Consider the following 72,089-nt stretch of genomic DNA (forward strand, 5'->3'; position numbering starts at 1 on the left):
ACAGAATGAAACACTGCCCAGTCCTGCGCCATGCTCACAATCTTTGTTATGCTTGAGCCCATTGTTGCAGCCACTGTGTCAATCCATCTTGTTGAGGGTCTTCCCCTTTTGCTGACCCTGTACTCTGCCAAGCATGATGTCCTTCTCCAGAGACTGATCCCTCCTGACAACAAGTCCAAAGTATGTAAGACACAGTCTTGCATTCTTACTTCTAAGGAGTATTCTGGTTGCACTTCTTCTAAGACAGATTTGTTCATTCTTTTGGCAGTCCATGGTATATTCAATATTTTTGCCAATACCACAATTCAAACATTTCAATTCTTCTTCTGTCTTCCTTATTCATTGTCCAGCTTTCTCATGCAAATGATGTGACTGAAAATACCTTGGCTTGGGTCAGGCACACCTTAGTCTTCAAGGTGACATCTTTGCTTTTCAAACATTTTAAAGAGGTCCTTTTTTGCAGCAGATTTGCGCAGCGTAATGCGTCTTTTGATTTCTTGACTGCTGCTTCCGTGGCTGTTGATTGTGGATCCTAAGTAAAATGAAATCCTTGACAACATCAATCTTTTCTCCATTTATCATGATGTTGCTCATTGGTCCAGTTGTGATGATTTTTGTTTTCTTTATATTGAAGTGTAATCCATACTGAAGGCTGTGGTCTTTGATGTTCATCAGTAAGCACTTCAAGTCCTCTCCACTTCCAGCAAGCAAGGTTGTGTCATCTGCATAATGCAGGTTGTTAATGAGTCTTCCTCGAAACCTGATCCCCTGTTCTTCATATAGACCAGTTTCTAGGATTATTTGCTCAGTATACAGGTTGAATAGGTATGTTGAATGGATACAACCCTGGCACACAACTTTCTTTACTTTGAACCACACAGTATTCACTTGTCCTGTTCAAACAACCACCTCTTAATCTAGGTACAGGTTCCTCATGAGCACAATTAAATGTTCTGGAATTCTCATTCTTCACAATATTATCCAAAATTTGTTATGATCCACACAGTCAAATGACTTTGCATAGTCAATAAAACACAGGTAAGCATCCCTCTGGTATTCTCTGCTTTCAGCCAGGATCCATCTGACACCAGCAATGATAACCCTGGTTCCATGTCCTCTTCTGAATCTGGCCTGCATTTCTGGCAGTTCCCTGTCGATACACAGCTGCAGCCAGTTTTGAATGATCTTCAGCAAAATTTTGCTTGTGTGTGATATTAAACATATTGTTCAATAATTTCCACATTCGGTTGGACCACCTTTCTTGGGAATAGGCATAAATATGGATTACTTCCAGTTGGTTGGCCAAGTAGCTGTCTTCCAAATGTCTTGGCAAAGACAAGTGAGCACTTTCAGCTCTGCATCCGTTTGTTGAACCATCTCAGTTGGTATTCCATCAATTCCTGGAGCCGTGTTTTTTGCCATTGCCTTCATGCAGCTTGGACTTATTCCTTCAGTACCATGGGTCCCTGATCATATGCTACCTCTTGAAATGGTTGAACATCGACCAGTTCTTTTTGGTATAATGACTCTGTGTATTCCTTCCATCTTCTTTTGATGCTTCCTGTGTCATTTAATATTTTCCCTGTAGAATCCTTTACCATTGCAACTCAAGGCTTGAATCTTTTCTTCAGTTCTTTCAGCTTGAGAAATGCCAAGCATGTTCTTCCCTTTTGATTTTCTATCTCCAGCTCTTTGCACTTGTCATTATAATACGTTACTTTGTCTCCCTAAGCCGCCCTTTGAGATCTCCTGTTCAGTTCTTTTACTTCATCTTTTCTTCCTTTTGCTTTGGCTGTTCAACGTTTAAGAACAAGTTCCAGAGTCTCTTCTGACATACATTTAGTTTTTTTCCTTTTTTCCTGTCTTTTTAATGACCTCTTGCTTTCTTCATTTATGATATCCTTGATGTCTTTCCACAGCTCACTTGGTCTTCAGTCATTAGTGTTCAATGGATCAAATATATTATTGAGATGGTCTCTAAATTCAAGTGGGATGTACTCAAGGTCATTCTTTGGCTCTCATGGGCTTGTTCTATTTTCTTCAGTTTCAACTTGAACTTGCTTATGAGCAATTGATGGTCTGTTCCACACTCAGCTCCTGGCCTTGTTCTGATTGATGATATTGAACTTTTCCAACATCTCTTTCCACAGATGTAGTTGATCTGATTCCTGCATATTCCATTTGGTGAAGTCCATGTGTATAGTTGCTGCTTATGTTCATGAAAAAAAGTGTATGCAATGAAGAAGTCATTGGTCTTGCAAAATTCAATCATGTGATCTCTGGCATTGTTTCTATCACCAAGGCCATATTTTCCAACTACTGTTCCTTCTTCTTTGTTTCCAACTTTTGCATTCCAATCACCAGTAATTATCAGTGCATCCTGATTGCATGTTTGATCAATTTCAGACTGAAGAAGCTGATAAAAATCTTGAATTTCTTCATCTTTGGCCTCAGTGGTTGGTGCATAAATTTGAATAATGGTTTTAGTAACTTGTCTTCCTTGTAGATGTATGGATATTATCCTGTCACTGACAAGGCTGCACTTCAGGATATATCTTGAAGTGTTCTTTTTGACAATGAATGCAACCCCATTCCTCTTCAAGTTGTCATTCCCAGAGTAGTAGGTCATATGATTTTCCAATTCAAAATGGCCAATACCATTCCATTTCAGCTCACTAATGCTTAGGATATTGGTGTTTATGTGTTCCAGTTCACAGTTTCCAAGAAAATGAACTTAATTGACTTAACCCTAGTTAGGTTCCTGCCCCAAGGAACTGCATAGAAGAGGGACATATTAATGATCTCACAAATCTGTTAGTTTACCTCAGTTTCCCATGCTCAATAAATGGTATATCCTCTTCTGTAGTGATCGCAGGAAACAGCTGCTATGAGACAGTAAAACAGAAGAAACAACGCTCGAATTAAAGTCATAAGACTTTTTTTTTTCCTCTGTATTTTCTTGGCTGTATGATCATTGGCCTTCAATTTTCTCTTTGAACCTTGAAGTTCTCATATAAAAACAAGTATTTTTTTTTTTAGTTGCTTTGAGCATTACCGTTTAAAAGGTCACCTGAGTTAAGATGCAGGAAAATATACATTAGAAAATAGTAAATGCAAGATATCATTAAAACCTTAATTTAACCTTAGTTGAATAGCTGGGGTTTTAACCACATAGATTTCATCTTTAGAATATCATTAAAGTAGGTACTGGGACAAAACATATTCAGCTTAATCTCCTAAATAGAGGTTCTCTATGCTACGGGCTAAATATGATGGATGAATGGGCTTGGTTTGGTCTATATACTGTTTAAAAAATAATGTTAAAAATGTTTTATGACATATTTAAAATGGGAGATTTCATATAAAAACCCACACTTGAATCTTCTTTTAAAGGAATATCCTATCACACAGAATAGCATTTAAACATAGCAACAGTTTGCCATAGCTGGTTAGTGGTTAAATAATTGTTCTTACATGAGGAATACAGACTCTACCTTTGACAAGGGAAGAATCTGGACCTGGTATGTTCTAATGGACCTTAACTACCACAGCCTCCACCAGACGGAGTCCAGCACAACTAGATGGTGCCCCACTAACACCACCGACTGCTCTGACAGGGACCACAATAGAGGGTCCCAGGCAGAGCTGGAAATAAATGTAGAACAAAATTCTAACTGACAAAAAAAAAAAAAAAAGACCAGACTTACTGGCCTGACAGAGACTGGAGAAACCCCGAGAGTATGGCCTGCAGACACCCTTTGAACTCAGTACTGAAGTCACTCCTGAGGTTCACCTTTCAACCAAAGGTTAGACAGGCCAGTAAAACAAAAGGAGACTAAATGGGCATGCCAGCCCACGCACAAGGATGAGAAGGCAGGAGGGGACAGAAAAAGCTGGTAATGGGGAGCCCAAGGTTGAGAAGGGGAGAGTGTTAGCATGTGGGGTGGGCAACCAGTGTCACAAAACAATATCTGTACTCACTGTTTAGTGAGAAACTATTTTACTCTGTAAACCTTCATCTAAAGTACAACAAAAAATTTTTTAAAAATAAAAAAAATCTTTTTTAAAAGCATACACACACACACACACAAAAACATGGTATGCACAAAGGTGGAAAAGTAGACCATGACTGTTCAGAAACAATTCCAATTACTGCAGTGAAATAAACCTTGCTGTCTTTCTGTTAACCAGAAAATTAATTAACTTGAACATGCCGTTCTCTGCAAATGGAGATTAATCTAGATTTTTCTGTATTTGACATGCATTTTTCTTTTTACTAAACCAGTGGTTGTTTGACTGAAGGACCTATGAATGGAATTCTTAGAGTCTATAACCTCTCTCGTAGTCGATTTAACATTTCTTGTGTTTTTGCCTTTATCTGGAGAAAGTATCCACATCCTTACTAAGATACCTAAATAGATTGCTGACACCAAAAGGTAAGGATCACTGGACAAGGTCTCTTACTTAGAATGTCTAAGCCTGCACTGAACTTCAATAATTAGGGGAGGAAGAATCTCAGTCAATCCTGACTTTGAACTTCAGTGGCTTGAGTGCAAGGACATCACAGAAAAAGAAATCTGTGCATGTTGGTATATTTGTGTGTCCCTGTGAGTATGTGTTCATGTATGCGTGTGAGTGTGTATATTCTTGTGATTTCTGAGAGTATAATGGAAACATGGGAGAAATCTAGAAATAGGGTTTGTATCCAATGATATCCCTGTCAGATGCTGCACATGCCCACTGGGAAATAATTCTCCCTGGGTCTCTCATCTTTTATCACGTCTTTTGAGCAGAAGCACTAATTTTCTTTTATCCTGAATTGTCTTTGTAAGGATGTTTATAAAGCAGACAGCCGACAGAAATAGTGTCTCTCTTTTTAAAGCAGAGAGCAGATTCACATATCGTCCGGTATAATAAAGATAATGTCTCTCTTCAGAAGAAAGTTTACCCCACCTTAGTGTGCAAGTAGATCCTCCACACTTTTTAACAGCACTCAGCCCCATCCCAGTCTTCTAGAGCTTTTTATCTCATCACCTCACCTTCTTCTTACTCCTCTACTTCTCTGGGGTCAGTATTTCCACCAATATTGACATAATCCACTATCTGGGGCCAATCTTTCCGCTGAGAGCCAAATTACATTTCAAATCTTCCAGCTTATTCAAGTCTCTAGCCTATTAGGGCTTTATTGACATCTCAGAATTTTAATATTTCAGTTGAGAATAGGAAAAGAAAGGGGGAAAAAATTTATCTAAAGATTGAGGAGCCCCGGTGGCATGGTGGTTAAGCTCCTCTCTGCTAACTGAAAGGTCTGGGTTTTGAAACCACCAGCACTCCACAGGAGAAAGTTGTAGCACTCTGCTTCCAAAAAGGTTACAGCTTTGGAAATCTCACGGGGGCAGTTCTACTTTGTCATACAGGGTCACTATGAGCTGGAATCAACTTGATGGTGATAGGCTTTTATCCAAAGATTGACTCTTGGTTAAGAGTAGAACAGAGAACCCCTGAGGGAGCAGGAGATCAGTGGGATGCAGACCCCAAATTCTCATAAAAAGACCAGACTTAATGGTCTGACTGAGACTAGAGGAATCCCAGTGGTCATGGTTCCCAAACCTTCTGTTGGCCCAGGACAGGAACCATTCCCAAAGACAACTCATCAGACATGGAAGGGACTGGACAATGGGTTGGAGAGAGATGCTGATGAAGAGTGAGCTACTTGTATCAGGTGGACACGTGAGACTGTGTTGGCATCACCTGTCTGGAGGGGAGATGGGAGGGTAGAGAGGGTTAGAAACTGGCAAAATGGTCACGAAAGGAGAGACTGGAAGGGCTGACTCATTGGGGGGAGATTAAGTGGGAGTATGGAGTAAGGTGTATATAAGCTTACATGTGACAGACTGACTTGATGTGTAAACGTTCACTTAAATCTCAATAAAAATTATTAAAAAAAAAAAGAGTAGAACAGAAACTCATAGAACAGTGGATTGTGGGCACCTCCATTAAGATGTGTGTGGGGGCCAAGGGGCTGGCAGATCTGTTCAGCATGGCAGAAGTGGGTGACAAAGTACCTTCTCAAGCTCTCTGAAGTTCTTACTTGAAGCAAAATGGTATGAATCTGCCATACAAAGTGGGAGAGTCTTATTGATTTTTTGCCACTGCAATGCACCTTACTCTTCTGAAATGCTTGAGTGACTTAAACTTGGGACACTAAGTGGCTGGTTGCTGAATGCTCACTTTAATATAGCTACTCTTCACTTATATTAAGGCACAGGGGATGTGAAAGTGAGCAGAAGCAAAAATGGAAATAGGGAATGTATTTGCATTAGGAGGTTGTATTAGGTTGCTTCATGCTTACTTTGGTTATAAGAAGACTTGCTAAGATGGCGGAGAATATGACACTTGTAAAAAATGAATTTAAGATTAAACAGGTTTTAGGTGTAGGTTGAAGCTAAGGAATAAAACTCCTGTTGGTGTTTTAAATATACATTATAATATACTATTTTTATGTATATGTCTCTGTGTAAAGAAATTTGAAAGTATATCTATTCTAGACAAGGGGATACTCTCAACAAATATCTTGTTTCTCATTTTTCCCTTTAGATTTCTGACCTGTTTCTCTTCTTAGTTAATCTTCATGGGAAGATTTTCCCTTTGGGAGGTTTACAGATGGTGACCCAGGAATATCAAGAATATCAAGATGCTTAATCAGGAGCCTGATTTCCAAACCCATGGACAGAGAAATACCACCTAGACTCACAATTCTCTCCAGCCATCCTTTGAGAGGTATGATATCCCATTGCTCAATTTTGCAACATCAGTTATGTTTTATTTATTTCGTTGCCAAGTTAAAATGAATTAAAATTTAATTTTATGTTGAAAATTGTTTTGGAAATTCAACACATCTTGAAGTCACTGGAGATGCTCTAGGGGCCAGAAGGCTGGGGGTAGAAAAGAGGCTGGGAGAAGGTAAATTAAAAAAAACAGGGATGCAAGGCTTGGTGCTAAACTCAGGACTGCTTTCCTGCGCATAGTAATTCCTTCCTGGGGTGGACAAAAACAGTACTCTGGCACATCAAATAGATACTCTTCTCAGACCCCATGGGAATAATAAAAGTAGCGCCTGCAAAGTTAATACATGTGGAATCAGATATACGGGCTACTCTATTTGCCATCCTTTGTTCAAGAAAAAAAAAATCACATAAGAACAAAATACCAGATCACAGTCTCTTTTATTACAACCTGTGTTTCTTTCACCTACCCTGGAGCATCCAGATGAGTGCTTCACCAGAAGTAAGGTCGGTGCTATCTAATAATTTAACAAACAGATGAGTCTATATCTATTAGACAACGCCACAACACATTTCTTCATTAATTTAAACACATTTTATTAAGAAACTATCACATGCCAGACATGCCGTTAGGTGCTGGGAATACACCGATAAATAAAGCAGACAAGGTCCCCACCTTTATGAGTCTTGCAGGCTATTGTTCAAGGTACGCACAGGTTTTGGCAGCAAAGAAGAGTGGAAGCAGGGTGAAAGTTTAATTGCACAGCTAGACCTGAACCAGAACAGGAAAGAGTGAGTCTAGCAGCAGGAAGAGGAGAAGAAATTTGTAAGGTACAGTAGAAAATTTCAGTTCTCAACCCTATTCAGTTTTCTTCTCTTTCTGGACACAGGGGAAGATTTTGTTTTCAATAGTGTTGCAGTTAGGTGGATCAACATGCTTAGTTTGGGCCAATGGGCTGTAGGGAGAAATGATGTATGTTACGTCTAAACCGAAACATAGAATAGCCAGGGCATGGCCCTACAGCATCTCTCCCCTGACTCAGCGATCTAAGAGGACTCTAAGAGATAGGGTCAGGGGGTTGAAGTGGCCTGGATTGTTGATCAGCCACGTGGAACAGTTTCCAGGGCAGTTGCCTTGATTTGCTGTGGACTCTGTGTGAACAAGAAATAGATCTTGGGGAAGAAAGCACCAAAGAAAATGAAGAATGAGCAGAATAACTTAGCATCCTTTAACCTGATACGAAAAGGCTAGTGGACAAATAACGCAGATATCTGCAGTCATGGAAAAGCTAAGGATGGGAAGGAAGAGAGAGTCTAGGAATAATTTTGGATTCTTGAAGTCAGTAACTGAAAGTATAGAAATTCCTGTTGCTTTACAGAAAAGCCTATCCAATCCCATTTCAATTTGTTTGCCAAATGAGAAATAGATTGGAAAGTGACTTACCGTATGCCTGTTCTTAAGACTTTAAACAAAGAAATATTCTGTCAGGTCAAAAGAAGCATATAGACTAAGTCCAGTATGGATGGTTTTCATTAGATCTAAAAGCGTTACCATTTTATCATATTAGCGGTTTTGATATTCTTATGAAAGGTACAAGTACTATTCTTCGTGTTGTCTGGTTGAGTGTATGTGTGATACAAAACTCAGTTAATTTTACTCAGTTCCACCTGGGAAATTCCATGTTAATTTATCAACTCTATAATAAAATGAGTTTTATGTAGAAAGACTCCAATTTCTGAGTTATGGAGGAAAAGAAATAATCATCTTTTGTTTTGCTCCAAAGCCTGGAAACAAATTTTTTAAAAATTCAAAATGTGCAAGACATAAAAAGATCAGTAACATACTTTACAAAAATTAGTTTTTGCCTCAGTAGTAGAAAAAGTAGCTTACATGTATAACGGTCATTTCGCCACCATTACTGTTTAGTTCTCTTGGCACTGAAAATTCATTCTTTTATTCATTCATTCATTCGATAAATATATATTGACTGAGTATTATATGCCAGGCAATGTTGAAAGATGAGAATTTATCTGTGTCCAAGATAGGCACATTTATGTTCTCCTAGTGTGTGGTTTTTTTTTTTTTTTTTTAGTGTGTGTGGCGGGGGAGGACGGCAAAGAGAAAAAACAAAATAATGCATTAAAAAGAAAGTAGCAGGTAGTGATAAGCACTATAAAGAAAATAAAATAGAGAAGGATAGCTAGTATCTAGGGGTTTCTTAAGAAGGTCTTTCCAAGGAGATCCTTTTTAATTACAGAACTTAACGGCAAGGAAAGGTCCTCTTGCAAAGATTTGGGGCAGCTCATTTGCAGACAGAGAGAGTCATAAATACAAAAATCCTAAGGCAGGAAGAAGCTTTGCACAGTCAGGGAACAAAAAGAAGATTGGTATAGCTCCAGCATGGTGAGCAGAGGAGAGAAGGGCAGGGCACAGGGTAGGAGGGTCCTCCTTATACAACACCTCATAGTACAAGGTAAAGTTTGACTTTTACTCTTTGTGCAGTGAGAAGTCATTGGAAGATTTTAAGCAGGGGAGTGACTTAATTGGAATTTATTTTATTTTTCACTTACTCTTAACTGTGCATAGAGTGAATGAAAAATATTAAGAGTGGAAGTCTGGAGACCAATTAAGGACATTATTGGTAGTCCAGGAGACAGGTTATGCTGGCATGGCACGAAGTGCTAGGGATGGGAATGAAGAGAAATCACATATTTTAGAAATATTTTGGAAGTAGAATGACAAGACTTGAAAATAAATTGGAACTGTGAGTTTAGGGAGGACTCAAGGGTAATTCATAGGTTATTGGATTAAGCAACCGAGTAAATAGCATTTATCCATTTACTGATCTGGAGACGAGTGGGAGGAGAAAGTTTTGGTTGAGGAGGTACTGGAGATGGGGTGATGAGCAAGAACTTGGTTTCAGCCATCTTAAATTTGAAATTCTAATTAGAGGAAATATGACAAATTAGAAATGACCATTGTGAAATTGTCAGAAGAGGGAGACCAAAAAATATTTGAAAAACCATAAGCTAAATATTTGAAATGAGTGTGTCTTAAGTGAGAGTGTATGCAGAGATGAAGAAACAATCCTGCCCTGAGCTCTATGACCCATTTATATTTAAAGGCCAAGCAGAAGAGGATAAAGTACCAAAGAAGATAGAAAAAGTGTAGTAGTGAGGATAGAGAAAACCCAGGTGAATAAGTATTTTGAAAGCCAAATAAAAAAAAAAAAACAGTGTTTCAGGTAGAAGGCAGTGAGTGGGTAATTGTATCAAACGCTATTAAGGGGTCAGGTAGGAAGAAAACAGAAAAATGACTACTGAATTCGGCATCATGGAGTTCATTAGTGACCTTGACAAGAGCGATATCAAAGGATTATAGACACAGAAAACCAAACTGAATGCATTGTGAAAGAATGAGGGTGGGGTAAAAAAGTGGAGGCAGTGACTATAAATGATTTCTCTAGGAAAAGTTGAAGCAGAATGGTAAGTAGTATCATAGCTATAGAAGGTTAATATGAGGTCAAGGGAAGTTTTTATTTATTTATTTTTTCAGTAGAAATTTTTAAGACATGTTTTTATGATTATGGGAGTAATGGAGGAGAAAGAAAGACATTAATATTCAAGAGAAGGAATACATAATTATAGGTGAGAAATCCCTGAGAAGAGAGGAGAGATTAGAATTCAGAACCTAAATAGACTTATGATAGGAGCAGGGTGCTCAATCCATTAAAACAGGAAATAAGCCAGACAGTAAGAGCATAGATGGAGGTGTATGGCTGCATTTGAGGAGGGAAGGTATAAAAGTTCCTGTCCAACTATGTCTATTTTCTCAAAGAAGTATGAGGTAAGGCCAGCGGCCTAAAGTGAAGGAAAAAAAGGGTATTTGAGGTTTGTGATACGAGGCAATTGTTGGTAGCAGTCGCTTAGTGCATGGATGGCCAACATACTAGAGATGTGGTTTGAGTTTTGAGATCGCGGTCAAAATTTTAAAGCGAAACCACTAAACAGAGTTTGTTTTCCTCTAGCAGTGACCAACTATTTAGATGTACAGAACAGAGTAGAGGGGTAACTGGGTTTAACTCACTGTCAAGTGAAAACATTGGAGAAAGAAAGAAGAAAACTAAGGTATTAAAGGCCTCTGGGTGGATTTGAACAACCAACCTTTCAGTTAGCGTCTGAGTGCGTTAGCCATTTGTACCACTCAGGGAATTTATGATTATTGTTTATTGTTATTAGCTGCCATCCAGTCGGCCCAGACTCATGGTGAGCTTATTAACACTTTTCAAGTGGAAAAACACTATTTAAACAATGAGACATGTGACTTTGTTTTTCAGAGTATCCTTTGGGGGAAAGAGAAAGCTTTGGAAGATGGCCTCATGCATGCTTTATTTAGAAATCCTTCATTCTGGAAGTTTGGTTTTTACTCTGTGGCTACCTATAAAACATGGGGTCTCCCTACCCACTAGAGTTTGTACCAAAAAGCTTTTGCTATTTGGCAGTAAAGAGGAGCAACCAGCAGGGTCAGCTTTTAAACTAGAAATGGAAAGTCTGCTTTCCAGAGGCTAGGTTCACAGAAGAAAACTGTCACCATATAAACACAGGGTATCCTAAGTCTCCTTGATAATTTAGGGTTGTTTGCCACATTTCAGTAGTTGATTTCCTCTTTTTTTTTTGGAATACAAACAACTTAAGACCAACAACTTGCACTTACTAAGAACTTAGTATACACTAGACAGTGCATAATATACTTTATCTGCAGTATCTCATTGAATTCTGATAACCCTAATTAGCACTATCATCTCCGTGTTAGATACATGGAACCTTAAGCGTTGAGAGGAAAAGTATGATAGATTCTTAAAATTGCCTACCCAGTATCCATTCTCCCTTTCTTTCTTATAATCAGAACGTCAATTTATTAAAGAAGGCAATACACATACATAAATTCACTTTCCCTGATTTCCTTGCAGGCAGAAGTGACCATGTATCCCAGTTCTATCCACTGAGATGTACGCAGAAGTTACTTAGTGGGGTTTCTGGGAAAACTTTGGAAAACTTTTTCCAGGAACATGGACACAATGCCTGGAGGTTTACCAGCTATCTTGTAGTCATTAAAATAAATAAATAAAAACAGCTACATGATATGGATGGAGGAAAAATAAAACAGAAGAAGCTTGGGTTCTTGATAACTATGCTCACAGCCTTATACAATCGTACACAAATCAGCTATCTGGTAAGAGGGAAAACCAGGATTAGAACTCAGGACTGTCTCACTCAAAAGCCTACATTCATAATGGAAATACTGAACCACCTCCTCAGTTTAGGGTGTTATGATGTTACTTGCTTCCTTACTCCATTTCGACCAGTTCAACATAACTTAACCGCAGTCCTGTTATTTTAAGACAATTTTTAGAAACTCTCATTATTTCACAGCATGGATTTGACTTGAAATTTCACTTATCTTAAAAACATAGAATGATTTGTGTATACAATTCCTGATTAAGATGGTGAGATATTATTAAGTAGAGAGATGGAATTTTTTTTAAGCTTTCGAAGAAACTGATTGCTGGTGTCTTTTTCTTTTTAGAGAATGAGCAGTTCTGAGCTTCCAATCTCTTCTGTGTTATCAATATGATGTCAGGGGAAAAAGAAGTAATTGGAAATACTGGTAATGATACCATTTCTCCCAACCTATATAGATCTTTTTTTATATAGATCCTATAAGCTGAGAAAGGTATCCAGTTTCAAACTCATTACTATAATGCTAAAACTACTGAATAGAAACAGGCATGAGAGGGTCATTCATTGATAGTCATGAAAAACAGGTAGGCCCTCTCCACTAATAGGATAAAGACTCCACTGCAGGTCTGTCGACTGCTCATGTACAAAGGACAGATGACAGCAGTGTAACCAAGCAGTTATTGTACAGGCAGCTAAAATGGGAAGAATGGGAGTGAGAGGGGCAAAATGAATGCATGGGCCAAGTTCAAACTCATACATAGCAAATCCTCATCAGAATGATAGCAATAATTATATTTTCAGGAGAAATAAAATGACAGCCAGAAAAAAAAAAAAAATCCAACTATATCCTATTCTTTCATAGGAAAAAAACAAATAATAAAAAGAGGAGTTAATAACCTAAATTCGGTGTCGTACTCAACTTTTTTTAAAAGAGTTTTCTTTGTATTAAGTAGTACATGCAGAGGGTTTAAAATTCAAAAGGTACTAAAGTGTGTACAATAAAAAGCTTCTCTCCCACCTTGTCCACCAGCCACCTGGAGGCAATAGGTGCTACCATTGTCCTGTGTATCCTTTCAGAAATACATCCTGTACATTCAAGCATGGAAGCACCGTGTCCCTCCATCCCTACTTTTTCAAAGGAAGCGTACTATAGACCTCCCTTTGCACTCTGGTTTTATTATTTAAATACATGTCATGGAGATTGTTCCATATTAGTATACGAAGTGTTTGCTAATGTTGGTATTACTGTTTTTACAAATTGCAAAATGTAGTATACATAGAGAAGGCTCTTTAACACATAAATGTATAGCTTAAAGAAAAACAACACAGGCATCCACCATTCAGGTTAAGAAAAAGGGTATTTACCAGGGCTTTAGAAGTCCCTTGGGTGCTGTTCTCCAGTAGCATCTGCATCCCTTCCAGACATACACACATGTGAAAAAAAAGCTGCCTTTGAGTCGATTCTGACTCGTCGTGACCCTATAGGAGAGAGGGAATGAAATTACATGTTTTCAGCGTAAGGATTAAAAAAAACAGTTGACACCAAGTCGACTTTGACTCCTGGTGACCTCGAGTGTAACAGAGTATAACTGTGCTCTGTAGGGTTCTCAACGGCTGAGTTCTCAGAAGTAGATCATCAGGCCTTTCTTCCTAGGTGTTTCTGGTTAAACTCGAACATCCAACCTGTCAGTTAGCAGCTGAGCACTTAACTGTTTACACTACCCTGCTACTCACTGTAAGTATTAAAAAAAAAAAAAATTAGGACAAGCTAAACGGCATCATTCTGTTAGAATTTCTGGAAGAACCCATTTGGCTTCACCTGGGCCCTGTGTACACCTCTAGTCACACATGGCCTAGGTGAAGTACTACATAATACAGTAGTAGAGACCCCCCAAACACACACACTCTCTCTTTTTTTTCCTAGAAGATTGGAAATGATAAGGCGAGGACTCATTTTGATTGGAAAACTCCATTATCCAAAATGTCAATAAACAGTGAGAAACTCTTTTTATGATCAGAAATCTAGAATAATACTACTATTAATAATAATAATATTTTATTACTTTTATTAATAATTATCATTAATAATATTGATATTAGTAATATTAAAGTCAAAAAGAGTTTACAGATGGGACGATCAACAATGTCAAAGAACACAAAGGAAAAACATTTGACTGTTTATTTTCGAATGTACATTTTCAGTAGTGTGAAGGGGTCCTGGATTAAAATAGAGTATGTAAATAATAAACTAGAGGGAGAGAGCATTTATCAAACAGAGGTCACAAGCTGACACTCTGCATATTTTACTTGGCGGTGAAAGGAAGTGGAAAAAGAGCTGCGAACCATATGTAAAATATTTCTTGTTCTCAGTGTCCCAAACATAATACACTGATGGATTTTTAATGTGCTTAAAAATCAACATTAAACATCTTAAAGACTTCTCATATTACAGGAAAACTGCATGATAACACCGCCTCCTGTGTAGGAGGGTTTGGTGAAATGCAGACCCAGTTTATGCCCACCGTTTAAACAGACTACCAAAAGGGTGTTACACATCAAATTATACCAGGGAAAACCTGGTCAATTAAGCAACTAGGTTTCTTGAGTACCTTCAAATGAGTTAGTTTCTTTCTTATGCTTAAGGTTAACTCAGAGTTAAAATGAGATTTAAGATTGCTGTTAGGGTTAAATGTGGCACAGACCAAATGATTTACGTTATAATGTACAACTGAAAGCATTAAGGCTCTCTGATTGTAAACCTCTGAAATGGATCTCTGGCTTAGTCAAGCCAAAGCATACTTGTTATAAGGATAATGGGGTGATTCACAGAATTTAAGGGAAGCGACCCTAAAAAAAAAAAAAAAAAAAAATTTTTTTTTTTTTTTTTTACCCTAGCTTCTGGAAGTGCAGAATTAGGGCACCTTTGAGAAACGGAGCAACTGAAGCTCAGGTCCTTCTTTCCAGCATGCTGCCTGAAAGTAAGCAGGCTCCAACAGCCTTGCATCTCCCTATGACTCCACTCGAGACTTTTAATTCCTGTCAAAGAAAAACTAATCAGCTAAGTCTGGATCAGGTGGAACTTTCTATGTGAGGATTGATGTTTTACTGCTAGAAGACACAATCATGGCAACTCAGAATAATTATGACATTATTTGAGCTTACTATTTGAGATTGAATCTCTTTGATTTTTTTGTTTCTCTCAAGTGTCTTTGAGTACTATGTCTGACTAAGCTTTGTACGTCACCTGTGCCAAAGTTTGTGATGTTGCTAGGTGCCATCAAGACGGTTCCGACTCAAAGAAACCCTATGTATAACAGAACAAAACACTGCCTGGTCCTCTGCCATCTTCAAAATGCTTGCTATATTTGAGTCGGTTCCTCACCAACACCTTGATTCAAAGGCATCAGTTCTTCGCCCTTCCTTATTCACCGTCCAGCTTTCACACGCGTATGAGGTGGTTGAAAACACCATGGCTTGGGTCAAGTGCACCTTATTCCTCAAGGTGACATCTTTGCTTTAAAGAGGTCTTGCAGCAGATTTGTCCAATGCAACACGTCCTTTGACTTCTTGACTGCTGCTTCCATGGACATTGATTGTGGATCCAAGTAAAATTAAATCCTTAACAACTTCAACATTTTCTTCATTTATTGTGATGTTGCTTACTGGTCCAGTGTGAGAACTTCTGTTTTCTTTATGTTGAGGTGCAATCCATACTGAAGGCCGTGGTCTTCTCTTTAGCTTCAACTTGAACATGCATCTGAGCAATTGATGATCTATTCCTTAGTTTCCCCCTGGCCTTGCTCTGACTGATGATATTGAGCTTCTCCATGGTCTCTCTCCACAGATGTGGCTGATTTGGTTCCTGTGCATTCCATCCAGTAAGGCCCACATGTATAGTCAGCATTTATGCTGTTGAAAAAAGGCATTTCCAGTGAATAAGTTGTTGGTCTTGCCAAATTCTATCATGGGATCTCTGGCATCGTTTCTATAACCAAGGCCATATTTTCCAACTAGTAATCCTTCTTCTTTTTCCAACTTTTGCATCCCAATCACCAGTAATTATCAATGCATCTTGATTGCATGTTTGATCAATTTCAGACTCAGAAGTTGGTAAAACTCTTCAATGTATTCATTTTTGGCATTAGCGGTCAGTGTGTAAACTTGAATAAGAGTTGTATTAACTGGTCTTCCTTGCAGACATATGGATCCTATCCTATCACTGACAGCACTGTATTTCAGGGTAGATCTTGAAACGTTCTTTTTGACAATGAATGTGATGCCATTCCTCTTCAATTTGTCATTCCCTGCATAGTAGACCATGTGATTGTCTGATTCCAAATGGCCATTACCAGTCTCTTTCAACTCACTAATGTCTAGGATATCAATCTTCAAGCATTCAATTTCACTTTTGACAACTTCCAAAAATGTGATGGAGCCTCAAAAATAAACTATTGATAATTAACATTTAATGAGAACTTGATATGGCCCAATCTCTGTTCTAAATGACTTATTCATGTATGACCTTATATGAGATGAACCAAAAAAAAAAAAAAAACTCGTTGCCATCAAGTCAATTCTGACTCATATCAACCCTATAGGACAGAGTAGAACTGCCCCATAGAGTTTCCAAGGAGCACCTGGTGAATCTGATCTGCCGACCTTTTGGTTAGCAGCCATAGCTCTTAACCACTATGCTACCAGGGTTTCCTTATATGAGATAGTTTTCGTTATTAACTCCATTTTATAGACAAGTTAAATAACTAAGGCATGTTGTTTATAAACCAAAAACACCCACCACCGTCAAGTTGATTTTGACTCATCATGACTCTGTAGTACAGAGCAGAAGTGCACCATAGGGCTTCCAAGGCTGTAATCTGTATGAAAACAGACTGCCACATCTTTCTCCTGAGGAGCTGCTGGTGTGTTCAAACTGTCTACCTTTTGATTAGCAGTCAATCTTTTTAACCACTGTGCCATTAGGAATCCTATGAAGTACATAGATATCTCAATTTCACACAGTTGTCATGTAGTAGAAACGGGATTTTTCTTTTAAATAATTTTTATTGTGCTTTAAGTGAAAGTTTACAAATCAAGTCAGTCTCTCACACAAAAACCCACATACACCTTGCTACACACTCCCAATTATCTCCCCATAATGAGACAGCTGGCTCTCTCCCTCCACTCTCTCTTTTCATGTCATTTTGCCAGCTTCTAACTCCCTCCACCCTCTCATCTCCCCTCCTGGCAGGAGATGCCAACATAGTCTCAAGTGTCTACCTGATCCAAGAAGCTCACTCCTCACCAGCATCCCTCTCCAATCCACTGTCCAGCCCAATCCATGTCTGAAGAGTTGGCTTCGGGAATGGTTCCTGTCCTGGGCTAACAGAAGGTCTGGGGGCCATGATCACCGGGGTCCTTCTAGTCTCAATCAGACCATTAAGTCTGGTCTTATGAGAATTTGGGGTCTGCATCCCACTGCTCTCCCGATCCCTCAGGGGTTCTCTGTTGTGTTCCCTGTCAGGGCAGTCATTGGTTGTAGACGGGCACCATCTAATTCTTCTGGTCTCAGGATGATGTAGTCACTGGTTCCTGTGGACCTTTCTGTCTCTCGGGCTAGTAATCACCTTGTGTCCTTGGTGTTCTTCATTCTCCTTTGATCCAGGTGGGTTGAGACTCATTGATGCATCTTAGATGGCTGCTTGCTAGCATTTAAGAACCCAGATGCCACTCTTCAAAGTGGGATGTAGAACGTTTTCTTAATAGATTTTATTATGCCAATTGACTTAGATGTCCCCTGAAACCATGGTCCCCAGACCCCTGCCCCTGCTACGCTAGCCTTCAAAGCATTCAGTTTCTTCAGGAAACTTCTTTGCTTTTAGTTTAGTCCAATTGTGCTGACCACCCCTGTATTGTGTGCTGTCTTTCCCTTCACCTAAGGTAGTTCTTATATACTATCTAATTAGTGAGTAGAAACAGGATTTTGACTAAGCTCTTAATTGAAGGGCTGTGCTCTTAAATATTGTACCACACCTGCTTCAGTAAATGCTTGTTAAACAACCTCTTGTTTGAGAGAGAGAGAAAAAATAATTTGGCACTCTTTTTTTAAAGTCTAATATTGTTTATTTGAAATTGGCAAAAAATAAAAAATAATTCCACATCTAAATAAGAATGATCATTAGATCCTGTTTCTTGAGACGCCCTGGATGAAATGTCTGTCCTTCTCCATCTCTGTACCAAATCACACTCCTTTTGTCCACTCAAGGACATGTTTCCAGCAATGGTCCCTATCTCTGCCCCATCATCACTTTTTTCTTTCTATCCTTTATCGTTTTCATCAATATGCTAATACAGATAACTCATCTCTTGACTGTATTTCCTCCCATAGCTACCACTTACCCCACTGCTTCTATTTACAGAAAAAACTCCTAGAAAGAGGACCCTATACCCCGTACCTCAAAGTATTCCTCTTCCATTGTTTCTTAAACCCTCTCTAATCAGGTTTTCCCTTCCATCTCTCTTCTGAACCTGCCCTTGTCAAGTTCATTAATGGCATCTTCAATGGTAAGTCAATGGTCAAGTTCCAGTCATCATTCCTAGGCACTGCTGATCACTGCTTTGTCCTCAAAACACTTTCTTCTCTTGGCTCCAATGACCCCACATTCTTCTTGTTTTCCTCCTACCGTACAGGCTGTTCTTTCTCAGTCTCTTTGCTGATTTCTCTTCATCTTCCTGGGCTCCTAGTGATGGAATGTCTGGAAGTTCAGGCTTTGGGCTTTAGTCACCTTTATTTACAAACATTTTTGTGATGATTTTAATCCATCTTAAGACTTGAATGTCATCTCCATGTTGATGACTCCATGCTGATGATTTTTACCTACAACCCAAACCTCTCCCCAAAAGTTTCTACTTGCCCTCTCTTCTTGGATGTCTAACCAGATACTTTTTACATTCATAACATCCAAAAGTCAAGTCATGACCAAATACCAAATTTTTATTTCTAGTTGTGTACAACAAAACCTTTGATTCACTCTTGACTCTGGTGATAGACTAGTCTGAATGGCCCTGGAGGCTCATTTTCTTCCAGCTTTTGGTAGTTCAGGAGACAGGGCTTAGTTGGATTGAACCAGTCCATGAAGAGATAAGGCCTTTGGCTGATGTTCTCATTCCCACCAGGCAAGACTGTTCGCAGGGCCCTTCATGTATAGACCTTGGCCCTTGGTATGCATAATCCCTAGCATTGTTCCTGGTTAGGAAATTTCTTGTACGTCTTGTTACTTAGAGAAACTGAGTTCCCCAGCCTTTCTTAGGTTTCCTATAAATATGTAACATGGTGTGGGGTAAAGGTTCCTTCTCTTTTTCAGAACTCTCTGTTTCACATCCAACCTGTTGGCTAAGGCAGGCCCTTTCTACTGGAACCTTGGTACATACAGAACATCTATGCTTGGCCCATGCTGTGGAATAATGAGAGTTCAGGGTACTGCAGGTTCTTTGCTAATTTTCTGCTTGTAAGATCACCTTCCATAAATCCTATGTTACATCTGCACCATGTGGCATTAGTGGTGTCAGTGACACCCTTGGATGACAGAATCCTTCCTTTCTCTCACACTCCCTACCAATCTGTCAGCAAATCTTATGAGCTCTGCCTTCAACATATATTCAGACCATGACCACTTCTCATTGCCTACACTACTACCATCTGATCTAAGATGCTATCATTTCTCAACTGCATAACTGAGGTATGCTCCTAAATGGTTTCTCTGCATTCACTCTTTCCCCTATACAGTCTATTTACATTATAACAGCTACTGGAACACTTTTGAAAGGAATGTGAAATCATGATACCCCTCTGCTCAAAACTATCCAGTGGCTCCCTAACATCCTCAGAGCAAAAGCCAGACAGACAATGGTCCACAAGGCCTGAATTGATTCTCATTCCCCCCACCTCTCAGAACACATTCTTTCTTATGTGACCTTTTGATCACTCTTTGCCGTACCACCAGTCTTCGTGTAGGTTGCAAAGCAGGAGCCTGGCTGGTGTGTTCCTCTCTCAGGGCCATAACTGGATAGTTACATCTGCATAGACAACACTTGCTCCAGATATCCCTATGTCTATGTCCCTCAGCTTCTTTTAACCTTTATTCACACACTGTCTTCTCAGAAGGATGTTTCTGTCCAACCTATTTAAAATCGTAGCCCTTAAGCCCAGAACCTCTGTCATATACCCCTGTTTCATTTCTCTTTTTAAAAAACCCCACCCATTACTGTCGAGTCGATTCTGACTCATAGGGACCCTATAGGACAGAGTAGAACTGCCCCATAGGGTTTTCAAGCAGCACTTGGTGGATTTGAACTGCCAACATTTTGGTTAGTAGCCATAGCTCTTAACCTTGGCACCACCAGGCTTTCCATTTCTCTCCTTAGCATTTATATATTTTTTAAAATCTTCTGTCTCCCCCAATTAGAATATAAGTTTCATAAAACCAGAAACCAGAAACCAAACCCAGTGCCATCGAGTCGATTCCAACTCCTAGTGATCCCATAGGATCCCGTAGAACTGCCCCATACAGTTTCCAAGGACAGCCTTGCGGACTTGAACTGCCAACCCTTTGGTTAGAAGCAGTAGCACTTAACCACTATGCCACCAGGGTTTCCCAAATCTTCATGAGAATGAGTATTTATTACATATATATATGTATAGCACTGGGTTTGGGTTATATATATGTGTGTGTGTGTACATGTATATATGTATATATAATTGGCTGATTAATCTCAAGAGTCTCAGATAGTACATGACACATTGTCTGCATCCAGTAAATACTTGTTGAAAATTTAATTTATCAATGTGTGAATTAGCTGGTTTCTGAATATGTCCTAGCTGTGCAAAAATCTGCTCATTTTCAATTAAAAACATGTTATTGAGAAAAAGCCTAAGTTTGCTTAGAAATACCATGGCATTAATAAATAGAAAATGTACTCCACAGCAGCAGTAGGTCATACAGAATATAAGATTAAACCAGCTGTCTATGGAATTCTGGAAGAGTAAACAGAAATTCTACAAGAGTAAATACAAATTCAGTTCATTATTTTCTAACCTTGGCTAAAACTTTTCCCTCCAAATGGACAAGTTGTGCTGAAAAAATGACCTGTTTGCAGACAGCAAACGCTGTTGCTGAGGGGCTGAACCAGGCGTGGGAATCCTGAATCAGGCCTCTGAAATCACCTCTCAACTTGCAAAGGAGGGAAAGGGCTGCTGGAACAGACGCAGCGCAGGGTTGTGCCAAGGCGAGTGCAGAAGTGCTCTCTCTGCCGAATCTTGCTCCTGCCTTATGCTTCTTGGAAGCAGAATGTGGTTGTTAATATATTAGAAAGACTGGGGACTACAAAGAGGAGGAGGAAGAGCTGGGACACTGCTCAGCAAATACTTTAGAGTGCCCCAGGGAGTGAGGGAAGTGCCTGGAGTGAGACTGTTTACCAAACAAAGCTTATAGCATCACATTTCGTATTTTGCCTGCCTCTGTCTGTGTGAGGCATGTAGAAATGCCTTTGACTATGGCATTCCCTTGCTCTGCTGGGTTTAAATAAACTTGCTTTGTGCTTCGAAAATCTGCAAACTCTTTGCAGTTGAGGGGAGAAAACCAGGGGTTATTCACATGGGTAGATTTTTCCCTTTAACTCACCAGATGAAATGCTTTGTTGTCTGCACTGACGCTGGTGGTTGCAGCGTGGTGCCAGAATCCATTAACAGAGCCTGCTCAACGTGCCTGTGAAATGGAATTGCCGCCTAACTCTAGTGCACCTGATTGATGGCCTCAGAGGGGAAGGTCACTAGATTTTGGCCCTTATCAGAGATCTGTCATACTGTACAACGGCCCCACAGCAATGAATGGGAAACAATGCATGCCCTTATTGGAGCAAAGGAAGCAGTGGTGCTGGGGTTTCCTGAACTTCCCAGGGTACCATACTCCATTTCATGTGTGAATGGCTAGTGAGTATTGGAGGCTTGACCCAATAACAGATTACCTTTCACTTGTTACAAAGAAATAACATTATCTACCGAATTGTCAGCATGAAAAATTAATCTTTGCTGACACTAAACCAAAGCAAAAAACCCGTCGCCCATCAAGTCAATTCTGACTCATAGTGACCCACAGGACAGAGTAGAACTGCCCCATAGGGTTTCCAAGGAGTGCCTGGTGGATTCGAACTGCTGACCTTTTGGTTAGCAGCCAAACTCTTAACCACTACACCACCAGGGTTTCCTTGGTGGCACTAGGATGTCATATTTCAGTTGAGAGATAAGAGAAATCAAGGAATGAAAAGGAAATGCTTCCTTGCAGAGACCAGGGAATGATTTCACCTCATTTAAAGGAAAACACAAAGCTGAAAAAAAAAAAAGTGATTGAAGAACATAACAAAATTGATTCTTGAGCAGAAGCCTGAAACTCTGGAAGCCTCAAACTTCTTAAAGTCCAAAAATGACCTCATGCCATGTGCTCTTAGTTTAAAGTCACAGAAACTACAAATTGCTCTCCTGTGGCAGGTCAGCCTGGCCCATGGCCACAGAAGAGTACAGCTTACATAATGGATTTCCAAAGCTTCCAGAAAACATGAGTTGCTGTTGAGATGATTTCAACTCGTGGAGACCCCACTTGTGTTAGAGTAGAGCTGTGCTCCATAGGGTTTTCAATGGCTAATTTTTTGGGAAGTAGATTTCCAGGTCTTTCTTGTGAGGGGCCTTTGAGTGGATTTGAACCTCTTTCAGTTAGCAGCCGAGTATATTAGCCATTTGTGTCACCCCAGGACTCCCTCCAGAAAGCACACCTATCACTTAATTACTCCCCTTGCCCACTGACTGCTACTTGAATTCCATCAACGATGTGAATTTCTTCTCTTGCTCATTATAGCTCCTCCCTGATCCTGTCTCCTGTTTCTGTAATGTCCCAAGTGCCTTCATGACTTTGCACACGCTACTTCTGGTACAAAGTTTCCCAAGCTAGTCTTCTTTGGTGGATTTGGAGATTTCAAATGAGCCCCATTCTATATCACCTGACACTGCTATTGCAGATAATTAGTAATGAGTCAAACAGCCTTGGGATAGTTCCTACACTTGATTTCCTAATATCTCATATTATTTGTATTGGAGATTCATAAAGTGATACCTAGAAGCTGCCGGACTTTGGTTTCAAGTCCCAACATTTCAGCGTGAGGTACTAACATACCCTACCTGTTCATTGATCTTCCTGCTACTTAACATGCTTGCTTCCTTACATCTAGACTCCAATTCCTGGTACGTATTCCTGATTTTGGGCATAAAGGAAAAAAAATTATCACCCTTTACCTCTCCTTGAAGCTACAGAAAGAGACGGGGATGCAACTTCGAGGTGGATGAAAAGGGCTTCTATCCAAGGTGGACTCAGTCACGCACCCATGAGAAGTGAATGCAAACTATGACACAAGATATATTTCAAGGGGTTTTAATCCCAAGCACTCACCCATGTCTTAAACACCCTATTCTTAATGCCCTCCTTTGCCTAATGAACATTTGCATCAACTCAAGTCACAGCCTAAGCATTAGCTCTTCAAAATGGTATTCACTGACCACTGTGTCAAGAATAGAAACTTCATATTGCAAATTTCATAGCATCTTGATTTTTTTTTCCTTTCATGATCCTTGTCTCAATTTCCACTGTGGATTTTCTATACCTTACATGAGAAAGAAGCTGCCTGTTTTGTTTATTGCAGTATCTCTGTATCTATCATAGTAGCTTGCCCATGATGAACAAATATTGTTGGTTGAATGAGTAGATAGACTAAAATACAATTGTCTCTTAGAAGGGGAATACCCATATATTCAAAGCAATATTAGCACCTTTACTAAGAGTAGGTTATCACAGGAAGACAGCACTGTGGTAGATAAAGACCGTGAAGACAATGGCTAGTGTTACACCTTACTTATACCATATCTTCAAGAAAGTTACTTAACCTCAACGTCTACTTACTTATCAGACTTGTTATAAAAATGACATCAAGCAATGCATGAGGAAGTACTACATTGTACCACATCAGTTACTATGATGATGCTTCCTATGACTGTCGTTGTTAGAACCAGTAGGTTCTGACTCATAAGTATCCTATGTACAACAGAATGAAACAATGCCCGGTCTTGCACCATCCTCACAATTGATGCTATGTTTGAGCCCCTTGTTGCAGCGACTGTGTCAATCCATCTCATTGAGGGTCTTCCTCTTTTTCACTGACCCCTCTACTTTACCAAGAATGATGTCTTTCTCCCGGGACTGGTCCCTCCTAATAACCTGTCCAAAGTACCTAACACAAAGTCTCATCATACTTACTTCTAAGAAGCACTCTGGCTATATTTCTTCCAAGACAAACTTGTTCGTTCTTCTGGCAATCCATGGTATATTCAATATTCTTCACCAACAACATAATTCAAAGGCACCCATTCTTCTTCAGTCTTCCTTATTCATTGTCCAGCTTTTGCATACATATGAGGCCACTGAAAATATCATGGCTTGGGTCAGGTGCACCTTTGCATGCAAATTGACATCTTTGCTTTTCAATGCTTGAAAGAGGCCTTTTGCAGCAGATTTGCCCAGTCAATATGTTGTTTGATTTCCTGACATCTGCTTCCATAGGCGTTGATTTTGAATCCAAATAAAATGAAATCCTTGACAACGTCAATTTTTCTTCACTTATCATGTTTTTGTTGGTCTAGTTGTGAGGATTTTTGTTTTTGTTGAGGTATAATCCACACTGAAGGCTGTAGTCTTTGATCTTCACCAGTACTTCAAGTCCTCTTCACTTTCTGCAAGCAAGGTTGTGTCATCTGCATAACGCAGGTCGTTAATGAGTCTTCCACCAATCCTGATGCCACATTATTCTTCATATAGTCCCCTGATGCCACATTTTTCTTGATATAGCCCAGCTTCTTGGATTATTTGCTCAGCATACAGATTGAATAAGTATGGTAAAAGGATACAAGCCTGATGCACATCTTTCTTGATTTTAAACCATGCAGTGTCTCTTAGCTCTGTTTGAATGCCTGCCTCTTGATCTATGTACAGGTTCCTTATGAGCACAATTAAGTGTTCAGGAATTCCCATTCTTTGTAATATTATCCATATTTTATTACAATTCACATGGTCAAATGCCTTCCCATAGTCAATAAGACACAAGTAAACATTTTTCTGTTATTCTTTGCTTTCATCTGAGATCCATCTAACCTCAGCAATAATATCCCTTCTTCCATGTTCTCTTCTGAATCTGTGTTAAATTTCTGGCAGTGCCCTGTCAATGTACTGCCGCAACTGCTTTTGAATGATCTTCAGCAAAATTTTACTTGCCTGTGAAATTAATGATATTGTTTGATAATTTCCACATTCGGTTGGATCACCTTTCTTTGAAATGGGCAGAAATATAGATATCTTTTTTTTTTTTCCAGTCTGTTAGCCAGGTAGCTGTCTTCCAAATTTCATGACATAGACAAGTGAGCACACCCAGAGCTGCATCCGTTTGCTGAAACATCTTAATTGGTATTCCAGCAATTCCTGGATCCTTGTTTTTCTCCAATGACTTCAGTGCAGCTTAGACTTTGCCCTTCAATATCATCAGTTCTTGATCATATGCTACCTCCTGAAATGGTTGAATGTCAACCAGTTCTTTTTGGTACAGTGATGTTCTTTTTGGTACAGTGACTCTCTATATTCCTTCCATCTGTTTTTGAGGCTTTCTGCATCTTTCAGTAGTTTGCCCACAGAATTCTTCAATATTGCAGCTTGAGGCTTGACTTTTTTCAGCTTGAGAAATGCAGAGCGTGTTCTTCCTTTTTTGTTTTCTAACTCCAGGTCTTTGCACATTTCATTACAATATTTTACTTTGTCTTCTTTAGCTGCCCTTTGAATCTTCTGTTAAACTCATTTACTTCATCATTTCTTCCATCCACTTTAGCTACTCTACATTCCAGAGTAAGTTTCAGAGTCTCCTTGGACATCCATTTCAGTCTTTTCTTTCTTTCCTGTTTTTTAATGACCTTATTCTTTCTTCATGTATGATGCCCTTGATGTTATCCCACAACTCGTCTGGCCTTTGGTCATTAGTGTTCAATGCATCAAATCTATTCTTGAGATGGTCTCCAAATTCAGGTGGGAAATACTCAAGTTTGTATTTTGGCTCTCTTTGACTTATTTTATTTTTCATTAGCTTCAACTTGAACTCACATATAAGCAATTGATGGTCTGTTTTGCAGTTGGCCCCTGGCCTTGTTTGGACAGATGATATTGAGCTTTTCCATTATGTCTTTCTATAGATGTAGTCAATTTTATTCCTGTGTTTTCCAGGAAAATCCACGGGTAGAGTCACTGCTTGTGTTGCTGAGAAAAGGTATTGGCAATGAATAAGTCATTGGCCTCGCAAAGTTTTATCATTTGATCTCCAGAGTCATTTCTATCGCCAATGCCATATTTTCCAACTACAGATCCTTCTTTGTGTCCACCTTTCACATTCTAATCACCAGTAATTGCCAATGCATCCTGATTGCATCTTTAATCAATTTCAGACTGCAGAAGTTGGTAAAAATCTTCAATTTCCTTAATTTTTGGCATTAGTGGTTGGTGCATAAATCTGAATAATAGTCATATTAACTGGTCTTCATTGTAGGCATATGGATATTATCCTGTCACCCACAGCACTGCACTTCAGGACAGATCTTGAACTCTTCTTTTTGGCAATGAACATGACACCATTCCTCTTCAATTTGTCATTCCAGGCATGGTAGACCATATGATTGTCTGATTCAAAATGGCCAATACCCATGCATTTCAGCTCACCAATGCCTAGGATATCAATCTTTATGTATTACATTTCATTTTTGATGAGTTCAAATTTTCCTAGATTCACACTTTGTACATTCTATGTTTTGATTATTAATGGATGTTTGCCACTGTTTCTTCTCACTTTGAGTCATGCCACATCAGCAAATGAAGGTCCCCAAATCTTTAATCCATCCACATCATTAATGTCAACTCTACTTTGAGGAGGCAGCTCTTCCCTAGTCATCTTTTGAGTGCCTTCCAACCTAAGGGGCTCATCTTCCGACACTATATAAGACAATGCTCTGCTGCTATTCATAAGGTTTTCACTGGCTATTTTTTCAGAAGTGTACTGCTGTGTCCTTCTTCCTGGTCTGTCTTAGTCTGGAAGTTCTTCTGAAACCTGTCCACCGTAGGTGACCCTGCTGGTATGTGAAATACTGGTGACAAAGCTTCCAGTATCACAGCAACACATAAGCTACCACAGTGCAGCAAACTGACAGACTCCTGGTGGTTCCTCGGATTATAGGCCCTTAAATCCCAAAAGTATTGGAGTCTGAATGAATAGCTCTAAACCTCAGTCACAGGTATCAACAACCCATATGGGTCTACAAAGTCAGAGTGAGTTTGCAAAACCACAGTATTCTTTTTTTCTATTAGTCTGAATTCAATATATAAGAGGCTCTCCTTACGGTGAGGAGCTAAGTGTACTAAGGCTGATAGAGGAATACGTCACTGAAGACGTTTAAACCTGAAGCCATGATGGAAAGAGTTTTGAAGGTGAGAAGACGTTGAAAGATGGGCCATAAAACCTTGAAAACATGAAAAGAAAGGAAAGTTTGACTCCCAACTTAGATATGTGATAAAGAAGCAGAAAGCAACAATCCATCAGAAAGGCAGTCAGAAGGCAATCACGTTTTAAAGCATTTCTGCTGTGCTGCAGGGAAGTTTTCTGAAGTCCAGGTCTCAGGGTGTCAACCAGGTGATTGTTAAAATGATAGGTACCCTGACCTGGGAGACACCAAACTAACCTAGTCTTCATTCACAATGGTCCAAAATTGGCATATTAACTCCCCAAATATGGGCCATCGCCAAACCAAATATTAGGATGAAGGACTAAGAAGGATGAGAAATGCTTTCTAACATTTTTCCCTCACATCTTATCAAATTAAACACCCAATTCTCGTTTAGCTTAGGCTGGTTTTCTGATTATAGGTACCCTGTCAAATTCATTGTCCTTAAAACAGGATTTGAAATTGTATAGTTTAAGGCCAGATTTTACTGGGTAAAGTTGCATTAAATCTTTGGACAATAACTGCATTATTCAACTGACTTACTTTGGTTCATAGGTATTTGGTGAACTGACTAAACTGAGGAATCCCTGGGGGAGTGGGGACGGGGGTGGGGAGACACTAGGCAATCTTTTACCATTCAAGAAAGATTGCCGGAGGAATATATAATAAAAATAAACAACAAAAACCCAGAAAATAGTTTAGTTTCCAGGTATGTTGGTATTCTAGGGCTGCAATAACAAAATACCACAAAGTGGGTGGCATTAAAGAACAAATTTATCGTCTCACAGTTCTGGAGGCTAGGAATCTGAATTGAGGGTGTTGGCAAGGCTATAGTCTCTTGTAAATCTCTAGAAGATACTTTCTTGCCTCCCTCATCTTCTGTTAGCCCCAGAATTTGTAGATGCATCTTCAAATGGCTGTCTTGTCTCTCTATGTCTGTCTCTGTGTCTCTTCTCCTGTTTTATAAAGACACCACCCAGATGGGATTAGGACCCACCCTATTCCTGTATAACCTCGTGTTAACTGACCCTATTCTTCAAACAGGATGGCATTCACATGTATTGGTATTGGAGGTTAGGACTTCAACACATTTTGAGGGGTGTGTAATCGAATCCATAACATTGGGCTAAATTCAGTATGGATTTAAAAAAGTCCTGAACCAGCAGTATGTTGACACCAAAGAGACTCATAATATAAAGGCAAACCTCAAGGTTTCTTTTAAGGATTGCTAGCACAGATCTAAAACAAACCAATATGGATGGAGAGGACGTTACAGCAGTCTTCTCGACCAATGGCTACCAAGATCTTGATTTTTCCCAGGTTGCTGTCATGAAATTTGTCTTGTTCTAGCAATTAAAAGAGATTCATATCTGCATAGTAGAAACTTGTGCGATGACTCCAAGGCAGCTCCTCAAAATAGCTAACTCTATTTTGTTTTGTTTTCCTCAGTAGAAGAATTCGATGCCAACACTCAAATTCCTTATTCAAACAGTGAGTGTATCTGAAAGACACAGTTCTTTCTGTATTGCCTGACTTTGTTTTGTTTTGTTTTCAAAACAAGCAAAAACATCTGTTTAGTACAGAAAAGAATAACTCTGAAGAAACTTAAGCTTTTAGGGGGTTGGTGACATTTATTAAGTACTTACTAGTTTTTTTTTTTTTTACTAGGCTAAATCAAATGATATATTGCATTGGGCAAATCTGCTGCAAAAGACCTCTTTCAAGAGTTTAAAACCAAAGATGTCACTTTAGGACTAAGGTCCCCTTGACCCAAGCCATGGTATTTTCAATTGCCTCATATGCATGGGAAAGCTGGACAATGAACAAAGAAGACCAAAGAAGTGATGCATTTGAACGATGGTGTTGACAAAGAATATTGAGTAGATTATGGACTGCCAAGAGAATGAACAAATCTGTCTTGAAAGAAGTATAGTCAGAATGCGCCTTAGAAGAGAAAATGGTGAGAACATGGCTTATAAACTTTGGACATGTTATCAGGAGGGACTAGTCCCTGGAGAAGGACAACAGGCCTGATAAAGTAGAGGGTCGGTGAAAAAGAGAAGACCCTCAACAGTGGCTGCAACAATGGGCTCAAACATAGCAATAATTGTAAGGATGGTGCAGGACCAGTCAAGGCTTCCTTCTCTTGTGCATGAAGTTGCTATAAGTGGAAAACAATTAGATGGCACCTAACGACAACGTGCTAAATCCATCCCTGGGTGGAACAAATGGTTAAGTATTTGGCTAGTAACCAAAAGGTTGGTAGTTCGAACCCATCTAGAGGCACCTCAAAAGAAAGCCCTGACAATTTGCTTCTGAGAAGTCACAGCCTTGAAAACTATGGAGTACAGTTCTACTCTTCACATGTAAGGTCACCATGAGTTGGAATCTACTCGAGGGCAATTTTTTTTTTCTTTTTTTAGTATGCTAGATCCAGGATGCTAAAGGGAATCTGAAACTCTCAGGTGTTTTATTGGAGAAACAAAAATTATAATCTTGGTTTTAAAAGATCTTAAAGATGCTGTTAAAATAATCACTTTGTTTTTTTATGATGATCTTAAGGAGCCCTGGTGGTGCAGTGGTTAAAGTGCTTGGCAGCTAACCGAAAGCTCAGCAGTTCGAACCCACCAGTGGCTCTGTGAAGGAAAGATGGGAAGTCTGCTTCTGTAAAGATGTACAGCCTTGGAAACCCTATGGGACAGTTCCACTGTGTCCTATAGGGTCACTTCGAGTTGGAATCCACTAGACAGCAATGCGTTTGGTTTTTTTATTTGGTATCTGCGATACAGAATGTGAGTGTTTGTGTGTTGTGTGTATGTGTGTGTGTTGGGGGTGGAGAGTTTATGTTTGTTTTAGGTCTGCTAAATTTGGGAGTTCCTCTTCACTCTGTAATAAATTAAATTTTATAAATTATCACAGTGAGATGGAAATTTCAGGATACCAAGAGATAAAAATACTCAGAGTTTCACAAACCCTTTATTTTGTCTCAAATGCATAGAACGAAAAAGAGCTAAGTATTATCAACTCTACTTTCAGGTCTCTTTCTATAGGTAGGAATCATTTCATTGTCCCTGGACCCTAAATTTTGTACTCACTCCTTGATGATTTGACACAAATGACAGAGCTGGTGCCCATAGTTTATAATCAAATCACTGTTAGCCTAGACTGGACTTGGTCCCACCAAGATGGTGGCAAGGAATAGAAGGAGACTATCTAGTGATTGGAGTAAATGGCCTTAGGTAAATTTAATCACACCCCTGCCTACGGTGAGTTCCATTACAACTTATGATTGCTTTATTTTGCATTCAAATGACAAGTTTATGTTTAACCTATTTAGTGAGACATAAATACAAAAAAAAAAAAGAGCAAGGAAGCAGAATTCCTAAACAAAGCCTTGGGGATTTGCAGATGTGCGTCTATCTCCTTTAGTGCAGTTATGCAAATGATTTACAGGAAAGTGCACAGAAAACGTGTCTGGCATATCTTGCTTTAGAGCAGTGATAATAGTCTATAACCCTCTCATATTTGTCCACAAGAAAGAAACATCATTATGTGCCTGTTTGGGGCGGGGAGGATGGTTTCATTTGGGAAGTCTGAGGATTCTCATCACGCACGTGTGTGTGTGTGTGTGTGTGTGTGTGTGTTTATAGAAATGTTTCCAGTGTTATCTCTGAGATGGGGGTCAAGGGACTCACAGTGGTTTTGGTTGGGGGGGGAGAATTTGCATTTGCTTTTTTTTTTGATAAAATTTTTATTTTGAAATAAAGCCACATATACAGAATGGTTGCAAAGATAGATAGTACCAAAAACCAAAACCAAACCCGCTGCCATGGAGTTGATTCTGACTCACAGTGACCCTACAGGACAGAGTAGAATTGCCCCATAGTGTTTCCAAGGAGTGCCTGGGGGATTCCAACTGCTGACCTTTTGGTTAGCAGCGGTAGGTCTTAACCATTATGCCACCAGGGTTTCCATAGATAGTAGAGAGTTCCCATATACTCCTCGTGCAATTTCCCACGTTGTAAACATCCTACATCACCACGGTATGCTTATTACAACTAAGAAACCATCATCGGTACCTTACTGGAAACTAAACTCCAGGCTTTACCCAGATCTCACTAGTTTATTCACTAATACCTTTTACAGTGAGACCAAATTGTTACTTTATACCTTTCTTGTAATGATTGGAATTGATAACCTTCTGCAACATTCTTTGCAATTCATAAAACTGTTTAAAAAACTCCAACATACATGTGTAATTTACAATTACTTTGATTAGAGATTTGTCCAACATTTGCTTATCCAAACCAGAAACCAAACCCACTGCTGTTGAGTCAATTGCAACTCATAGCGACCCTAGAGGACAGAGTAGAACTGCCCCATAGAGTTTTGAAGAAGCAGCTGGTAGATTCCAACTGCTGACCTTACGGTTAGTAGACATAGCTTTTAACCACTGCGCCACAGGGGTTTCCTACTTGCTTTTCAGGAACCTAAAATACGACTAAGATGCTCTGAGGAATGGAGAAGAGACAGGTGAAAAGGGGAATATAGCCCTTTCCCTTAATTTACTTCTAGTGTTTATTTTTAAAATTATGTACATTTTCACAAACGAAAATTTTAATTAGAATTATCAGTAATTTAATTATAAAAAAAATATAGGGATTATTAAAAATGTAGTTATAAAATGAAAAGAGCTATTCATAATTTTAAACATATTCCAGGCATGATTCAAGGTATTTTACATGCTTTATATATGCATTATCTCACTTAAGACCCCCAATAACCACATACAAACAAATGGCTATTATACTCACCTATCTATAAAAACCTAAGGAACCAAAGAGTTAGATGACTGTATAAATTAAGACAGTAACAACTGGAGCTAGGATTTGGACCTCTTTATGATTCTAAAGGGTGTGTTTCCTTCCACTCTGCCATGCAGTTTCTGTCAACAAGTTAAACTTGACCATTCTAAGGACAAACAAGTTGACTTTGCTATTTCTGAACTCAAGCTAACTGACAGGGCAGGTAAATCAAGGCAGGAAGGCAGGCAGTGGACAGTAAAATTTAAAAAAGGAGATTGGCCAAAAGGAGAATGCAGTGCACATTAATTTTGCACATTTTGCATAATCTTTAATGGCCATTTTAAATCACCATGTGCTCAAGACGTTAGGAATATAAAGTACACTCAACTTCAGTACTCCTTAATGTGCTTGTAGCTCATAACTGGGACTGCATTCCACTCTGATTTGTTCCTGTTTTCATTAAATCTTGGGCTTTTAAAAAATTTTATTTCTTCATCCTGTAGATTCACTCATAAAATACGTTGAGGAATCATATCTTCTCTTGAGGTCTTTTTTTTTTTTTTTTCTTCCAGGTACTGTATATTCCAAAGTGATGGCCCAGAGGTGAAATAGAGATTAAGTAGTGGAAGATGCATTGAGAAGGAGGCTGCAGCTCTGGTTAAAAGAATAAAGCAGAGTGAGATTTGAAGAGGAAATCGGCTCTTTGCTTAAAGTATCTTCCTCTTTTAATATGGGTGAGAGTTGGCACTTTTTACTGGAGACGTGTTTTCATGAAACTTTATATTTATTCACAGGGTTTATAGCTTGGACAGTAAGGATACAGCTAGAAAATCTGACAATTTACTGAAATTCAGAGTTTTCTAAAAGTTTGGCTTTTTATCTGGATGGAGTACGTACCCAAGACTTGGTTAAGTACTTACTTAGCTTAGGTTACTTACTTTATCTAAGGCTATGGGAAGCGTTAGAACAGTTAGATTAAGACAGTATCATGGATTGAATTATGTCTCCCCAAAAATGTGTATATTACTTGGTTAGGTCATGATTCCCAGTATCCTGTGGTTGTCCTCCATTTTGTGATTGTAAATTTTATGTTGAGAGGATTAGGGTGGGATTGTAACACCACCCTTACTCAGATCCAGTGTAAAAGGGGTTTCCCTGGGGTGTGGCCTGTACCACCTTTTATCTTCCAAGAGATAAAAGGAAAGGGAAGCAAGCAAAAAGTTGGGGACCTCATACCACCAAGAAAGCAGCGCCAGGATCGGAGCACGTCCTTTGGACCCGGGGTCCCTGCACTTGAGAAGCTCCCCAACCATGGAAAGACTGAAGACAAGGACCTTCCTCCAGAGCTGACAGAGAGAAAGCCTTCCCCTGGAGCTGACACCCTGAATTTGCACTTGTAACCTACCAGACTATGAGAGAATAAATTTCTCTTTGTTGAGAATTTGTGGTATTTCTGTTATAGCAGCACTAGATGACTAAGACAGACAGCATAAAAGCCTTAAACAAAACTGTGCTTAGTTTACAAAAAAGGAGAGTGGAAACCCCAAAAAATCAAATGCCAGAGCTTGAGAGTAGTATAAAACTAGTTACAGATCTCACTACTATACATTCTCAGTTCTTGAGGAAAAGCTTCCCAAAGAAAGATACAATATAACTCAATGTGTAAATGAACATATAAATATAGCTAAGATGAATAAAATTCCTATCTCCTCCATTAGAGTTTAAGCTGCTTGGAGGCAGGAATATACCTCCTTTTTTCATATACCATCCAGTTTACAACGAGCACTTCAAACAGGGCCCTCCCCGGTAAACCTATTCGTTGTTCACAACAAAAGTGAACAAAAGGTGCATTCATTTGTATCATGATTCTAGGAGAAGGATCCAAGGGTCTGAATTTAGAACACTCTGATCTGCCAGCTGTCACTTCCTAGCTAGTATGTGACTTCCGAAATGTAAATTACAACACAGAGTTGTGATGACATAAGAAAAAGTATTTTTAAAAGTATAGGCCAATATATAATGTTTTGTGGTGAATAGTCTCAGACATTGTTAAATAAATTAGCTGACCTTGATTATATTATTCCTACAAAGATGTTTTTCTGGGTTTACTAAGGTTGTGGAAACTATGACAAAAATTGTGTAACAGGTGTTGTAGGGGAAAAACATTACAAAGTTTAGTAAAGCAAAAACAAAGTTTTATTCGGCGTATATTCAAAAAGACAAAAGTTAAGTAGACAAGCCTGCCTGAGTCCAAGGAAATATTACAGTAAGCAAGAATGGGAAAACGGACAAGCATGTTACCACAGTCATGTCTGCCCCAGTCCAAGGAAGGTTACAGAGTAGACAAAAGTGGGAAAACGGACAAACATGCTGCCACAGCCATGTCTGCCAAGTCCAAGGAAGGTTACAGAGTCATCAGTATATATTAACATTACAAATGGGCAAAACCATTGAAAGCTTCACCTTTTTACAGATTGACTAGAAACTGTCATCTAACGTTTTGAATTGTCTTTCTAACAATCACTGGTACAGGTTTCAGGAACTATAGTCAGTAGGGTCTTCACTGGTCCAACAAATTTCTATTCACTAAATGTTAATAGAAAAAGGTAAGAGTGGATCCTGAAGCCAGCTCGTCCGTCAGACGTGGATTGGACTGGAGAGTGGGTTGGAGAGAGATGCTGATGAGGAGCGAGCTACTTGCACCAGGTGGACACTTGAGACTGTGTTGGCATCTCCTGTCTGGAGGGGAGATGGGAGGGTAGAGGGGGTTAGAAACTGGCAAAAGGGTCACGGAAGGAGAGACTGGAAGAAGGGAGCAGGCTGAGAGTAAATGGGAGTATGTAGTAAGGTGTATATAAATTTATATGTGAGAGACTGACTTGATTTGTAAACTTTCACTTAAAGCACAATAAAAATTATTAAAAAAAAGAAGATAAGAGTGGAAAGTCTTTTGTGTTCTGGCTTATGTGAAAGTTTCTCTAAAAGATATTTTCCAAGATTATTCTATTGTCTTTATCTGTCAGGGCCCAGTTGATGTGTGTGTCCTTGTGAGTCCAGCTCCAGCTGGGTCACATTCTCTATATTCAAGGACAAGGAATAGTAACTCCAATATTATTTCCTAAATCAGTGGTAAACCAGAATATACCACTTGCCATTTATGAAATATTATTCTGGATTCCAAAGAGACACATTTCAAGAGAAAGACATAACACAGAGTTTATTTACTAGTAAGAAGGCCACCCTATCATTAATATATCATATTTAATCTGGTTTTCAGATTAAGTGGGATGTTGTTCTTGTTGTATGCCATCAAGTTGATTCCAACTCATAGCGACCTACACCTAGAGTAGAACTGCCTTATAGGGTTTCCTAGGTTGAAATATTTATGGGAGCAGATTGCCAGGTCTTTTCTCCCGCAGGTCCTCTGATGGGTTCTAATCCCTAACCTTTCGGTTCACGGCTAAGCACTTTAACCATTGCACTACCAAGAGTCCTTATTAATTGGGATGATGATGCCTCAATTGCCATTCTTCTAAGTTAAGCTTTAGAACGAGGTGATTCATCCTGGAAAACTTCAAATGGTGCAGAATGATAGCTGGCATTTCATTTTATTTTATTATATAAAGTATTTACTCTGTCCCCAGCTTTTGCAGTGCAATTGGCCACTGACTTAGGTTGTCTAAGGATTTGATGGCTAGTAATTCATAAGCTCACAGAAGAAACAGGTAAGGGAGTGAGGAAGCATGAAAGAAAAGGGAATAAATCAAGTAAAGTTGCTAGCTATCTCTGTGGAACTTCAAGCCTCAGCCTGATCCCTCAGGGAGTTCTGAAATGTAAATTACGCCTCAGCCTGTGCTTCCTGGAGGCAGAGGAACACCAGTTAGTCCTTGACATCTGGTGGTAGTGCTGGGGGATGGGAGTGGGAGGATGTGACTCAGTGGGTGGCAACATGGCTCAGCAAAGGAATTCTAGAGACTGAATATAGAACTAGAAAGCCAAAAAGAACCAAAGCAACTTTTCTTCTTCTGTCTCATTTCCCCACAGTGTCTCTTGTCTCTTCTCTCTGAAGGAGCCCACCCTCAGCTGCTTGTCAGCATATATGGACCTCCAAGTGGCTAGTCAAGCTTTTCCCCTTCAAGGAAAACTGCTCACAGGCAACAGCTTTTAAGTCTCTTAGCTCAAGGCCGGGAAAGAGGGAAACTGATTGGCTCAGGCAGCGATCTCTGTTCCCAGGAGCTGTAGAGGAGCAAAGTAGGGGTATAGGGGAGGACAGGGGCAGTGTAACAGGGCTAAAAACCCATCCGTTCACCTCCAGCTTGGTCATGGCAGCACTCCGAAAATCAGTGTGGGCTGGGCAAAAACAAAGAAAAACCAAACCCGTCGTGGTCCAGTCGATTTCAACTCACACTGACTCTATATGTCAAGGTAGAACTGCCCCATAGAGTTTCCAAGGAGCTCCTGGTAGATTCAAACTGCTGACCTTTTGGTCAGCAGCCTTAGCTCTTAACCACTACACCAGGAAGGTCTCCAGTGGGCTGGGCAGGTACCTCAAAAACATGTCTGCGATACAACATATCATAGGATTCCCCAACACACGTACAGGAGTGAGTTGTTGTGTGCCATCAAATTGATTCTGACTCATAGACTCATAGTAGAATTGCCCCATATGGTTTCCTAGGCTGTAATCTTGGGTTCCATTTAAATATTTTGCATTTAAATGTATTTACCCTGCAGGCTTGGTGGAGAACAAAAGCAGATTATGAGGTCTGTCAACTAATATCTTAATTATTCTCAATTGCATGTAATGTCAATAAAAACTGGAAATGCAGATATGCATAAACTAGCATCCTTGTTGCCTAAACAGTAGGATTGCTCTTAAGTGACTGAGTTTTATAGCTAATAGCACTGTAAATTGGTAAAAAAAAAAAAAAGACCCTCTTAAAAAGCAATTTCATAAAAAGCATAAGAGCTATAAAAATGTTCATGTCCATTGACCCAGTAATTCTGCTTAAGAGAAACTATCATAAAGAGTTCAGAATATGGGGAAAAGCTTTATGTACTACATGTTTATTACAGAGGTAGTTACAGAGAAAAATAAAAATAATCTAAATATATTTCAAAAAGGGAATGATTTAATTAATCAGTAAAATTTTTTTTCAGTCATTTTTTCATTAAAATTATGGTTGCAAAGGGTAAGAAACCTCCTAGAAAAATGTTGATGTGCTTTTAATACTGAAAGGGAACTCTGACAACAAAGGTAAAAATGCATAGGGAAACAAAGAACCCCCCAAACCAAAAACATACCCTAAAACGCTAATCATGATTGAATCAGAGTAGTAAAATTTTATTTTTTTCTTTATTTTATGAATTGTTTCCACTGTGTATATTATTTTTTATAAAAGAAAACTACCTTACTAAAATTGCTAAGCTATCATCCCCACCTTCTTTATTGAGTGTTGTTTGTATACTCTAGAGCTGTTTCTTACTCTTCTTCAGTAGGCTACCAGCTCTCTTGAAACCTATTACTTTTTGAAAAGATTTTCTAAGTTAAAGACTGTATCTCTAAGTACTTGGAAACTACTGAGAGGAAAATAGAAAAGTCAGCCTAAGTAACTACTCTGGGGAAACTTCGGAAGGGCCTGGAGAAGTGGCCCAGTTGGAAAAAAAAATATTACTACAGGCGAAGGAGAACTGTAAGTCTTCAGAAGTGTCTGAAACTGCCAAGTTTAAAACAGCAACCACATAGGAGGATCTGCAGTAGTCAGTGTGTGTCTTATGAAGTATCTAGGAAAGCTACACAAGAGATAGTAATAAGCAAATGCAAAAGTGACCATGAGCAATGTATATTTTCTTTTCCCAGTGACTTTGAGCTTAATTCTCCTGCCTGTTTATAAGACTCTGGGGCATTGTAAAACCACAGAGAAGTGAAAGAATTTACATCCTCTATGCCCTGGTGGCGCAGTGGTTAAGAGCTCAAATGCTAACCAAAAGGTTAGCAGTTCGAATCCATCAGCTGCCCTTTGGAAGCCCTAAAGGGCAGTTCTACTGTGTTGTATAGGGTGCATATGAGTTGAAATCAACTCAATGGCAACGTTTTTTTTTGTTTGTTTTTTAATGCTCAGAATGGTGGCTTTCTTACGGAAGCTGTTCTGTGGGCAGAGCTATGTTTCCACAGTACTAAAAGCCCTTTGCCATCAAGTCAATTCCGACGCACAGCAATCCTATAGGAGAGGGTAGAGCTGCCCTCACACAGTTTCCACGCTTCTAATCTTTATGGAAACCCCAGTGGCGTAGTGGTTAAGAGCTACGGCTGCTAACCAAAAGGTTGGCAGCTCGAATCTACCAGGTAGTCCTTGGAAACCATATGGGGTAGTTCTACTCTGTCCTGTAGGGGGTCTATGAGTCGGAATCGACTCGATGGCAATGGGTTTTTTTTTCATCTTTATGGAAGCAGATTGCCAATCTTTCTTTCACAGAGCAGCTGGTGGATTCAAACCGCAGACCTTTCAGCTAGCAGCAGAGTGTTTAACCATGGCGCCACGAGGGCTCCTTGCATAATATGAAAGGTGAATTAAACTATAGCGACATCATCATGGGTTGAAAACTGTAAGGCAACAATTTCCAAATTATTTGTACAGAACACTAGTTCCACAAGATATCCCTTTAAGGAAAATAAATTGAGAGTGAAATGTATCTGCTATATATATTGCATACATGTCCTCTTAAACAAACAATATACTCCTAAGGAGCACTGCAATAAACACAACTTTTTAACCATTTCCCAAATTTTACTTCCCACCGGCTGTTTTCTCCCTTTGTGCAGTAACTACTGTCATTGAATAAAAGTTGCTGTTGTTGTTGTTAGGTGCCTTTGAGTCGGATCTGACTCATAACAACCTTATGTACAACAGAACATTCCACTGCCCTGTCCTGTGCCATCCTCATAACCTTTGTTATGTTTGAGCTCATCATTGTATCCACTGTGTCCGTTCATCTTGTTGAGGGTCTTCCTCTTTTTCACTGACCCTCTACTTTACCAATCATGATGCTCTTTTCTAGGGAACACTCCCTCCTGATAACACGTCAAAAGTAGGTTAGACTAAGTCTCACCATCCTCTCTTCTAAGGAGCATTTTGGCTGTACTTCTTCCAAGACAGATTTCTTTCTTCTTCTGGAGTCCAAACTGTATTCAAAAATTTTCCCCAATGCCATAATTCAAAGGCATCAATTCTTTTTTGGTATTCCTTACTCATTGTCCAGCTTTCACATGCATATGAGGCAATTGAAAACACCACAGCTTGGGCTGGCACAACTTAGCCCTCAAAGTGATATCTTTGCTTTTAACACTTTAAAGAGGTCCTTTGCAGCAGATCTGCCCAGTGCAATGCATTGTTTGATTTCTTGACTGCTACTTCCATGGCTGTTGATTGTGGATTCAAGTAAAATGAAATCCTTGACAACTTCAATCTTTTTTCCGTTTATCATGACGTTGCTTATTGGTCTACTTGTGAGGATTTTTGTTTTCTTTATGTTGAGGTGGAATCCATACTGAGGGCTGTAGTCTTTGATCTTCAGAGTAAGTGCTTCAAGTCCTCTTCACTTTCAGCAAGCAAAGTTGTGTTATCTAAATATCACAGGTTGTTAATGTCTTCCTCCTATCCTGATGCTGTGTTCTTCTTCATGTAGTCCAGATTCTCGGATTACTTGCCTAGCATACAGATTGAATAAGTATGGTGAAAGGATACAACCCTGATGCACACCTTTCCTGATTTTAAACCACACAGTATCTCCTTGTTCTGTTCAAATGGCTGTCTCTTGGTCTACATCCAGGTTCCTCATGAGCACAATTAAGTATTCTGGGAATTCCCATTTTTCACAATATTATTCATAATTTGTTATGATCCACATAGTCAAATGCCTTTACATAGTCAATAAAACACAAGTAAACTTCTTTCTGGAATTCTCTGCCTTCATTCAGGGTCCATCTGACATCAGCAATGACATCCCTCATCCCATGTCCTATTTTGTATCCTGCTTGACTTCCTAGCAGTTTCCTGTCAATGTAATGCTGCAACCATTTTTGAATTACCTTCGGCAAAATTTTACTTGTGTGTGATATTAATGATATTATTTGATAATTTCTGCATTCAGTTGGCTCACCTTTCTTTGGAATACACAAAAATACGGATCTCCTCCAGTCAATTAGCCAGGTAGCTGTCTTGCAAATTTCTTGACATAGAGTAGTGAGTGCGTCCAGTGCTGCATCCTTTTGTTGTAGCATTTCAACTGGTATTTCATCAATTCCTGGAGCCTTGTTTTTTTGGCAATGTCTTCACTACAGCTTGACTTCTTCCTTCGGTACCAACAGCTCTTGATCCTATGCTACCTTCTGAAATATTTGAATGTCAACCAATTCCTTTTGGTACACTGACTCTGTGTATTCCTTCCGTCTTCTTTTGATGCTTCCTGTGTCGTTCAATATTTTGCTCATAGAATCCTTTAATACTGTGATTCGTGGCTTAAATTTTTTCTTCAGTTCTTTCAGCTTGAGAAATGCTGAGGGTGTTCTTCCCTTTTGGTTTTCTAACTACAGGTCTTTGCACAAGCCATTATAATGTTTTACTTTGTCTTCTCAAGGTGCCCTCTGAAATCTTCTGCTCAGCTCTTTTACTTTATCATTTCTTCCTTTCACTTTAGCCACTCGACATTCAAGAGCAAGTTTCAGAGTCTCTTCTGACATCCATTTTGGTCTTTTCCTTCCTTTCTGTCTTTTTAATGACGTTTTGTTTTCTTCATGTATGATGTCTATGATGTCATCCCCAACTTGTCTGGTCTTTGGTCATCCTTGAGATGGTTTCTAAACCTATCCTTGAGATGGTTTCTAAATCTATCCTTGCGATGGTTTCTAAATTCTGGCGGATATACTCAAGGTAGTACTTTGGCTCTTGTGAACTTGTTTTAATTTTCTTCAGCTTCGACTTTAACTTGCATATGAACAATTGATGGTCTGTTCCAAGTCAGCTCCTGGCCTTGTTCTGACTGACGATGTTGTGCTTTTCCATCGTCTCTTTTCACAGATGTAGTTGATTTGATTTTTGTGTATAAAAGAAAGGTGAAAACAATTCCGAGAATGAAGGTGAAATCAGGTCTCAGGATAAGAATCCACCAGCTGCACCTTGAAAATGCTATGTGGCAGTTCTACTCTGTCCTATAGGGTTGCTATGAATTGGAATCAACTCAATGGCTAGGGATTTGATTTTATTATTATGTTAAAGATGTCTTAGTGTATTTGGAAATATTTCTTTAATGTTTTTTTTATGTACAGAAAGGTATACTATATACTAAAACAAACATTTTACTAACTGAAGTTAGATACCAACCATACCTGACTGTTCCAACTTAAGTACAAATTCAACTTAAAGATGGATTTAGGAATGAAACTCTTTAATAATCCAGGGAGTGCCTGTATATAAATACAAAATTCTTTCTTCCATGCAAGAATGGTTCAGAATGCTGTCTATAATTGAAAAATATCAAAGAATAATACTATGGATATATTATTTAGAATATATATATATGTATATAAATAGCAAAACAACAACTAAAAGAGAAGAAAATGGTTGCTGAGGAGAGGGCGGGAATTAGGGAATGAGATGGGTGGGGCCAGAAGTGCAATTTTTTTTTTTTAATCTACAATTGGAAATTTTAAACTCTGTATATGGATTGGAAACCCTGGTAGTGTAGTGGTTAAGTGCTACAACTGCTAACCAAAGGGTCAGCAGTTTGAATCCACCAAGCGCTCCTAGGAAACTCTATGGGGCAGTTCTACTCTGTCCTATAGGGTCGCTATGAGTTGGAATAGACTCGACGGCACTGGATTTTTTTTTTTTTTTGGTTTGGTATATGGATTAATTTAATACAGGAATTATTATTATTATTTTAATTTATGAACAAATACAAATAATGTGTAAAAATATCTCTTTATCTATTAGAAACATTCAAAAATCATCCAAACAGAAATCTTGTTATATAAGACTTGGTAATATGGGAGATTCTGTATATTTTTTTCTATAAATGGAAGTAAACACAAGTAACTAAGATACAAATCTAAAATAACAGCCTAGTAATAACCAAATGGAGTCTCTGGGTGGTGCAAGCAGTTAAGAGCTCAACAACTAACCAAAAGATTGGTGGTTTGAATCCACCCAGAGGCATCTAAGAATACAGGCCTGGCAATTTGCGTCTGAAAGGCCACAATCTTGAAAACTCCATGGAGCGGTTGTACTCTGCACACATGGGTGAGTCAGAATCAACTCCAGAGAAACTAACAACAACAACAATACCAAAACTGATTGGCAAGGAATGCTGAAGACTTGGTTGGATAAACCCAAGTCCAGCATATTAACCTCATAGACGCTCTGCATGAACACATGGCAAGTGTGTGAGATTTCTTTATTCATTTTATGTTTATCCAGAAGAAATCTCAATATTTTGCAGGGCTCAGAAGATCACTGGAATGCCAGTTATTATTTCACTGTTACTTGGTGGAAATACTGGCCAATCAATAAATCTAATATAGAAAACGATAATTTTTTTGTTATTTCTAATGACAAGAAACATTTTACTAGTGTAATTTTCAGAGTTTTCTTCTATCTGCATATAGATGTTGGTAAGTTTCGATAAAATTGTATGCATTAAACCCTAAGATAGAAGAAAACACTGTACATCATAAAGAATTGATTATGTGTACACAAATATTTATAAGAAATTGTTCATCTCTTTAAAATAGCTAATAAGATATTTGAATTTGCATTTAAAAAAGATATTCTGACTGAAATATATAACAACAAAGTACTAAATAGATCAGAGGGTACAGATTTCTTCTATTGTCATTCAAACTATTGAACCTGAGTGTACCAAGGGATCCTTAAAGAGTAAATCAAATTTCAGCTTTTTTACATTTGCAAACCATTTCTGAAATTTTATAAACCTGATGTTAAAATACGTTTATATAGGTTTATAATTTAAAAATATCAAAACATTTATTCATAATAAAAACATGGGATCAATACTTTGGCAATTTTTAAAGTCTCAGATATTTTGCATTTTCTGGTGAACAAGCGACGTTGTTAAATTTAGTAAATGGTATTTCAGCTGCGTATGGGCACCGGGGGGATTCACAACCAACTTTACCACTTTGTTGCAAGGAATAGAGATATACTCCGGTCAGGAAAGCAAGAAAGGTGGGAAAAATTCTGAAGAAGCATGTAGCCAGTGCTCATGGAAAACTGAAATATTATCCAAGACCCAGGCTAATTTTAGATTCCTGGTTATATAATAGTCCCTAATAACACCATCCCATAAAGAAAACAAAAATCCTCACCCCTGGACCAATAAGCAACATCGTGATAAATGGAGAAAAGATTGAAGCTGTCAAAGATTTCATTTTACTTGGATCCACAGTCAATAGCCATGGAAGCAGCAGTCAAGAAACCAAACGATGCATTGCATTGGGTAAATCTGCTGTGAAGGATCTCTTTTAAGTGTTAAAGAACAAAGACGTCACCGTGAAGACTAAGGTGCACCTGACCGAAGCCATGGTATTTTCAATTGCATCACATGCATGTGAAAGCTGGACAACGAATAAGGAAGACCGAAGAAAAATTGATGCCTTTGAATTGTGGTGTTGTCAAAGAATATTGACTATACCATGGACTGCCAGAAGAATACATACTTTGGACATGTTGTCAGGAGGAATCAGTCCCTGGAGAAGTACATCATGCTTGGCAAAGTCCAGGGTCAGTGGAAAAGAGGAAGACCCTCAAGAAGGTGCATTGACACAGGGCTGCAACAATGAGCTCAAGCATAACGATTGTGGTGATGGTGCAGGACCGGGCAGTGTTTTTTTCTGTTGTGCATGGGGTTACTATGAGTCAGAGCCAACTCAACAGCATCTAACAACAACAACAACAGCAGCATCCAGTGATCCACCATTAAAATAACTCAGATATTTTCCATGACTTCCTCTATGTTGTAGCCATTGGAGACTAACTGAATTATTTTGATTTGTTAAGCCAACTGTCATGCAGAAATAGAGCAATTATATGTTATTAGTCAGACCCTGTGAAGTCCCTGGGTGGCACCAATGGTTAAGTGCTTGATGGCTAACTAAAGGTTGGTGGTTCGAACCCACCCAGAGGTGTCTCAGAAGAAAGGACTGGCAATCTGCTTCAGAAAGGTCATGGCCATGAAAATCCCATGTATTGCAGTTCTACAATTATACACATGGAGTTGCCATAAGTCAGACCCTACAAGGAAGCCATTACAGGCAGTCATTGAGTTAGGCTCTTGTATGTATGTAGTCAGTAGTAGACAAGGTAGCAGATTAAGAGAATTATACAAAGCATAAAAGAATTTTAATTCTATTATGGTAACCTATTTTTTTTTTTTTTTAACAGGCAAGGAAGGGAGCAAGCAATATGTCTGGCAGTGTGGATTTCTCAAAGAGGAGCATTTAATGGGAAGGTTATCTTTCTTGCCCTGCCCAGTACAAAATTCTACATCCTTCAAAGCTCAGTTGAAATGCAAATACTTCCAAGTATCTTTCTTTGACCCCTTGTCAGAATCAATCATTCAGCCCTTAGTGTGCCCACCATGTTTTTGTTTTTGTCTCTATTCATCAGAGTTGTTTGTTATGGTTTATTATTTATATTGTGGGTACTTCGGGGTTGTGGTAAGGTGCCCCAAAGCAAAGATCTGTGGAAGCCCTGAGAGAATTTCTCAGGCCATCACCAAATTGTCACGATTTACTTCCAGAATATCTTTTAACTGTCCTTTTTTTCTTCCTACCCACTGTGAGCATTTTAATCCAAGTTACCATTCTGTCTTGTTACAGTGAGTCTCCTATGTACTCTATTTCCCTCTGAAATTCATTCTCCCACCCTTATACCAGAGTGATCACATCAACATGCAAATCTGATCATGTTACTGCCTTTCTTAGAACCTTTCAGTTGCTCCCCCCCCCAAAAAAAAACCACTACGCCACCAGGGTTTCCTCAGTTGCTCAGAGACACACTTTAATATCTCATTTAGGACTCTGTAGAGACAGTCTTTAGTTCTCCGGCCTCATCTCCTCCTACAGTCTTGCTCACATTAGACTAGCCACACTAATCTCCATCTAATCACTCATTCTCTCGTGTTTCCTCCTGCAGTGGGGACTTTGAACATGCTGTTCTTTCCTAGAATGCTGTTCCCTTTCTATTTCACTAAGTAAAGGCCTCTCATTCTTAAGGTACCAGCTCCATCATTACTTCTTCTGGAGACCTGCTAATTACAGTATGTAAGGATGGGGGTCTCTATGACGGCAAATACTCCAGGAATGATAGACTAATTCATGAATTTAATAATTGATAAAGCAAACTTGGCCCATCTACATAACTTCTCAAAATATTATCTTACCAATCTATAAAACTGGAATAATATCTAATTCACAGAATTGCTTTGAAAGTTAAAAATGACCACTGCCTAACGTAGTTTCTGCCATATGACATGACTCAATAAATACATTATTACTTTTTTAATGGTTACACTAGTCCTGACAACTTTATCGAGGAGAAAAAAAGGTAATCAAAATGTTGTTGCCACCGCATTCGTTGAGATAGAAGTTATATTACTGTTAGATATCCTGCTTCACCGCCTTACACCACATTCCAGGGCAGTTAGAACAGCGTCATAGCACTGGGGACTCAGGACCCTTCCATCTGTGATCTTTAGGGTGTTCCTTTGTACAGTCAAGGACAACTTGCTACCTGAGCCGTAATCCCATCCATATGAAGACTTCACTTTTACGGTCATGATTCAGAAGTTGCACGTGTCACTTCCACTAAGGTTTCACTGGCCAGAAATTTGAGCTAGTCACATGGCCATGCTTAGCAGCAAAGAAAGGTAGAATAAAAAGTAAATTATTTACCTGGGCAAGCATGTGCCAGGATGAAGTTTTTATTACTATAGAAAAAACAAACAAACTGCCATATATTACTATAGAATGAATACTGAAGTACTGAGAGACAGATCACAGTTTTCTGCATCCCTTCTGAATTCTACGTTTTTAACCTAAAATAATTCCCTACAAGGATGTAAAAAAAAAAAAGTTGGAGTGGAGAGTTTAAGAAACAACAGTTCTGCAAAAGGAATTTTACTATTATTAAAATTTCTGTACTAACATACTGTAATTTTTGCAAATGAAACATCAGAATCATATTAGGCTGGTGAATAAAAGAATTCCACAGGGCTCAGGATCTCCAATACCATTCATTTCGCCAGCACCTGAGATCCAGAGGTAGTGATGACAGCACAAGGCACATAGTTAACTAATGGCATGACCGGGACAGGAGTTCAAGCTGTCTGACTCTTTTGTGCGTTCCATTTTGCCTGAACAAAATATTAAAGAACATTACCTTTTTCCCTAAAAGTAAGATTCGCGATTCAATGACTAAAGGAAACAAATGTGGTACAAGCAGTGGTTACGCATTTGTCAAGGATCCTGGGTGGCTTAAGCAATTTGTGATGGGTTGCTAGTCCAAAGGTAGGCAGTTCGAGCCCACCCAAAAGCTCCATCGAAGAAAGACCTGGTGATTTGCTTCCATAAAGATTATAGCCAAGAAAACCCTATGTGGATACTTCCATTCTGTCATATGTGGGGTAGCCATTAGTACGGCTTGACCTTGACAGCAGGTAACAACAACAACATGCCTTTGTCATCACCATCCTCATCACTATCATCAACCAGTAAGCATTAGTGTGTGCCTACTATGAGCCATGTTCTGTTCTAGGCACTATGAATACAGTAGTGATCAAAAACAGACCCAAATCCTTGCATTTCTGGAGCTTACATTCCAACAAGGAAATGTGTAATTTCCAATAAGAAATGTGTCATGGTAAATGACATAATAAGCGGTATTGAGAAAATAAAGCAGCAAAAAGGATGGGGCTGCTGAGGGAGAGGGTTACAATTTTAAGTAAGGTGGTCTTAAAGGCCTCACTGAGAAGAGGATATTTGAGTAAACACCGGGAGGAAGTAAAGGCACTCTGTGCAGGGATGCAGGGGAAGAGCATTCTGGGAGAGCAAATGCAAATGCTCTGGCCTGGGAGTGTGCCTGGCCTTATGGAGGAACAGCAGGGAGGCTTTTTGGCCAGAGCACAGGGATTGAGGGGAGAATGAAAGGAGATGATGTCAGAGACATAATGGTGGAGGAGGAAGAGGCAGAACATAGAGACATACTGGTGGCGGAGGAAGAGGCAGAATATAAATGGCCTGGTAGGCTACTTCCAGGACTTTGGCTTTTACTCAGGGTGAGATGGGGTATCCATAGAGGTTTTTTTTTGAGTAGAGGAGTGACATGATTTGATTTTATCTTAAGAGATTAATAATACTGAAATTAATAGAGCAATTTATCAAGCACTCTGCTCTAGACTGAGTCCTTGGGTGGTGCAAACGGTCAATATGCTCAGTTGCTAACTGAAAGATCGGTGGTTTGAGTTCACCCAGAGATGCCTCAGAATAAAGACCTGGCAATCTACATCTCAACAAACCAGTCATTGAAACCCTGTGGAGCACAGTTCTACTCCACAACACATGGGGTCACCATGAGTCAGAAACAACTCAACAGCAACTGATTTATTTTTTTGTTTGGTTTGGTTTGAGTCTGTTCTGGACACTATAAAAAGTGCTTTTTATACACCACATCATTTAATTCTCATAGCACTTCAAATTAGTTATTTTTATGGCTATCTTTACAAATGAAGAAACTGAGCCTCAAAAAGGCTGAATAAATTTCCCAGCTTAGTAAACAGTACCCTTCGATCCTAGGTATATCTGCCTCAAATCTTTACTGTTATCCATACCATTATATTCCTGTCAGTACTGTGACAGCTCACTTGAAAGGTTTATATGTTCTTATCTCAATATAAAATTGTTTCCCATTATATTCTGTCCACTGATACCATAAATACATGTGATAAAGAGGTATTCTACAGTGTTATTACAAAGAATAGTGTTACTTATGATAGTAATTATTACTTATTAGCATTTGATGAAAACAAGCTCTGTGCCACTGCACTCGTAATCTAAACACCTCATCATAAATAATAAACCCCTGCAATTGGAGCAGAGCTTCTGAAGGTATTTCCTTTTTAATCCCAGTAAGGAGGCATTTAAATTTATAACTCATTTCCATAGTTACACGAGCTTTTCTCAAGTGTTTTTTCCTCCTTTCCTTCCAAGTCTCACCTCTTTCTTGAACCTTTCCTCCACAGAAGCTGACTTTTCTAATTTTCATCTTTCCCCACTCACATGGCCCCCAACATAAGAATCAAGAACAGTCATCAGGAATATTCTAAATGTCGCCACTCTCTGTCCTGTCATTACCTCTCTCCTAGGTGGGGACATTGGTGGTTCAGTGGTAGAATTCTTGTCTTCCATGCATAAGACCCAGGTTCAATTCCCAGTCAATGCCCACCCTAATGCACAGCCACCACCCATCTCTCAGTGGAGGTTTGCATGTTGCTATGATACTGAACAAGTTTCATCAGAGTTTCCAGACTAAGACAGACCAGGAAGAAAGGCCTAGTGATCTACCTCTGAAAATCAGTCAGCGAAAACCCTATAGATCACATGGTCCGATAAACAATCATGGAAAGGCACATAACCAGGCAGCATTCAGTTCTGTTGTACACAGGATCACCATAAGTCTGGCGTGACTCATGGCAGCTAACAACCACCACAGGTACAGACCTACCACTAACTTTTGTTGGGCACAGAATAGTACAAATGCAGGCCCACATACCTAAAGTTTATTTAAAAGATATAAAATCAGGCTAACAAGTAAAAATATGTTCTCTATGCCTACCTTGACAGTTGTAAACACCTCTTTATTTGTAGAGTGTTTAAAAATTACTTTTTGAGCCCTTCTTTTGTATTTCTATATTTCAATCATTAATTGCAACGTGCACTTAATTTCAATGCTAAGTAACTGATAAAAAACAAAATGGAGTTATATTCAAAGTATACAAAATTTAATATATTTTATTAGGTATTTAACCCAAAAGACTTGAAAGCAGAGACTCAAAAAGAGACTTGTACAACAATGTTCACTGCACCACTATGCACAATAGCCAAAAGGTAAAAACGACCTGAATATTCATCAACAGATGAATGGATAAACAAAATGTGGTACATACATACAATGGAATACTATTCAGCCAATAGGAGAAACGAAGTCTTGATTCATGCATTATGGAGGCATTATGCTGAGTGAAATAAACCGATCACAAAAGGACAAATATTGTAATTATCTCACTTACATAAAATAATAAGAAAAGGCAAATATATACAGAGACCAAAGTTTATAAATGGTTACTAGGGGCAGGAAGGAGGGGAAAAGGGGGGGTTAAAAATCACATTGATTAACTCTTTTTGAAAATTTAACTAAATTTTATTTAATGTTTTCACAAAACTAAAACTATTCATAATTCTATCCTTCAATGTCCATCTGATTACCAACAAATAATCTGTATCACATGTTACATGCTATGTCAAGTCCTACAGATATACAAATTTAAGGGTAATTTGAAGTGTTTAATATTGCAAAATATGCCTCGTCCACCATGTACAACTGTTGCTGATACCACATTATGGCCTATGTATTTCTGGAGCCATGAATCAGAGCACGAAGAAAAGCATGAAAGGAGATACTCAGTACTACAAGAAAACAATACTTCATTTTGCAAGAATGTAAAGCAAGAGAGATTTTAATTTAAAATGTCGAATACTGATTGTAATTGACTTTTTTTCTTTTAGAATTTAAGAATTCTAATTTTTTCTTTAGAAATTAAGGCAAGGCAGCTATAAAATGACAAGGAAAGTCAACACAAATATTTTATTTTGTTTTATTTTATTTGTGTTACCCAAAAATTTGTTTTCCACTCAACCTTTCAAACAAACAAACAAAAAACATGTACTATGCAAAAAGAAGTAAGCTTGTACCGTGTGGGCCCATTTTATATGGCCCAACAACTGTCTAGAGAGGACTACAGACAGGTTTACGTAGGATTCATTCATTCATTTATTCCATGGCATGCAGTGGGCTTGGTGCTGCAGATATAGATTTAACTGAGACCTAACACTTGCTAGCAGGCAGCTAACAAATCAAGCAAAATCAGAAGGTTGTTAGCGGAAGCCAATGTGGTTAAATGTGGTCCTAGCAAATAATATCACTTGCATTACAAAGAAAAAAAATTCAATTTTAAAAAGTCTACTCTGAGTTAACTAACTCAGAGACAACTTCAGTATCATGTAACACAGTTAAGGTCAAAATAAAATTTTGTCAAAAGGTTTAAATACAGCAATGATACCAGCACCTCCACAGATGGTTATTTTAGAACCTGTACAATATTTCTCACACACGCATCTTTTTCAGCAGCCATACGTTTATTCTAATTGTGGAAATTCTTTTAAAAAAGTTTGAAATTACAGGTTTGAGCTGTTCACCTCTGTGACAGGTTATTGCTGTAGGTACTTAAAAGCTACAGAGGAGTGCCCTCCTAAGAATTTAAAACTAAGATTACACTGTTAAGCAGCAGGCTGTGAACGAGGGTAAAAAAATGCAAAGATATTTTTAAAAGACAAAAGGACTCACAGGCTCCCCAAAAATATGATGGACCATGTTAATTTTTTAAAAATGCATCCATCAGAAGATGAAGCTAGTTTGTCCCAAAGGAAGCAACAGAGAAAGATGTCAGTACCCACCAAAAAGCCTTCCAGAACAGTCTTAGTCCTTTAATGACTACTAGTAGATACCATTCACATTTTCCACACTTCCTGGGCCATGGTACCGACATGGTTCACTCTAAATCAAACTAATAACAATTTTATGTGCAGCAAGTACAATGTTTATTTAGTATTTCACGTATATTTTTGGAAAGTTGAGTAAGATAGTTATTGCTCAAGTGTAAGCAGGAAGGGTAATGGACTTCTTAGGCCAGGGTATATATTTGTACCACGTTCTTGATGTACTTCATAGAACATGATACCGATATGGCCCGCTTGCAATTGATACCCCATTTTTTCAAATAATAAAAGAAAACTACCAACAGTGATTCAGCATCCATTCCTTATGTGAAAAAAACATGGCATCACCAGGAAAATAAAAAATAACAACAATGATTCAACCATGAAAGCATTAGCCAGCAAATTTTACAGACTATCCTTTTGGTAAGCCGTATGCATTAAGCTATTAAACAGTCAGTTTATCAAATTCTCTTTAGGTGCAGAGCCCTGGTGGCACAGTGGTTAAGAGCTTGGCCGCTAACCAAAAGGTCGGCAAAGCAGCATTCCAATCATAATTTAGTTTTACACATGGGTTTGCCCACAGTGAGAGAATATGTGGATCATATCAACCAAAATGATTCTGACCCTCTTGCCAGTTATCTCCTATTATAAATCAATACGTTTCCATTCTGGCTGTATAGATCAGTTTTATGAGCTTGGTTAACATGAGTCTCTGCTTGAAAAATAGGCACATCTTTGTGAGAACATGAAGGCAGTTTTCTGAGCCAAAAAGATTAAGAGAGACATGGCAAACTTACCAAGCTGTGTGGGACACACCTAAGTAGGTAACAAACCATTCGGTGTTTTTAGCAGTGTCCATCTTTGTACTTTCTTGAACTGTCAGGGTAGAATGGCCAATAGTTCTTTTATTAATCCACATTTATAGTGTCCTATTCTTGTCTAATGTAAAAGCCAAGTTAAATGCAGTACTGCTTGCTAGCTGCTTCTCTAAAACACGAAGTACATCTAAGCTCAAGGAGATGCTTTTAAAATTTGTCACTTAAATGTTAATGGGGAGCTACAATATGGATGAACCTCGAAAACATTATGCTAAGTAAAAGAAGCCAGACCCAAAAGGCTGCATATTGTATGATTCCATTTGTATGAAATGTCCAGAACATGCAAATTCACAGAGGCAGGAAGTAGATTAGTGATTGCCAGGGTCAGGGAGAATGGGTGAATGGGGAGTGACTGCTAAAGGGTATGGGGATTTTTGGGGGGCGATGAAAATATTGTGGAATTATATATTGGTGATGGTTTCACATCTTTGTGAATAAATTAAAAAATACAGAATTGTACACTTTAAAAGGGTAAATTTTATGGCATGTGAATTATATCTCAACAAAAAAAGTTAAGAAGAGTCACGATAGGGTGGTTGGATTTCAAGTGATTTTACTTAAAAAAGAATTATTTGTGTCTCTGTCTATCTGTCTATCTGCCTACTTATGTACCCACCTACCTACCCTACCTATCTATCCATCCATTTATCTACCTAATTACCTACCTACCCAACTACCAATCTATTCATTCAATGAACAAAAATTAATGACAAATCTGCTTTCATTAGAAGTGATGGGGGGGGGGAATCATAGGTAAAATCATGCTATTTAAAAATTCCAAATGTAGATATCTGTCTAATACTATACATGGCCTAGAAAAGCAATAAATAAATAAATAAACTTCATTTCAATTTTCTTCAGCTGTTGTTCTTAACCACATACTAAATGAATAATTTAATGAATAATTTCTTTTATAAGGATCAGCACAAAGCTGGTTCCTATGAGGTAGAGTTTAAACATGTCCCAAATGTCCAACTTTTCCAAACTGCTCTCTGACTTCATCACCTCTAACATCAGCTACTCCTCCTCCATTCAGCACTCTACCTCCCATCTTTGGGGTCTATAAATTCACTGCAAGCTCTCACAGAGCTCACAAACCATGTCTCCAGGAAATGGCTCATGTGCTTACGGAGGCTGGCAAGTTCCAAATCCGTGGGTCAGGTATCATGCTAGAGGCTTCTTTCCACCCCCATGGCTGCAGGGGCTGACGAACCCAAACCGGCAGGTCAGACCACAAGCTGCTGGCTCAAGCTCCAAGAACCAGAGGCCAGATGACCACAAACTGGATGCAGAATCCAGAGAGCAAAAGAGAGAGAGAATTTCCCCAGAGGATTCGTATGTATTTGAAGCAGACCTTCTCAAGGAAACTCCCTTGACTTGACAGGGTGGTGATTTGAGTCACGCCCTTTAGTAAGGGTAGTGACTGGGATAAGGCGGTGACTTGAGTCATACTATCTAGTAAGGTGGTGACTCAAAATACATCCCTAATCCTGCCTCATTAACACAACCACAAGCATAGAGGCTAGGATTTGCAATACATCACAAGATGGAGGATAATTACATCAGATCACAAAATGGAGGACAACCATACAACACTGGGAATCATGGTCTAGCCAAGTTGACACACAACCCTCACCATCATAGGTTCCATACACCTTATTTGCATAGTCCCACTCAATCACTGTGTGTGAGTCACAAAGTCTATGAGTAGAAGGGTCATATTAAGTAATTCATTGCCCTGTACACACTAAGAAAAGAGTTGTATAAATCACTGGAATGATATATGCTGATACTTATGTAGGATTATTAAAATTTAAGGATTATGAAGTCATCCATTTTTTCAATAAATAGTTCTTGAGCATCTACTATGTGACAAGAACCATGTGAGGTACAGATATAAAAATTTATATGATCAACTTCCAGACTCTTCCCCAAAATACCCCTGTAACAAGGGACATAGATAAGTAATTAGATTGGAAAACTGATTGAACTGACCCGTCATGGTATTTCATACAGTTTTCCATTCATAATACAAATTCTAAGGAAAATGCAACATTTCTTTTTCTTTTCTTCCCAACATTCCCAGTTTATATAGTCACTAGAAGTAGATGTGGAAAAGAAATCTTTTGGTGAATATTAACCCATTTACAATGGGAGAAAAAATCTTCAAGGACGAGTTAGCATGTTCTGTGGTGTTAATCACAGGAACCCGGATGCCAGTAATGCTCAGGAGTTAATTAACTACTTTCTGAACATCACGCATCTCGTCTCACACAGTTGGCAGAGGCCATCAAAGCAATAACCTGTATCAGTGATTCTAATCCATTTGGGGGATTGCAGAATCTCTTAGAAAATCTGACTACTATATCTCCCTCTTCTAACAAAAATATATTGGCACATATAATTTTAAAACTGCATAAATTTCAAGGATTTGGTGTTTCTCTTAAAAACCATCCAGGTATCCCTGAGTTATCATAAGAACCTAGGTTAAGAACACCTCACTTACATAGGAAGAGCACTTTACTTATGCAGACAAATACACTTTTAGTTAATTCCTCCATATAAAATGCTTAGAACAGAGTTGGGATCACAATAAATATTCAAAAAGGATTAGATCACGGGTTTTTTGGTACTAGTTTAATACTCACATTGAGAATCTCAGGGACTAGGCACACTCTCAAATGCTAAATGGATAATAGGTAACATTTTCTGCATGTTTATTATAGGTGAGACATGTCTAATTTAATACTTCTATGAGTCAAAAATGACTTGACAGCACAATAGCAACAATTATTTGATACAGTAGAAATTTTAATGATCATCGCTTTGTGGATGAAGAAGCCGAATGTATAGAAGTGATCTCACCCAAGGCCAAGTCAACAGTAAAGTGGTAGAGCTTATACTCAAACCTAGTACTTCTGATTCCAGGGCCCACCCTTTCATTCACTGTGGTACACCACTGTTGGCTGATTTCACTCAGCCTATTAAAAACTTGTCTGGGATGGTTTATTTACATCACCAGTGCAAACATATATATCTTTTATTTAATGTTTTTTGTTGTTGTTGTTGCTGAGAATATACACAGCAAAATATACACCAATTCAAAAGTTTCTACATATACAAATGAGTGGCATTGATTACATTCTTTGCATTGTGTAACTATTCTCTCTCTCCTTTTGTGAGTTGTTCCTCCCCCATCAACATAAACTCACTGCCCCCTGTGTTTCCTATCTAATCTTTCGAGATGCTGTTGTCAATTTATTCCATATAGATAGATCTAGAAAGAGCACAATGCTCAATAATCGAGTATTGCAATTGTTATCAGTAAGTGGTACACCTGTAAAAAAATGAATTGGCAAAAGTATGACAGATATTCTAACGACGATGACAAAAAAAAAAAAAAAGAGTACTTGCTGAGGCTGCTTATGTACAGCCAAAAACCTCACGGGACTTGGTTCCTTGATTTGGAAGTTTAGGCTCATGGTTTCATGGAACATCCCAATTAATTGTCCTAATAACGTGCTTAGTGCTTCTGTTCTACCTCCTAGTTTGTTGCTTAGTCCCTGGGGTCTTAAAAGCTTGCAAGCAGCTATCCAAAGCATGATAATTGGTCTCTATTCACCTGGAACAACAGAAGAAGAAGGAGAGTTAGGAATAGGAGGAAGATATGGACTGCGTGGCTAATTGCCTCCATGAACAACTGCCTCCTTTGCCATGAGACCGGAAGGGCTGGATGGTGCCTGTAAACCATTACTGAACATTTTGATCAAAGATTCTGTAGACGAATCCTGATCAAAAGGAGGAAAATTCAGAACAGAAATTCAAATTTTCATGGGCTCCAGGCTTTCTGGAGCTTTGAAGGTTGGATGAACCACTGAAACTATTACCCCGAGATAATCTTTAAAAACTTAAAGCAAAAATATCTCCTTAAACCCACTGCCGTCAAGTTGGAATGGAGGAAAATATCTCCTTAGGTCTTCTCAAAATCAAACAATCATTTAACTTAACTAATAAAGAATTTTTAGCTAAAAATCAACTCAGATCAAAGCTTACACTAGAGAGAGGCAAACTCCCTACCTGAGGGAGATGTCATAAATTTGCATTGACAGCGTGCCCTAAGTCCACCTTTTCATAAAGTCAAAGAATATATAAATTATCATGAATTGCATTTGTCGAATGCAGTCTCCCCAACTCACCTCACTAGAACAGGCAGAATATGTCAATTCCTATAATTTTGATATTAAAAAATACAGGGCAAATTTAAAAGGTCATACAGTTTGCAAATGGAATAAGGCTTTGCACTGTGCTTTAGCCTTATTACAGCATAAGTCAAGGGTGCTATAGTCTAAAATATTCTTAGTCAAATCTCATAGTTGGGCTCATAGGTTTAAAATCCAGAGAGATGAGTAGCGCCCTTGGTTTTCTTAAGAGTGGCAGGTTTTTAAAACTCATCTAAGAAATTCTAGGTAAGATGTATCTTTATTATATCAGCCACACACACACACACACACAAGCTTTCTTAGTTGAAAAAGTAGCTGAGGCTTAAATATTCAGATATAGGAAAGAGAGAGACCTGTTCACATCTGAATCTTCAGGAAGGCATAAAGGCTCATGGAGGCTTCATATCTAATTCAACTGTGTTTCTTACCCAGTGGTGGAACTAAAGTGTCAGTGAGAAGATAACCTGGCATATCCATCATAATCACTTAGCTCTCCAGAGATCTGAAAAGCTGGGATTTTCCATTTTAGAGGGTTGGGCAAGGAAGAGAAGCAAGCTTTCTATGTTAGGTAGAATTCTATCTTTTGGGATTTTCAGTAGTTTCAGTAGTTCCTCCCCCCTTATTATAAAGCAAACAACATCAATGGAACCCCTCTTTTTGCTATTCACCCTACTCCCCAGAAAACATTTAAAATCCCACCTTCTCAACTAGAAATTGTTATCATTTTCCCATATTCCATCAGTCATTACATTCTTAACAGTCACTGGAACAATGTTTTTTTAAAAAAAGCTAGCTGGAGTTCAAAAGGATCAAGGAGGTTAAAATGTGTTGAGAATTCTAGAGAAATACTTCCATGTGGAGGGGAATTTAGGGTCTGGTGGGGAGAAGTCATGAGAAGAAAAATAATAAAATATCCCACTGCAGTCCTTACTGTCAAGCACATTTTTAAAATAATATTTTATTGTGTTTTCGGTGAAAGTTTACAGAGTAAATTAGGTTCCCATTGGACAATTTCTATACAATTAGTTCAGTGACATTAGTTACAGTTTTCACAATGAGTCAACATTCCCTTTCATTGTATTCTGTTTGTTAGTTTCTGATAATATAGTTTCCCTGATTCCTTATCTTCTCATCTTTGCTTTAGAATAATTGTTGGCCTTTTAGTCTCATATAGATTTTTTTTTTTTAATAGACCACCATACTCATAGGTAATAGCCTTTATTTTGTGTACTGCTCTGTCATTTCTCTAAAAGGTAGTCTCAGTGGATAGACTTGGTTCAAGGTTTAAAGAGCATCTCAGGGAAATAATCTCAGGGAGTCTTCTGGTCTCAATCGATCCGGGAAGTCTGGACTTTTTAAGAATTTGAGTTCTGCTCTGCATTTTATTCCCATTGTATTAGGGTTCATCTATTACGGCCCTGATCAGAACAGTTAGTAGTAGTAGCTGGGCACCATCTAGATCTTCTGGTCTCAAGGTAGATGAGGCTGTGTGGCTCACGTAAACTATTAGCCCTGCAGATTAGTTTCTTTTCTGAGATTTTGGTTGTCTTCTCTCTTTTTTTCTCCTGATGAGCAGAGACGAATAGTTGTATCTTACATGGCTGCTCACAAGCTTTTAAGACCCCAGATGCTACTCATCTCACTAGGATGCGGAACATGAACTTTGTGAACTATATTATGCTAATTGACTGAGTTGTCCCATGAAACTAAGGTCCTAAGCCTTCAAACCCAGAAAAGCAATTTCTTGAGGTGTTTGGTTATGTCTGAGAGGTATCTGTAATTGTGCCCTCTATGAATGTGTACTCCTGCACACACATATCTTTATTTATGTGTATATACAATTATTTCTCTTTGTATACACCTGTACACACATATGTATACACCTGTACTTACTCATACTCTTGTATACCTATACACATACCTGTGTGACCATACGCTCAAAGTTTTTTTTTTTTTTTGGCCGCTATTGGTGTTGAAGCACATTTAATTAGTTGTAGGAAAGAGTCTGCTACCAGGAGGGAGGTAAGCAGACAATACGCCTCAGAGCATCAAATTACATGGCATCTTCCAGCTTGCCCTATTATTTAATGGGCAAAGTCCAAAGTGGACTGTGGAGTGGAGAGGGACTGCTGTAGCCTCTTCTCTGATGAACTATTCTGGGGTAGTGTAAAAATGCCATGGGGACAGTGTCTGACCTCCTCCACCCCCACAAGGGGGAAGGAGAACCAAGATCAACAGCACAAGGCTGATTGCCATGAGGTGGAGGCTGGAAAAGCCTCTTCTCTCTGCTATCATTACCAATTCTGACACCAACTAATATTCCCACAGCACTCTCTACTTCTCTGTCAGGTTTCATAATTCATTGCAATGGCCACGCAGAGCTCACAGACCATACTCATGCTTATGGGGTTATTAGAGAAGTAACAGGTTACAATTCAGGCTTAGGAACTCTTAAGGATACAGTTTTGCCATTAAGACAGCCTCTTCCCAACCATGCTCACAGGCACACCTCTCCCTGGCCCTTGGCCTCTGCCCAAAGGCATTCAGCTTTCCCTTTCCATAGGCTGGGAAGCCCACCACGCCATCTCCTATTGCCAGGTCTCTGCTGCCGGGTCTCTCCTGCCACCACTTCTCACTGTCTTCAAGGTTACAGCTCTCTCTATCTCTCTCTCTCGATCTCCTGCTTCCAGGAGCCTCTAAGTGCAGGGATCCTGGGACCAAAGGATGCACTCACTCTCTGCTCCTGGCTGTTCATCCTGGTGGTGGTAGGATCCTCCTTTCTGCTCTGGAATTGGCTCTCTTTTAAGGCAAATGTGACCAATTCCCTTGGTGGGCCATAATTACCTCATCACACAGTCCCACCCAATTACCTGGATGGGAGTTACAAGATCATGGCTAGAGAGGCCACACACAAAAGTAATTAATCACACTACATGTAGCTTAATTGGTGTAGAAGTAAGTGGGTAGTTTGAATCCAGAACAGCCTTAGAAGCAAGGTCTGGTAATTGACTTTCAAAAAGTCAGCCATTGAAGACTCTGTGGAGCACAGCTCTGCTCTGACGCACAGGAGGTCGCCATGAGGTGGCGTCAACTTGATGTCAACTAGTAACTGGTAGAGTTAGGTGAGTGCGCCTAAAGGACTATTCTAGTTACCAGTACTCTCAAAAGAGCAAAGCCAAAAGTATAAGAAGGAGTTTGTAGATAAGGAACTGGATGCTTTCGAGTGGCAGAGAAGCAAACAGAGACTTACCATGGACTTCTTCCACATCCCAGCACAGCTTCCCGACCAGTGCGCCATAGCCCTCCGGTGTGCCGCAGGTGTGTCACGAAGACACAGATCCCCTCAGCCCGGGAGGCAGCTGGATGACATTTACCTTGGCAGGCCCAGAAAGGTGATCATTTTCTATGAATTCCATGATATGAAATAGATTGGAAAGCACTGTCCTATAGCACACAGTACTTACCTCTATCACAGCACTAGGCAGCTGCCATTAATCAAGGATGCAGTGAGTTACACAAAATTAGCATACACTAATTTTAATTCATTTAGTTTTCATAGCAACTTGGAAAGTATTACCCCCATTTCATATATGATGAACTGGGGGCACACAAATCTAAAGAAGCATGCCGAAGGCCATATAGTGGGTACAAAACAGAGCAGGGATTTAAACTCAGCTCATCTGACTCCAAAGTCTATGATCTTCCTACACCTTTCATAGGCTTAGCTCTAACAAACTGCTTCTAAGAACCCTGCCTAAAGATTTTGATTTACTTTCCTGTTTTTCCCCTAGACTCAGAGCTTCTTCAGAACAGGGAGTGTGTCATCTTTCTGTTTGACTTCTTAGGGCCTGGCACATCGTTCCATGTTTCTTAAATGCTGACAACTGCAATGTGCAGCCTCCAACATTCAAAGAGCAAAGTACCTGCTATGGACAAAGCCAAAGAGATATTTCCCCACCATGAAGGTTGTAGGAATCAAAGGCCACTTTCCTTCTTTTCTCCCCATTTGTCCTCTCATCTAAGCCAGTAAAAGTGCATATGACAAGTTGTGTGGTAGAATTATTTCACTCTGAATTCTTCTGAACAAGCACCCCTTTCCAGGTAGTGCTTCATTCTACATAAACACTAAGCAGAAGACAGTCATTCCTCTCACACATCCTGAATTTCAATGAGGGGCACTGCCCTGCGATGTGAAACCTTTGGTTCCCCAAACAAAGGGACAATCCGAGAATACACAGCTTCTGAGAGACTCCCATCACAGCAAAGCAAAGAGTCCAGGTAAGAACTATTCCAAAGGCAGCGCCTTATTGCAGCCAGGTGATAAGCATACGGAATGATTCTAGGTCTTATCTTTCTCTCTCTCTCAGAATTAGAATTAAGAAGTAAGGTGGTTGTCAAGGGGATGCTCATTAGCACATGTAACTGCTTTGAAAAATAATGTCTGATATTGTCAGTCAGAAAATAACTCTGATTCGGTTGATCTGTTGGCCAATGAAACCCGGCTTTTTTTCTCTGGGTTATATGGTGAATATTTTCTGTAAACTAAATGAGGGAAATCTGCAGTTGAAAGCTTTGATGAAAATGGATATAAACAGTATGCTGGGAATTAAACATATGACAGTTTTTAAACAAACGAACAAAAAATAGATGTTAACTTAAAAAAGTGTGAAGGGGCAAACAGTTATTTTTAAAATTATTTTAAGAGGTAGACAAGCACAGCAATTTGTAGACAACTCTCTTAGACCAACTCTAAAACTCTGTGTTTAGTCCTGAGAACAAAAATTTGAAAGTAATGCTGACAGTTGCTTTTTTAGAATACAGTGGCCCTGTCATTCTGGGAATGGTTAAAACAGATGTTTTCTTTTGAGGAATATTTAGCCTCCAAAAGAGCTAATATGGAGCATCCAATAGCCGACCGTGATTATTGTAAAGACTGTTTTGGGTGAAATGAAAGAAATCTCTTCCAAATTTTCTAGAAGATAGAATTAGAACAAGTGGGTTAATTGCTTTTAAGAAGGTAAATTTCAGCTTCATACAAGATCCTTGTTGCTTTTTAATCATTTCTGACTCATAGTGACCCCATGTTTATTAGAACTGTGGACTACAGAGTTTTCAATGGCTTTCAGAAGCACCTCTGGGTGGACTTAAACCTCCAATCTTTCAGTTAGCAACTGAGTGGGTTAATCATTTGCACCACTCAGGCAGTCCTTCATAGAAGAAAGAACTCCCAAAACCTTAGAGCTGTCCAAAAATGTAACAGCTTTCCTACACTGAACGTATTCAAGCATGGACGGGATGGACACTTGGTGGAGTGGTGTGGTTGTCGTTGCTAGTTGCTGTCAAGTTGGTTCCGACTCATAGCGACCCTACAGAACAGAGTAGAGCTGCCCCACAGGGTTTCCAAGGAGAAGCTGGTGAATTCAAACTGCCAACCTCTGGGTTAGCAGCCAAGCTCTTAACAACTACGCCACCAGAGCTCCAAGTTCTTAACTTGGCCTAAAGAGGAAAAATGAACCAAGTTTCTTTTGATAGTTTAAAGAGACACTGTCAGATTTTCTAACTTTTCTAATGATTCAGTAGTGGAGAATCAGTGACATCGGGTTTCTTTATTACATGGCAATGCCTACAGGCAAGTGAATTTGATATGGGTGAGGTCCTGATAGATGCCCCAGAGAACTCGGCAGTGGAACTTGGGATTCAATTACTCTTGCACTGCAGAGGAACCTCACAATAGCAAAGTACCAGGCAGCATAATTTCACAACTCTTTTTTTTCTGCCATCAAAGAGATTTTCCAAGTTCCGTTCTCTCCTATTTGGGGCATGTGTGCTATTTATTCCACATGCTTAAAAAAAAAATTCACAGCCAACATCTTCATAAGAGGCTCCTTGGCTACTACCTTGCAAAATATTGCCACAACTGGTCCCTGTTTTTCCCTTCAGTTTCAGATTCTGTTTCTAACTCCTTTGCTGTTTTATTCTATCAGATGTTATTTCCACCTTATATATACATTATAAAAGTGATGAAGGGAAAAGGAAAAGGATAAGAAAAAAGAGAAAGATATAAACAAAAATAAAATGAAAGTTAGCTTCCACTTTTTTTAGAGGGCTCTTTATAGTAAAAAACCTATGTCATAATTCTGTGTCCCTAAATGATAATTTAACTTCATTACTTTTCTAAAAATAAAGAGTAACCTATTTTCTATGTTTCCAGTAATAAGTAAATCCCATATTTCCCATCTGTTATAAACTGACTGGTGTAATCTGATGCATATCAGTTGGTATTTAAGGGTCACAGAAATAAATATGAGAGCAAATAAGTCCATTTATTCAATAAACAGATATTTGAGTCTCCACTAACCAGACTTTATCTACTAGACATAAGGAAGTGACTCCAGTCCCTGACATCATGGGATTCACCTTCTAGTGGGTACCCATTCCCATGGCCATCGAGTCGATTCCAACTTATAGCAACCCTATAGGACCGAATGTGGAAATCATAGAACAATATCATTAATATCACACGCAAGCAAAATTTTGCTGAAGATCATTCAAAAACGGATGATGCCGTATATCAACAGAGAACTGCCAGAAATTCAGACCAGTTTCAGAAGAGGATGTGGAGCCAGGGATATCATTGCTGATGTCAGATGGATCCTGGCTGAAAGCAGAGAATACCAGAAGGATGTTTACCTGTGTTTTATTGACTATGCAAAGGCATTCGACTGTGTGGATCATAACAAATTTTGGATAACAAGGTGAAGAATGGGAATTCCAGAACACCTAATTGTGCCCATGAGGAAACTTTACATATATCAAGAGGCAGTTGTTACAGCCAGAACAAGGGGATACTAACTGGTTTAAAGTCAGGAAAGGTGTGCGTCAGGGTTGTATTCTTTCACCATACCTAGTCAATCTGTATGCCCAGCAAATAATATGAGAAGCTGGACTATATGAAGAAGAATGGGGCATCAGGATTAGAAAAAGACTCATTAACAACCTGCTTTACGCAGATGACACAACCTTGCTTGCTGAAAGTGAAGAGGACTTGAAGCACTTACTAATGAAGATCAAAGATCACAGCCTTCAGTATGGATTGCACCTCAACATAAAGAAACAAAAATCCTCACAACTGGACCAATGAGTAACATCATGATAAAAGGAGAAAAGACTGAAGTTGTCAAGGATTTCATTTTACTTGGATCCACAATCAACAGCCATGGAAGCAGCAGTCAAGAAATCAAAAGACGCGTTACATTGGGTAAATCTTCTGCAAAGGACCTCTTTAAAGTGTTGAAGAGCAAAGATGTCACCTTGAAGACTAAGGTGTGCCTGACCCAAGCCATGGTATTTTCAATCACATCATATGCATGTGAAAGCTGGACAAAGAATAAGGAAGACCAAAGATAATTGACCCTTTTGAATTGTGTTGTTGGTAAAGAATATTGAATATGCCAGGGACTGCCAAAAGAACAAACAAATCTGTGTTAGAAGAAGTACAACCAGAATGCTCCTTAGAAACAAGGACAGTGAGACTACGCCTTACATATTTTGGACATGTTGTCAGGAGGGATCAGTCCCTGGAGAAGGACATCATGCTTGGCAGAGTACAGGGTCAGCGGAAAAGAGGGAGACCCTCAAGGAGGTGGATTGACACAGTGGCTGCAACAATGAGCTCGAACATAACAACGATTGTGAGGATGGCTCAGGACTGGGCAGCATTTGTTCTGTTGTGCATAGGGTCGCTATGAGTTGGAACCGACTCAACGGCACCTAACAACAAGAACATAGGGCCGGGTAGAACTGCCCCATAGGGTTTCCAAGGAACAGCGGGTGGATTCAAACTGCTGACCTTTTGGTTAAGAGCCAAGCTCTTAACCATTATGCCACCAGGTCTATATAGTAGGTGATTAATGACAGTTGCTTCCCATTTTTCTTCCCTTTACTTTCTTCCTTGCCACCATAAAAGAGAGATATGGCGGTATAAGTAGAATTGAAGGCAGGGCAATTTGATTAGGCTTCGTACTATTTCTCTCCTCATCTTAAGCACAGTGTTGAGACCGTGAAGTACACAGAAGACATGAGAGCATGGTATACACCACGAAATACTTAAGTACTTTTTGACAGTTTTTATCAACTCAATTTAAAGGTTTTGTTTTGTTTTGTTGCTATTTACAACTCAGAAGTGTTTCAACTCCAACTGAATGGACTTAATCCTTATAAGCGTATATTTATTGTCATTACAAGTGTTATGGATTGAATTGTGTCCCCCAAAAATGTGTGTCAACTTGGGTAGGGCATGATTCCCAGAATTGTGTGATTGTCCACCATTTTGTGATCTAACGAGATTTTCTTATTTGTTGTAAATCCTACCTCTATGATGTTAATGAGGTGGGATTAGTAGCAATTATGTTAATGAAGCAAAACTCAATCTATAAAATTAAGTAGTGTCTTAAGTCAATTTCTTTTGAAATACAAAAGAGAGAAGGGAGCAAAGAGACAGGGGGACTCCATACCACCAAGAAAGCAGTGCCGGGAGCATAGTACATCCTTTGGCCCTAGGGTCTCTGTTCTGAGAAGCTCCTTGACCACAGAGGATTGATGACAAGGACCTTCCCCGAGAGCCAACAAGAGGTGAAGCCTTCCCCTGGAGCTGGCACCCTGAATTCGGACTTCTGGCCTCCTGGACTATGATAGAATGAATTTCTTTTTGTTGAGGTCATCCACTTATAGTCTTTCTGTTATAGTGGCACTAGATAGCTAAGGCACTAAGGGTCCAATAGAAGTTCTGGTCCCTAGGAAAGGTAGGGAGCCACCTGTTAGACTTTGATTATTAGGTCTACTTCTCTAACAAGGCATATAATGGATACGATATTCCCAAAGGTAACTTGGTCCAAGGTCAAGCCACCTTTCAGTGGGCAGCATGAATTTAATGACTGGTCAGTGTAGGGGTACAAAGGCCTGACTCCTTTGATGGAAAATATGGCAAGTTTGAAGAATCATCCTAGTTGGGGTTGGCTGAAAGCTTATTGTGACTGCATTTCACTCCAACTTCTCCACTGCATGACCCAGCTTCTTTCCTTTCCCCCACAGGTGTTGATGCAATAAACTTCCTGTTCACTAATCACCATGTCAGAGACTGTTTTCCTAGGAAGCCTGCCTGCAACAACGAGTTACATCTTTACTGTCCCACCCACTGGCATCAAGTGCCTTGCTTCGGATCCACAATTTGGCGTCAGTTCTGTAACTCAAAATCACATGCAGATAATGGAATACTCTACGGCAATCAGAATGAACAAAGAATGGTTACGTATAACATGTAAGAATCTTACCAATTGTTGGGGATTGAACTGTGTCTCCCTGTGATGGTTAAGGAAACCCTGGTGGTGTAGTGGTTAAATGCTATGGCTGCTAACCAAAGGGTCAGTAGTTCAAATCCACCAAGCCCTGCTTGGAAACTCTATGTGGCAGTTCTGCTCTGTCCTATAGAGTTGCTATAAGTTGGAATTGACTCAATGGCAATGGGTTTTTTGGGTGATGGTTAAAGTTGTGTGCCAACCTGACTGAGCCATGATTCTCAGTGGTTTGCGAGTCATATGACATTGTGATCACTTCCATGATAAGATTTGATATAATGTGATCACCTCCATGATGGGATCTGCTGTGAGTAGCCAATCAGCTGAAGGGAGTTTCCTTGGACATGTGGCCTGCATCAAATGTAAGTGCACATTCTGGCAAGGCTTCTGGGATTTTGCTCACTCTGGATCCTGCAGCTGACTCCTGTTTTTCTGACCTCTGGTTCTTGGGACTTCAGCTAGCAGCTTATCTGTGGTCTTGCCTGCCAATCTTGGGATTCATCAATCTTCGCAGTCTGTGAGCAAGAGCCTTGCTCTCTGACCTGCTGATCTTGGGTTTACCAGCCACTGTGGCTGGGACATTCCAGTCTCTGCAACAGCATGAACCATTTCCTTCATATAAATCTCTGTATATATATATTTATATATTTATACACTTTGCTGGTTTTGTTTCTCCAGAGAACCCAGCTTAAGATATTTTGGTACTGAGAGTGGGACCTAGAGAAACAAAATTTGTAAGGATGTGTTTTCTAAATTGGTCCTCAAGTCCTGTTAGTCTTAAAGATGTTGATGACTCTGTTTCTGATAATAAAGAGGGCACTGTAATCCATGACATGAGGTGGCAATACAAATACACAAAATATCACCACTAATAGAACAGATATTGGTGAAAAGTGAGGCTCTTGGTGATTGCATGTGTGATACCTTTCTACGATTTTGTCATAATGAAAAGTATAAGGAAGCCGGTTGGTTGGTCCTACTTTTGCTAGACAAACTGGTAAAAGAAAGAGATGAACTCAGGTCTTCAGAGTCAAAGCTTACATGCTACATAAATTACCTCAAAGTTTCCACTTGCACCTTGAAAGAAAGCCTTATTTCTTATAGTAACAGAGCTCATATTGCTGAGAACCAAACCCAGATTATTACTGTAAGAGTGGCTGAATTACAACACCAACTGCCAACCTTGAGAGGTGCTGAAGTTAAAGTGAGGGCATTGATTGGGAAGAAATGGAATCCTGAATCTTGGGGTCGGGACAAGAAGGTATTAGAAAGAGATATATGGACAGATATTTCTGAATGGACCAAGGAAGTGAAGATATTTGTGCCTCATGTGAATTTTCACCAAACTGTGACCTCAGCAGAGGAGGATTTTAACAATCAAGTGGATAGGATGACACGTTCTGTGGAAACCATCCTCTCTCCCTAGCTACTCCCATCATTGCTCAGTGGGCTCATGAACAGAGTAGCCATGGTGGCAAGGATGAAGGTTATACGTGGGCTCAGCAATGTGGACTTGCACTCACCAAGGCAGACTTGGCTACAGACACTGCTGAGTGCCCAATCTGCCAGCAACAGAGACCAACACTGAGTCCCTGATATGGCACCATCCATCAAGGTGATCAGTCAGTTATCTGGTGGCAATTAGATCACACTGGGACACTTCCATCATGGAAAAGGCAGAGTTTTATTCCTACTGGAATACACACTTACTGTGGATATGGATTTGCCTTCCCTGCTTGCAATGCTTCTGCCAAAACTACCATCAGTGGACTTACAGAATGCCTTATCCGCAGTCATGGTATCCCATGCAGCTTTGCTTTAGATCAAAGGACTTGCCTCACAGCAAATGAGGTGCAGCAATGGGCCCATACTCATGGAACTCACTAGTCTTACCATGTTTCCCATCATCCTGAAACAGCTGGTTTGATAGAATGATGGACTGGCCTTCTAAGACACAATTACAGCACCAGCTAGGTAGCAATACCTTGTAGGGTTAGAGCAGTGTTCTCCAGGAGGCTGTATTTGCTCTAAACCAGCATCCAATATATGGTGTTATTTCTCCCACAGCCAGGATTCATGGGTCCAAGTATCAAGGGATGGAAATGGGAGTGGCATCACTCACTATTACCCCTAGTGACCCACGCGCAAGATTTTTGCTCCCCGTCCCTGTGACCTTATACTCCGCAGATCTAGAGGTCTTAGTTCCAAAGGGAGGAATGCTCCCACCTGGAGACACATCACTGATTCCGCTGAATTGGAAGCTAAGAATGCCACCTGGCCAATTTGGGCTCTGGATAAACAGGCAAATAATGGAGTTATCATACTGGCTGATGTGATTGATTCCAATTACTAAGAGGAAATAAGATTGATATTATACAATGGAGGTAAAGAAGAGTATGTCTGGAATGCAAGAGATTCCTTAGGGTGTCTCTTAGTACTACCATGCCCTGTGATTAAAACCAATGGAAAACTACAGCAACCCAATTCTGACATGACTACTAATGGCCCAGACCCTTCAGGAATGAAGGTTTGAGTCACTCCATCAGGCAAAGAATCACTACCAGCTGAGGTGCTTGCTGAGGGCAAAAAGAATACAGAATGGGTGGTGGAAGAAAGTAGTTCTAAATACCAATTACAACCATGTGACCAGATGCAGAAACAAAGACTGTAATTGTTCTGAGTATTGCTGCTTTGTACGCATGCATCAAATATTTTTGTTTTCTTCACTTGTAAAATATAAGATGTAAACATAGCTAGTGCATTTTCAGTTGTATGTGTGTTCGTTGTATCATGTTAGGTGCAAGTATGACTTTAAAATTGTCTTTATTCAGAGATTATGTATGGTTTAAGGAGATATGTACAGGTACCAAGTTGACAAGTGGTGGACCGTGATGGTTAAGGTTGCATGTCAACTTGGCTGGGCCATGATTCTCAGTGGTTTGGCAGTCATATGATCTTGTGATCACTTTCATGATGAGATTTGGTATCATGTGATCGCCTCCATGACGGAATCTGCTGTGCGTAGCCAATCAGTTGAAAGGGAGTTTCCTCGGGCATGTGACTTAAATCAAATATAAGTGGACGTTCTGGCAAAGCTCGTGTGTTTTTCCTCGAGCTGGATCCTGCAATTGGCTCCTGTTTGTCTGACCTCTGGTTCTTGGGGCTTGAGCTAGCAGCTTACTTATGGTCTTGCCTGCCGATCTTGGGATTTATCGATCTTTGCATTCTGTGAACAAGAGCCCTGCTCCCTGACCTGCTGATCTTGGGTTTACCAGCCACTGTGGCTATGTGAATCAGGGGAAGCCTCTACCCTGATCCAAGGACTTGGGACATTCCAGCCTCTGCAACCGCGTGAGCCATTTCCTTGATATAAATCTCTCTCTATATATATTTACACACTTTGCTCCTTTTGCTTCTCTAGAGAACCCAGCCTAAGACACCCCTTTTTTGTTTGGCCTTTCTAGTCATGGTCTTATAACTCCCACCCAGGTGATTGTGTGATAGGATAACTGTGGCCTACCAAGGAGGTTGGTCAGTTTTGCCTTAAAAGGGAGCCAATTCCAGAGGAGAGAGAGCCCACCACCAACAAGGAAGGAGAGACTCGCAGCAGAGACTCACAGCAGAGACCAGCAGCAGAGACCTACAGGAGATGGTGCAGTGGGCTTCCCAGCCCACGGAGCAAGAGAGCTGAGTGCTTTCGGGCACAGACCGGGTGCCAGGGGAAGTCTATACCTGACTCATGAATTTGGGACTTATCAGCCTTCACAATTGCGTGAGCCATTTCCTTTATATGGTTCATGAGTTCTGTGAGACATTGCAGTGAATTAGGGTACCCCAAGGCAGGAGGGGGAGTACTGAGGGGAGAGGGAGTAGTTGATATTAGAGATGGTGGAGTGGAACAGCAGCTTGGAAAAGTTAGACATTTGGGAGATCTTTAACCTCTGCCTCATAGGAACCAGCTTTGTACTGATTCTTATAAATTATTTGTTTAACCCCCCAAAATATATGTTGGAATATTAACCCCTATACCTGTGGATATAATCCCATTTGAGAACAGAGTTTTCTTTGCTACTGAGGCCATATCAGTGTAGGGTGTGTCTTAAACGTGATCATTTTTTAAAATAATATTTAGTTTTTGGTGAAAGTTCACACAGTAAGTTAGGTTCCCGTTTGAAAACTTCAAGAAAAATTGATTAGTGACATTATTTACATTTATTACAATGTGTCAACATTCTCTTTGTGTTCTGTTTGTTTCCTTTTCAATACTCTAGTTCCCCTGTCCCCTTATCTTCTCATCTTTGCTTTTGAATAATCGTTGACCTTTTGGTCTCATACTGATGATTTTTAAGTTGGGTACCGATATTACAGGTAATATCCTGTATTTTGTGTGTCACTCTGCAATTTTACTGAAAGGTGACCTCAGGGGATAGGCTCAGTACCAGGCTTAACGAGTGTCTCATGGTGATAGTCTCAGGGGTCTTCTGTTCTCTACTGTTTCAGCATGACCAGTTACTGCAGTCAAAATGGTCAGTGGTGCTAGCTGGGCATCATCTAGTACTTCTGGTTTCAGGGTAGGTGAGGTTGTGGCTCCTGTAGACTTGTTTTTTCTCTGAGATTTTGGTTATCTTCTTACTGTTTTACTCCTGGTGAAGAGATACCCATAGTTGTGTCTTAGGTGGCCATTCCCAAGCTTTTAAGACCCCAGACCGCACTCACTTCACTAGTATGCAGATCATGATTTCTGTGAACTACATTATACCAATTGAGTTGTCCCATGAGACTATGGTCCTAAGCCTTCAAACTCAGAAAACAAATCTTCTCAGGTGTTTGGTTATGTCTGAGGAATATCTGGATTTGTGTCTTCAATGTATATATGTGCCTACACCCACATATCTGTATTTACATGTACCTATACTTTTATCTGTTTATACTTTTAACAGATACTTTTTATTTGTTCTCATCTATGTACACACCTGTACCTACCCATATACCAATTTGCCTGTAACCACCCATATGTGCTGAAACACTCATTTTTACTTTGGTTGTTCTGTGTTCACTACATCCACATCTGGTGCCGCTTTTCCCATCACCAAAAATAACAAGTCTTTATGATCTAAAGCATACTTTCCCCTCCCCACCTCCTTTCCCTGGTAACCACAAATGAATATTGGTCTCTCTATATTTATCTATTCTTATCTTCTTATAAAATAGGGATCATACGGTATTTAGCTATATATGCTTGACTTATTACAATTAGCATTAGATCCTCCAGGTCCATCCATGCTATGTTTGACAGACTCACTGTTATTCTTTTTGATAACAGTGGCTATTTAGTATGTTTTGTATTGGGAAGTGCGAGGCCTCCTGCTTGGTTCTTTTTCTTCAATAGTGCTTTGGCTGTGTGGAGTTTCTTTCCTTTCCATATGAAGTTGGTCATTAGTTTTCCATTTCAGTAAAGAATGCTTTTGGGGTTTGTCTTGGGATTTCATTGTACCTAGATTGCTTTAGATTGTGTAGTATTCCATTGTATACGTACAACTCTTTGCTTATCCATTCATCCATTGATGGGCACTTTGTTTCAATTTATATCATATTGTGAATAAAGCAGCAATGAATGTAGGTACGTATTTGCCTGTACTTACCATTTTTAGGTTTCTAGGGTATATACCATGGGGCCCTGGTGGTGCTGTGTTTAAGCATTTGGCTGCTAATGGAAAGGTCTGCAGTTCAAATCCACCAGTTGCTCCTTGGAAACCCCTATGGGGCAGTTCTACTCTGTCTTATAGGGTCACTATGAGTAGGAATCGACTCAACGGCAGTGGTTCTTGTTTTTTGTTTTTTGGTTAGGGTATATATCTAGGAGCGGGATTGCTGGATCATAGAGTAGTTTGATTTCTAGTTTTTTGAGAATGTACCATATACCATTTTCCATAGTGGTCGTACAATTTTACAGTCCCATCAGCAATGGATAAGGGCTCCAATCTCCCCACATCCTCACCGATGTTTGTTACCTGTTTTTGTTTTTTGTGTCAATGCCGTTTTAAACAGGTAAGATGGTATCTCATTGTAGTTTTGATTCGCATCTCTCTAATGGCTAATGACTGTGAACATCTTTTCATACGTTTGTTGGCTGCTTGGATGTTCTTCTTGGTGAAAGTTCTGTTCACGTCCTTTGCCCATTTTGTGATTGGGTTGTTTGTCTTTTTGTTGTTTAGTTGCAGTTTTCTATAGATTTTAAAGATTAGACCCTTATGCGTAAGTCATTTCTGAAGATTTTTTTTCCCAGTCTGTAGGTTGTCTATTTGCTCTTTTAATAAAGTCTTTTGATGAGCATATAT

This window comes from Loxodonta africana, chromosome 18, assembly GCF_030014295.1.
Source record: "Loxodonta africana isolate mLoxAfr1 chromosome 18, mLoxAfr1.hap2, whole genome shotgun sequence".
Taxonomy (NCBI): Eukaryota; Metazoa; Chordata; class Mammalia; order Proboscidea; family Elephantidae; genus Loxodonta; species Loxodonta africana.